Raw genomic sequence first — 72,089 nt, 5'->3', positions numbered from 1 at the left:
ACAGTCAACCCTAAAAAGTCAATCGAGCCACCCTGGCGGTCAACTACATTAAAACTTTAGAATTTCACAAAACGGACGTCAAAAAAGGACTTTGAAAACAATTTCGAGAAAGTCAAGAGAAAGAATATTTTGAGTCTATTTCAGAAATGGGCTGGGCAAGGTTAATAAGCCAAAGGCTTAGGCCAGCCCATAGATTAGGTTTTTGGGCCTTTCTCTTTTTTTTTTTTTTTTTTTTTTTTTTATTGCATCAGGTCGAGTTGACCCATTGGGCTCGCGGGTTGTACCCACAGGACCCAGACGAAGAAGAAGGCCGAATTCACAGGATTTGGCAAGGAGACTTCCTAAGCTCCGATTTGGGTTTGAAACTTACCCAAAACTAGCATATAATATATGGAACTAGAGCTTGCAACATGAGGGATAAAAATATACCATCAAGAGGTTGAGCCATGATTGGAGAAGATCGGAAAAGTTTGTAAAGCCCCAATTTCTCACCAGAAAAACTAGGGAGAGGCATCCCCGCGTGGTTTCTACGTGTTCAAACATTGTCATTCATCTCAAAACTACTCCAAAGGTACACCAAAACATAATCTACTAGATTTTAAAGGGTTTTTGGATGTTACCATCACTAAAATCGACGAGATCTTCATTGGGAAACCACAGCTCCTTGCCAGAGCTCATTGGCTTGATGGTAACAGTTGGGTTATCGGGGTAGCTGCCCAGACAAGGTGTTTCCAGTGGTTTTGCACTCTTAGTGGGTTGAAGACGAGGAGGGATGGTGGTCGGGTAGTTCACTGGAGGAATGGTGCGGTGGTGGCAGTTGTTGCTGCTGTTGTTGTCGGGGTGAGAATATAGGAGAGGTAAGGGAAACAAAGCTAAGAGAGAGAGAGAGAGGGAGGGAATGAGAGGTATCGAGGAAGAACAAATGGCAAGAGAGAAAATGAGAACTTAGGTGAGTGTGTGCCCCATACTCCAGAAATATTAATAAAGTAATAAAAATACCCCTTAAAAATTATTAAATAATGATATATTAATATAAAATTTTGAATAAATATATAAAATATAAAATAGAAATTTTTTACAAAAGTATTTTTGGATTTGAAGTTCCATAAAATCTTCATTGTAACTCCGATTTCGATTTCGCTTACGCCTACACGTTCGTACAGTCAAGTACTTCGAGAATTTGGTGAAATAATATTTTGTACGACTCACTATACATTGGTCTGAAGAAAATTTTGTGAAAACTAGTTCATTTGAGCAACATCTATGCATGCAATTAACAATTAAAGGCAGAATCATACTTGTATGCACTCAAAAATGAAACATTACCCATGAAATTCAAGGCCTAGTAGCTGTGGTAAACCAAGACTCAACTCAAATCTTAAAGAAAAGAGTTGAGAAACTTTTATACCTTTAAAGCACCTCTTTGCTTAGCAAAGGATATTCACCCATGTGAGGGCCTTCTTTCCTTAGTCTCCTTGCTCCATGGCTCCATGGTTGTAGATGAAGAAACTTTGCTTCCTGGCTCCATGACTTCTTGGATATGGATGAAGGAATGGATTATCCAAGTTCCCAAGAAAGGGAAACTTTAAGTTTGCACACCAAGGATAGCATTAAGGAATGAGTGACCTAGGAAGAAATGGATGCTAGTCCATTCTTCCTAGGGTGGCTAGCCTCCTAAGTGAAGAAAGAACCTTTTTGTGTTTTTCTCTTTTCTCTCTAGCAAAACCCCTATGAGGAAATGGGTTATAATTTCCTTTCTATAGCCACTTACATTGAGTGGCATAATTGAAATTAAAACCAATTTTCCTTCACTCTCTCTATGGCCGGCCATGTAGGTTCATTGGGCTTTCATGCCCTTGTGTTTTCAAGTGGTTATACAACTTGAGTTATTGGACTTAACATTCGAAGCCCAGTGAGCCTTGAGGCCCAAAACTAACCTGAGGTCTAAAACGAACTTATTCGTTTGATTAATTAACATATTAATTAATCCTAGCCATAAATAATTAAACCATTTGATTATCCTTACTCATCTCCGCTATTTCTTCAATCTCTACCTTGCACGGTGTATGATCCATTAGGTTCTTTTTAGCGAGGCAGTGGGCAATTAGAATTCTTCAAATCGATTATGAATTGAAACTTACTTTTCAATTGTCCCTTTAGTGATTGTACACCTTTAGGGCTTCCAAAAACCATGAGTGACACCTAGCAGTATGTCATGGCTACCCAAGCTAATCAGAAGAGGTGAACCTATTCAGTTTAGGATTACAATGTAATACTGTCTTTCTCTAATACAATACTCTAGACCACATTGTTTGATTCAATAGTTTATTCATGTATACTATCCAATGTGATTCTCTTACTTATATGATTACTTTGAATGTGATTTGGAACGAATTCCTAAATCTCATTCATACTCTGGCTAGAGATTCTTAATCATATCATAGAGTATTCTCCCTTAAATGGTTTGAAGGTTAGAGATCCCTTGTTGTGCATTCACTTGCCTCCATGGCTAAGTGGCTTAACCCCAACTATGCAATGGACACCCTTTGATGGAATGGCTTTGACATAATCAAAGATCAAAGACCTAACCATAAGACAACTATGATGCCTCAAGTCAAAGGACTACTTTGCATTATTCCAATCATGAGTTTTCATGTGACATGAATATGAGAACTCCTTGTTGATTGCGTTCAGTGGACTCATTCTCTATTGAGCACCTACATGCTTGTGTTGGTGTCAGTCACACCAATGACTCGAGACCAGTCACTCTCTCTAAGAGAAGACATAGCAAGAACTGATCTTAATGGACTGTCAATGCCCAATTGGCAATCCTATAATCAGGAATGTTTAGGATATGTATACGAAAGAGAATGGTTTCATGAATCTAACTTCTTTAGATCACATCCTTCCAATTACATATTCCTTAGACTTATCGTTTAAGCATATAACATTTATATGAGATGGCTTTAAACAATAATCTTTGCCCTTTACATTAAACTAGATTAGTTTGACATATGAAATGTCCGTATAGTATCATCATATGATTGGCTTTAGGGCATATTTCCAACAATCTCCCGCTTGCACTAAAGCCAATCAGCTTGGTCATCAGTGATGATACCTCTTATGAATTCATTTCAAAAATGGCTGAGTAATAGAGACACTTTCTGGTTGGAACCGAATAGAGAGTTCACAAATGAACTTTCCCATCCAAACAACATTGTTGTAAGTTTCTATATGGCAATATATTTTGCATGCATGATAGAACACACTAAAGTCATTACTTATAATGTTTCCACCCAAATATATCTTTAGTCATAATAAGGAGATATCCAATTATATCTTCATTCGTAATGAAGAGACATCCAATGATGGATACAATATTAGATTCATAATCTAATACATTTATGCTTCCATTGCATTACTCTAATTCTTCCTTATTCTTGAGGAATCTATCATTTAGTATTTCTTAAATACTTAAGGACTCACTTGACAGTTGCCATGGTTCTGATCCTGGGCTTGCACTGATATTGTCTTGTATCCATCTTGGTACAACTCATATCAACGTTGTTCATACAATATGAAATACGCAAATCACCTTTCTGCGTATGCATAAAGGATTCTATTTACGCCTTATGCTTTTTTGGGAGTCAAAATGGTACATTCCCTTTTATAAGAGCAATTTCCCAGTCTAATTGGAATTGTCCTTTCATTTGAAGTTTATTATCATCTATCAATAGGGATTGAGATAATCCAATTATATCTTGAAATTTATCATTATAGGTTTCCTTCCCATGTATATAGACTATGTCTCCCATATACATTCTATCATTATAGAATGTTTAAATTCATAACTTTAATGAAGAAGAACTCCCACTAATCTTTTGTAAACCTAGTAAACAAAAGATTCATTTACATCTTTATGAGAAATCAAACGATTTGATCTTTCTCTCATAAGACGCTTATAGCTCCCACTAGCTTGGTAAGATTCATGATGGATGGATCTCTACAACTTACACATATTTTGATTCCTAGTCTTAGACATATATTGACACACCCCGACCCGGAATGTCCACTAGGACCCTGAATCGAGCTGTGCTGGCCGACACCTGGAAGGTGACGAAGCCATAAAGTGTGATAGTGTATAAAATGTGAATAAATTAAAATCTAAAAGTGCTTAAGTACACAAGTGCACGGTGAGTGGGTCTGGACCCATTTCACGTGTGATACAAAGCATAGGTATAGTACAGTAAGGTAAGATCATAATTATACCATCATAAGAAAACATCTGTACTGAAAAGTGCCATGAATCCTTGTCGATATGGAACTTGTTGTTAGAACCTGGAGGGGTGCAAAAATAGAAAATATGAGTGAGTGAAACAAAACTTTTCAAACCAATTTCAATTACCAAAGGTAGTAACCCCTTGCCGTAACATATGTATAATTTCCCAAAAAATAATAGGCGTGACTATAACTTAAAACCATAACCAAAATAACAGTCTCACAGCTATGCCGTGTCAAATATCTCAACAAGAATAAGTAACCCAAGTGAAATAAATCAATATGAAATGGTATGTCAGCCGGATCCACCAATAGCTCATCAACATGCTAGCCAGAGTCACTTCACATGACCTGTACGGCTGAATCAATAACTCATTAACCTACTAGCTAATAGCTCATCAACTTGCTAGCCAATAGCTCATTAACATGCTAGCCGGAGTCACCTCACGTGACTTGTATGGCTGAATCAATAGCTCAACAACATGCTACCCAATAGCTCATCAACATGTTAGCTGAAGTCACCTCACGTGACCTGTATGGCTGAATCAACAACTCATCAACATGCTAGCTATAACTTAGTAACATCTAGCCAATAGCTCATCAACATGCTAGCCAATAGCTCATCAATATGCTAGCCAATAGCTCAATAACATGCTAGTCAATAGCTCATCAACATGCTAGCAAATAGCTCAATAACATGCTAGCCAATAGCTTGTTAACATACTAGCTAATAGCTCAATAACATGCTAGCCAATAGCTCAATAACATTCTAGCCTATAGCTCATCCACATGCTAGCCGGAGTCACCTCACGTGACCTGTACGGTTGAATCAATAGCTCAACAACATGCTAGCCAATAGCTCATCAACATGCTAACTAATAGCTCACTAACAAGCTAGCTAATAGCTCATCAACATGCTAGCTAATAGCTCAATAAGATGCTAGCCAATAGCTCAATAACATGCTAGCCAATAGCTCAATAAGTATACCTGCACACGAGTCAGAACCACCTAAAGTGGTCTGTACGACAGGACTGCGTGTAAATAAATACACTCAAGTGCTACGATCATGTGAAAACTGTGTGAATAATCGCGAGTCACCTACAAGTCGGAACCACCTATTGTGGTCTGTACGAGAAGATTGTGCACCTACCTTGGATCCAAGGTGAGCGTAAGGTGCGGGAGGTGAACATCACGTGAAGGATTGTGCCCTGGCCACGGTTGGGAGCACTAACACCGAGGTGCAGGTTTATGAGCTCTAACTGCATTTAATATAACATGTACGACTCATGGGCAACCTGTATGACAAGGTCGGAGTTGCCTATTATTGCAACTTGTACGACAATATCGGAGTTGCCTAAAACATAAATGTAGTCAAGCCATAACTCCATCATTTTAACCAATACCATAAACTCACCTGAACTTACCTGTGTGTCCTACGTTCACCATTGCACTTCAAAGCATTCACAATAATTATGTGCAGATAATATACATGTGATATGCCATTATGCAATCTAATACTCAACCATAACATAGTGTTTCCAAATATATATATATATATATATATAACATGGCGTGAAATGCATAATCTATAACTGCCCCACTTCCAAACTATTTATTTTCGGGAATAATTATCGGTGATAATCCCAACTAGACACTAGTTTAATTAATTATCATTACTTACGTTTCCTTACTTTAATTTCTAGATTCTTCACGCATTGATTTATGACCAACATTTAACCACCAAATCATAAGGTTAAATATCACATTTTCCACCCATGTCCCTCACATTGTTCAATTCCCCAAACAAGGCTATTGTCTCAATTATTTAGTCTCATTTATTATATGGCTACATCTAACATCTCGTTAGACTGCCTACGTACCCTAAACAGAGATCAAGTCATTCGTAGTTCGTACTAGTCCTCCAAAGCATTCACAGAAATTATATGAAATATTCAATTTATACACATTTGTGGAGATGTCAGTCTTATATATATATATATATAGATATACGATAGAAGGGAAAAGGACCACTCACCTTAGGTCCGCGCTACAACTCCCAAGCACGAATATTGAGACATCACGAACGATCTTCACCTAGAACAATTATTCAGTCACGTCGCAAAGCTCTTATCCATAGAACCATAGTTACACAAAACACATCCCAAGGACGTTCTAGAATGATTTGAGATCCATTGACATAAAGTCAACCTTTGGTCAAAGATTAATGGTAGGGTCCACAACCCTACTAACTCAATCCGGAAGATCCGTATCTTGGATTTACAATCCCAAGCTTCTAAAGATCCACATTAAAGTTCTATAACATAATACTGAAGTTTCATTATGATTCAATGGTTGGATCTCCGCCAATTGCTAATTCAAGTGGCGGTCAATGTTTTATTTTATGAACTTACAAATCCAATTTGGGAAGATCCGTACGTCAGATTTATAATCTGTAAGTTTCTAATATCCTCAAATAGCCAAGTAGGTGGTCAACTATGAAACTATATTAAACATCATAATTTCACTAAACGAATGTCAAATGTGGAATCAGGGCTTCAAAATTAGTCTAGGAAGGTCAAGTGGAGTCTCGGCCCACGCGCCGCTATACCGCCACCGCGCGCGGTGGCCGGCCACCACGGGTCACCGAAAAATTCCACTATTTCTAAAAATTCTCAAATTTCACAGAAATGAAGATCTCAAAGAGAGGAACAACTTTCGTACTGCCACGAAGTCCAAAAGTCGACGGAAGATGGTCAATTTTGCCCACAAATTCGACGGGTGCCTAAAGCTTCTCGGTGTCGATTCGTTGTCTACGGTGGTCCAACGGGGTCAAGGTCAATCGGGATTTGCTCCTAGAATTATGGCCTACAAAGCCCAAGTAGTGGCATTGGCCATTGCTTTGCCGATTAGGCCGGAAAATTGAAAAAAGTGGCCGGACATGGTTTTGACACGTTGGATTTCGTGGCTTCGCCTGCCACATGTGGTGGTTTATAAAGGTGGTTCTTGGTTGGGTTTCGTAGAAGGGAATGAGAGCTTCAAGATGGTGGTGGTGACGTTGAAAAACTCCATCGGAGTTGGCCAGAATCGGCCTTAGAAAATGGAAGGTCGCGAAGGTGGTTTTGGGTTGTGCATGGGAAGAGAAGTTGGGAGCTTCTCTCCCTTTCTCTGATTGGTTGCTGCCCTCTTTTTTCCTCCCATTCTGATTGGTCGCTCACTCCTTTATCTAATTGGTCCTTTTTACTAACACAAATCTAATTGGGCAACTTTCCCACAAGGTGGGAATTCAAATAATTTATAACTAACTTTAAATAACCATTTTCAAACGTCTATAACTATACCATTATAATCCGGACTCGCAAACGGCTTTTGCCTATGTGTTCATACCAACAAGTACTATAAGGATACACTTAAAGAATAAGTCCCACATCTCTCAAACCGCTGGTCAACGGAAGTCAAAGTCCTTGCCTCTAGGGCATTTTTGTAAACTCATGCTTTTAAAATTAATAAAAACATAAAATTAGGGACGGGTTGTCACATATATTATCAAGACTATCTTGATAATGGTTTCGAAAACCCATATTATGTCCAAACATTGAATTTAGTTGTAGCTGGCAATCTTCGAATTAACAGAAACCAAGACTACGTCAAAGATGGTTTCTTCCAAGTCAACCAATCTCTTTGATTGTAGTCACCTTAAGCTACCAATTACTATGAAGGTTTCGCTATTTTGGGTCAATGTACTATACCATTTCCTTGAGTATATGTCGTATATACACTCAATGTAGTCATAAGGATTTTCATTGTTATTTCTTTCAAATTAAGAGGTGTAACTCTATGGCATAGTCATAAAGTTCAGACCATTCAACTGAGACGATTTATAGATCCTTCTCGACTACCTTGGAGCTAGTGGTGTAGGAACTGAGTTGTTATATTTGTTGATTATCATCTTGTCTCTCAAAGAACCTATTCTTTGAGTTCTATCCCTCGTTCATTTGCTCTATCTTAGGCAAATCCTATTGTAGGATTACATTGAACTACCCAACAAATAACATTTGTTAGTTGGTTTATAGAAGTGATATCCAAAGGTTAAATTAAGGATATCCCACAAGATTGTTCTCAAACAAATATTGCTTATTAGCACACAACCCCAAATCTTAACACAATTAAGACTTGTCTTTCTTTCCAACTACGCCCTATGGAGCCATGAAAGTTTTGGAAGATCTTCTAATTGACAATCATATCGTCTTAGAAGTATATATCCTATATATGGGTAATTGATATCATCCAACGAACTACATCTTATTTGAGTTCATTCTTCTCCCAATGGACAAATCCATTATCTTATGATGCTACTTCCCTTAATATCGTTCAAGGAAACTATTCTAAAGTGTTATTTTTCCTTGGATCAAATCTAAGGAGGTAAATACTTTAGACGTCTTACTCATCAACTTACATTCTTGCAATCTTTGAAACCTTTTGCAAAGTATTCGGACTCGTGTTTATTCAAAATAAACGATAGCCAACCGAGAGCGATTTTCAGCGAATGTCATACAACATGAGTAATATTTTGTTGTGGACAAGTGTCACTAACATCTAAGTGAATTAACCTCAACAACTTTGTGATTCTTTCTTCTTTTCAAAAGAATAAAGATTTGAGCATTTCGTCTCCATACAATTTTAACAAGAAAGTATTGGATCCAGATCTAATGATCCAAGGCATCCATCTATGACCAACCTGTAATTTATGTTTTAGAGGTGTCACAACTTAGTGGGAATGGTCACTACCTTGCAACCTTTTGGGTTTTAAGCATCGTTATATTCTAAACAATTAGCACTACCTCATCATCTATACTATAGAGTCAATCAATCAGATTACAATAATCTAATCATTCATTAATAAAGAACAATGTTTTGTCAAACAAAACATTCATCCATCTCTTAAAATTATAGTGACGGAATTAAATTCCTTATTCAAATTGGAATGTAAAGACAATCTTTCTTTTTCCAATTTCTTTGGTAGTTTATATGAGGAAGTACGTACTGATATGCTTTCGCAGAGATCTATATTTTATTCGTGTTTTGAATGTGAAGTGCTTTCTCTTCTCTCATTAATATTCTACTTCTTATTAGCCACACTTTTACAACAATTGTAAAGCATAGTTACTAATACGGAATCAAGCATTCAAGTAGAAGAACCAACTGTTTTGAACTATTCAAGAATAATTTACAACACCTTCGAAAGGTGTGTTCTTGATACTTGCAAGATATTTCTTGCAAATACCCCTACCAATGTCCATCCTTTCATAAAGAAAGTTTGTTCCCTTGGAGTTATTTCACCTTTTTCATTTGACTCTCCATTGACTACAATAGTAATGGTCCCTTAAACTCCCGTTATCTCTCTTGAAACTTATTTCAATTGTGTTATACACATCAAACGATTTGGAGAGAGTGCGATTATTGTTCACTATATAGTTTACTATAAATTTAGTGAACCATTTGGATAGGGACTCAAAGGTGGATTCCTTGCCTAGTTTCCGTCTCCTGAAATGGTTTAACACTTCAACACTGATTGATTCAAAATCATCATAAGTCCATGTTGATGGACTATTTTTGTCAATCAACCATTATGTTCTAAACATGATTACAAACTTTCAAGAGTTGTTCAAGGCAACTCTCATTTCTTCATACAACAATTTGTAAGTGAAGAATCATGGCACATAAAAGTGTTCATGTCTTTGTGGTAATCTTCTCAAGTTCCTTTGTTCATACAACAAAAGAATATGCATTTGTTGTTTGTATTGTCCTCTTTATGATAGACATATCTAACATGTTCTTCCAATGATACATTATCAATAGGAAGATTGTAAGGATGAGACTACTTAGGTACATATACAATCCATTCAAGACAATCTATGGGATTGTTACCAAGTCCGGAAACTAAAGCCTTCAGCTTTTCTTTGTCAAGTTTTGGATAGCATTTACAAATATATCGGTAAATAAATATATAACAAATATAAATTGATAGATTTTAAGCTATTTGATCTGGGTCTTTATTCTTTAAATCAAATAGCACCGCCCACTATTTTTGGAAAATTTCATATCCCTCATTGGAATTCGAGAGTTTTGGAGGAAACTTTTAGTAAGGTATGGGAGGCTCACTATTACCAAGCCCACCTCACAATGATATGATGTTAGGTAGCATCAATAATAATGAAGAGTACGCTTACTCATTTGCATCTCATGTAAGTACCCATCTTATTTGGCCTCTAGAGAATGATGCCTCACAACGATACGATGTTGGCTCCATTGCACTTAGTTAAGTCATTCCCACCATGCAAGCTCTGGTAAGGGTTCAAGAAAAACCTCACAATGATATGATGTTGAGCATTCCTGTTGCCTACCTTCACAACATCATGTATGCATATAGAACTCCTCCTGAGTGTAAGCACATTCTTTGTACTCCCCCATAATACGGTGAAGTTGGTGTATGAGTCACAAACGATCGGAGTCTATAACGGTGGAAGGCCACGAAAGAGTGTTCAAAGCACTCTCACGCTTGTTAACTTAATAACGGTTTGGTTGAGGGTTTGTAGGTCTCATCACATATAAGCATGCATTTTAATCTCATTAAAACAATTTTGGTTCTATTACAACTATTGGTCCATGTGATTGTTTTACTAGCATATGATACTCCCACTATGCTTGTAAAACGATTTTTAAAGCAAGCGTATATGGTACTACTAACATAAGCTTTGCATTCATAGATGGACTACATAGTTGCCTTAGGGCCTTAGGATGACTATGAACCTTTGATTCAATCCAACACGAGCCTAGTGTTGGATCTTGGTCTAGGGATGGTGATTGATTTTACATACGCGTTTAATCACATTAATGCTTGTTTTCTTATTGGGTGTTGGACCGTACTACTCCAATTTCAAGCATATCAAATAAAACAAGAACGAGGAACTTCAAAGTAAACAAGGGCTTATGCTATTTTACAACATTTGATCAAATCAAATTACTTTAAAGTAAAGAAGAGCTTATGCTCTATTACAACATTTGTATGCTCTATTACAACATTTGATCAAATCAAATTACTTTAAAGTAAAGAAGAGCTTATGCTCTTTTACAACATTTGATCATATCAAATTACAACCAAAATCTAATCTACGCATTCCCATGGTTCAAACAAATTTGAGAGACGACCTTTCACATAGCTCAATTATCGTAGGCTTAGGTTCATAATCACCCTTTCTTTAATTAATTGACGCTTTAACTAATTAAACTTGAATGCAACCCTATCATTTGGTTTTTGTATCCATAGAATTGATTTAGACGGAGCTAAATGAAATGAAAATCCAATTCTCATTTAAAGATACAAAACTATTTTGTTCTGAACTAATTTGGGCTAAAATGCAATAACCTCAACTTTTGGGCAATATTGCAAAATACACACTTTTGAGGTGACTTTGTAAAAACACAAAAGTCCACTACTTCATGTAATTACAACTAGAACTCAAAAAATACAAAAACTTCATTAAAGGAGCAAAACAATTTGTCCTTTAGTGATTTTGGTTTAGTGATTTGGGCCTTTACGTAAAAACGTAAACTTTCGGATCAAAATGCAAATACACAAAAGTATCAAAACTTTATGTAATTGCATAAAAGCCCCAATAGTGCCCCCATTATAAGGGTGGCCAGTCATGTTGAGTAGTGATTGTGTGTGTGAGTTGATTTGTGTGTTTGAAAAGTGATTGAAAGTTGTAAATCATTGGTATAGTGTGAATAGTAAAAAGTACGGTTGTTGTTTGAAAATCATACCATCCATCACTAGCAAAAAAAAAATGAACAAATAAACAACCTAACTGATGTGGTAGAAACTAACACACAAATTAAACTCTATAAATTATGCAATCGTAGTACAAGTAAGTAGGGATCGTTCTATTCCGGGGATTAGAAGGGATACTAATCAACACAAACTAAACTTATAAACTAAAAACTAAGTTAAACTAATATTAAAACAATAAGGGGGGAGATTTTGGACGAATTTAATTAAAACAAAAGTAAAGGGTAGCAGGTAAATAAAGTTGTGAATGAAATATGGGCGAAATGATAGCAAGAGGATTCTTCTTCACACATGAATCATATGCATACAAATCGATTTCCAGTTATTCTTCCTATAAACCATGAATAACAATGCCCCAAATTAATTCTGAACACTAATTAACTCTCAGATTTTCCTAAGTTCATTGAATTGGACTCAGCGACGCAACCAAATTTTCTTCTCAAGTTCCCTAATTATGAAAAGCATGATAGAGATACATTTCGAAGATCATTAAGTTCTGTGAAAAATCATAAGCATTGACAAAGCATTCGTAACTATGAAAAGCATGATACTCCTGCCAAGAATTTACTTAACTCAATCATGACTAGTGACTTTTACTACTTACAAATATAAGTTCATAACGATTAGGTGAAATTCCCTTATATTCTAGCATCAAATCCCTGCATGCAAACTAAGTGTGCACCCTTAATAATCATACAAGAATAAGTTATCTATAAAGCAGATAAGTAAATTATATTCATGTTTTATGAAACAATAATTGGATGTAAAACATATGATCATGGCTTCGAATTCACCTCTAGCTAAAAAGAAATTTAGTTACACATGTTCATCGTAATTGAAAAGTAAACTAAAATAAACATTAAAACTAAATAAGGACAGAAAGAACTCTTAAAATGCAAACAACTTCAATGGATGAATGGTAGGCATGGCACACTCTAAATCTCTGCAGGGATTTCATATATATATAGGGGAATGGCTGAATCTAAGGAGGAAAGGGTTTTTGCGTTTTTGAGTTATTTTAGGACTCTAAAAATCAGGTAGAAAGTGTTGGATTGGAAGGTGATTAGGATTCCACCTTGCAGCTGGACATAAGACAAGATAATGTTGGATAAGATGATAAGATAAAATAAGATACGATAAGATAGGATAAGATAATGTTCCTTTCCTATTAAGATTCCTCTTTCTTGTGTAATTCCTTGCCTTCCAAGCCCCAACGTTAATTTCTCCAGATTTTAGCACATGTCTAGCACCATTTAAACACCAAAAACGACCAGCCCATATGCTATCCACGCATGGTATCTAATCCAAGTCCAAAACTGCTCCAAATTGCTCCATTTGACTATTTATTATCATCTTTACCAACTGGACCTACAATAATACGAAAATAACATAGATTACCAAAATAAATGGAAATTAACAAAGTAAATGCAAAGAAATAAGATAACAAAGTCACATAAATATGCTCCTATCAAATTCCCCCACACTTAGCTTTTGCTAGTCCCCGAGCAAAACAAAGAAAATAAAACAAAACCTAAACCTTCCAACAATTGCCTCAAGGATTTCCAATGAAACATGACATGTTAAAAATCACTACTTATATAGATTTTAGTAATCCTTACTCTTGAACTTATACTTAACCGCGGGAATCAATTACTAGCTCGCGTTTAATCAATTAAAACAACATTTGAAAGTAGTAACATGCCTTAGAGAATTCATTCAATTCCTCACCAGATGTATTCTCTATTTTCACATAGATTTTCTGACTACACTCCCTAAACTAAGTATATGTGAGAAGATTGATGTAAACATGTAGACTAGCACTCACATATGTTATAACGAAGAAAGCACTTTCTGGAATTATTAATACAAACATGTATATGATCGCATGCACGAAATGCCACTACTTAGAAGCAAGAACCAGGGATTCCAAATGCTCGTACCAATTTCAAACTCCGCATATTGAAATACATAACGATCAACATAAAAGTCTAAGGGTTGTAATGGGGCTAAGGTATTTGCTAACAAAGAAAGGTTAAGGATAAACAAAGGTTCTTAAAGTGATAGTAAGCAAAGTAACGAAATCAACACTTAGAATTCAACTTTTAATTGTAGCACTCAATATTAAACACAAAGGCGAGATTAGGGTCAGATTCACATTTTTGGAACCTTCTTCAGCAACCAACACTAATGAACTCATTCTTCCTTTTTTTCAACCTATTTTTTTTATTTTTTTTTTCTTTTCTCAACATTTTTTTTCAACGTTTTTTCTTCTTCTTTTTTTTTCTTTTTTTTTTCTGTTACTTTTTCTTTTCTTCGAAACATACGCACTACTTCATTGGATTCAAAAGATCAAATTCTTCCCCCACAGTTGTTTTTTCTGCAAATCATAGATCAAAAAGAATTCCCAACAAGTCATGCTTTACTATTGTTTAAGAACAAGGGTATGGATATTCCTATACTAGGCTAGGTAGGGATAATGCAAGCTAACAAAGAAAATAGGCTAAATAAGGTTCAAAGGGGTTAAGCCTACAATACATATGCAAGGGATAAGGCTTCTTGGCTTAGGTGGTAACTAAACAACATCATCTTGTTATTTGTTATGCAATCAATTTTATGCTTTGACTGAAATAGGCATGAGTTCTAGTATTTGGAACTAAAATGATGAAAAAGCATTCTAAGTAGCAACCAAGCAAAGAATTAATGAGATCATGCAACAACTTTAGAAAAAAAGAATATCACAGATTAATGACTCTCCAAACAAAGAATAGGTTCAAGTCTCGCAGGGTTGTAGCGTTAGTTTGAGTTACTTCCTTCAAGCATGTTACAAAAACTGATTTTTTTTTTTTTTCTTTGTGATTACATGTGAATTCGTAAATGACAACTACAACTAAGTATTAACCAAAGAGTATATCAAACTTCCACACATGTTTGTAACTTTCTTTAACAGTCATGCAATTAAAAACCAAATCTTCATCATTGTGTTGGAAGGTACCCTAAGACACAAACAAACAATAAAAACGACTCTTTTTTGGTATTTCTCAAGCTTTTTCGATTTTTTTTTTTCAAATTTTTTTTATATGACACAAAATGAAACACTTTAAAATAGTGAATAACAACATTAGCAGTGATAGGTCGTGAAATTCGAAAATAAGTCATAAAAAGCAATCTGTTTACCCCCCAACACTTAAACCTCACATTGTCCTCAATGTTTCACAAATAAACTTAAACAAGAAAGCAACAAAAGATAACTAGCAAACAAGATGATCATGGCAAAGTAAAAACAATAAAGAGAAGGGTAAAAGATAGCAAATCTGGTTGTAGGAGCCGGAGGTTCCATCGTCTCTTGATTCGAACACATGGGTTGCCTCCCATGAAGCGCTCGCTTTAACGTCTTCCAGCCAGACGATACCTCTATTTAAGTTTCACTAGGACCAATGGCATGGAGGGGTACATCCTCCACGACATGCTCCTTAAAATTTCCATGCATTGGATCTATGAACGGAAGGGGATAATGATCCTTCTTGATTGTGGCGTTGAGCTTCCTAAAGTGAATGTAAACTCTCCCACCAGCTTGGATTCGATTGGGCACCTAAACCAAAGAAGGTAACAACCCATTAGTTGAAATGGGAATTGAAATTGGAATAGGTGGTTCATCCACTGTCAACAATTTCAGAGGTGGTACCCTCGGCCTTGGGTACTTTAAGGACAGTGACTTGTCCCCGTGTGATCCACTCCAATTCCCTTTTCAATGGTGGTTCTACATACATCCTTCTTGATAACTGCTGAACGTTCCTGCCTTATATTTTCAATCACATTAGTGGCAAAGCAAGAATGAACATCATTAGGATACTTAACAAATTCAGAAACATTAAAATTAATCATATCGCCATCAAACTTCATAGTCAATGCTCCCTTGGACACATCAATCTTGGTTTGGGCTATTTTCATGCATGGTCTTCCAAGTAAGATTAGCAATGGTATAGAGTGGGCTGAATCCTCCATCTCAAGCACATAAAAATCTGCTAAAAAAATCAAATGGTCTACCTGCACCAAAACATCTTCCAAAACTCCTTTCGGATATGCATTAGATCGATCAGCCAATTGAATAATGACACGACCATTTTTAAGCTCTCCTAGATTCATAGATTTATAAACAGAATATGGCATGACATTAATGGAAGCACCTAAATTTTGCATAGCATGTTCAAACCTTGTCTTACCAATAACACAAGGGATAGTAAAACTACCTCGATCTTTACATTTGGGAGGCAGCTTTCTTTGCAAAATTGCAGAGACATTTTCACTTACATGTACCACCTCCTTCTCTAGAATCCCTTTTTTTGTTGTACAAAGATTCTTTGAAAACTTACCATACTTCGGAACTTGCTTTATTGCATCAAGAAGCGGGATATTGACTTGTACCTTCCTAAAGGTTTCTAAGATGTCTTTTTCATTCTCTTCTTTCTTAGATTGCATAAACCTACAAGGGAAAGGCACATGTGGTGGAATAGGGTTAGAAGGAATTGAATTGGAACCAACCTTACCTAATTTAGGAGGTATAAGAGCCTTAGAAGGCTATGGCAAGGATTGATCTTCCCTCGCCATGGCCTTGTCCAAATCTTCTTCTTCATGTAGTAGTTGTTTTTCTTCTTTTTGGCTTTGTTTGGACGTTTTTGGATTGGTTCCAATCTCTTTGCCACTTCTCATGGTAATAGCCTTAGCAGTTTCGAAACCTCCTTTGGATTTACAATGGTTGAACTAGGAAGCTTGCCTTGTTCTCTAAATTGTCCCATGAATTTTGCCATTTGTCCCATTTGATTCTTCACTTCGCCCATCTCTTTGGCTTGATTTTGTAAACCCTGAGTCAAAAAAGTTAGTGCTTAAAGAATTTTATCATTATCCATTGACGAACCTGAATTTGGTTCGGATTGTTGTGGGGAAGGCTGTTGGCTGCATAGGTCTTAAATAGAACTCCTCATATGGCTACCAATATCCTTCTTGTTGAACTTGTTGAGGTTCCCTCTAGATAATATTTGAATGATCTCCCCCACCTGGATTGTAAGTGTTGAAAAACAAGTCGTTCCTTGATTGATTATGGCCCTGATAACCCCAAGAAATGACACTCTCCCCACATCCATTCTCAATTAATTGAGGATGTTGATTAGTTTGATATCCTTGCCTATAGGACACACCAAATGAAAGGACACTTTGCATTCTGGGCCTTTCGATATACTGCGACATAAGAGAAGTAAGATTTGCCGTTTGAACTTGAGATTAGCAATTGCCATGTCTTGCTTCTCTAATACTTGAAATCAAAGAAATAAAACTAAATCAAATATCAAAAGTAAAATAAACAAAAAAGAAAAAAAATAGAGTGATTAGCAATTTTACAATTCCCCAGCAACGGCACCAAAATTTGATGTGGTAGAAACTAACACACAAATTAAACCCTATAAAATATGTAATCATAGTACGAGTAAGTAGGGATCGTTCTATTCCAGGGATTAGAAGGGATGCTAATCAACACAAACTAAACTTATAAACTGAAAACTAAATTAAACTAACATTACAACAATGAGGGGGGGGGGAGATTTTGGATGAATTTAATTAAAACAAAAGTAAAGGGCATCAAGTAAATTAAGTTGTGAATGAAATATAGGTGAAAAGATAGCTAGGGGATTCTTCCTCACACATGAATCATACGCATACAAATCGATTTCTAGTTATTCTTCCTATAAACCATGAACAACAATGCCCCAAATTAATTGTCAACAGCACTAATTAACTCTCAGATTTTCCTAAGTTCATTGCATTGGACTCAGCAATGCAACCAAAATTTTCTTCTCAAGTTCCCTAACTATGAAAAGCATGATAGAGATACATCTCGAAGATCATTAAATTCTGTGAAAATCATAAACATTGACAAAACATTCGTAACTATGAAAAGCATGATACTCCTGCCAAGAATTTACTTAACTCAATCATGACTAGTGACTTTTACTACTTACAAATATAAGTTCATAACGATTAGGTGAAATTCCCTTATATTCTAGCATCAAATCCCTGCATGCAAACTAAGTGTGCACCCTTAATAAACATACAAGAATAAGTTATCTATAAAGCAGATAAGTAAATCGCATTCATGTTTTATGAAACAATAACTTGATGTAATCAACTTATATAAAACATATGATCATGGCTTCGAATTCACCTCTAGCTAAAAAGAAATTTAGTTACACACGTTCATCATAATTGAAAGCAAACTAAAATAAACATTAAAACTAAACAAGGACAGAAAGAACTCTGAAAATCCCAGCAACTTCAATGGATGAATGGTAGGCATGGCACACTCTAAATCTCTGCAGGAATTTCATATATATAGGGGGAATGGTTAAATCCAAGGAGGACAGGGTTTTGCCATTTTTGAGTTATTTTAGGACTCTAAAAATCAGGTAGAAAGTGTTGGAATGTGATTAGGATTCCACCTTGTAGCTGGACATAAGATAAGATAATGTTGGATACGATAGGATAAGAGAAGATAAGATAAGATAGGATAGGATAGGATAAGATAATGTTCCTGTCCTATTAGCATTCCTCTTTCTTATGTAATTCCTTGCCTTCCAAGCCTCAACTTTAATATCTCTAGATTTTAGCACATGTCTAGCACCATTTAAACACTTAAAATGTTCAACCCATATGCTATCCACGCATGCTATCCAATCCAAGTCCAAAACTGCTCCAATTGCCCCATTTGACTATTTATTGTCATCTTTACCAACTGGACCTACAATAATACGAAAATAACATAAACTACCAAAATAAATGGAAATTAATGAAGTAAATGCAAAGAAATAAGATAACAAGGTCGCATAAATATGCTCTTATCACTAACACCTTTTTTGAATCAAAACAACAAACCTTATGGTTCTTGGTATGAACAACAAGAACATTGAAGAACATCCATGAAAACCCATAAGAGCTCCATGAATGTTTTCACTCAATAAAACTCAAATTTTCACAACACAATAGAGGGTTAACATCCTAGGATACTTAGGGGTTCCAAAAGTCACTTTAAAACACTTTAACAATACAAACATGAACCTAAAAATCCACCCTTTGGATTTGGCCGAATTTCCCCATAAACACGGCACCAAAAGGATTCACCAATTACTAGACCTAGGCTCGAATACCACTTGAAAGAAAAATTTGTGAAAACTAGTTCATTTGAGCAACATCTATGCATGCAATTAACAATTAAAGGCGGAAGCATGCTTGCATGCACTCAAAAATAGAACTTTACCCATGAAATTCAAGGCCTAGTAGTTGTGGTGAACCAAGACTCAACTCAAATCTTAAAGAAAAGAGTTGAGTAACTTTTATACCTTTGCAGCACCTCTTTGCTTAGAAAAGGATATTCACCCATGTGAAGGCCTTCTTTCCTTAGTCTCCTTGCTCCTTGGCTCCATGGATGTGGATGGAGGAACTTTGCTTCTTGGCTCCATGACTTCTTGGATATGGATGAAGGAACGGATTCTCCAAGTTCCCAAGAAAGAGAACCTCTAAGTTTCCACACCAAGGAAAACATTGAGGAAGAGATGAGTGACCTAGGAAGAAATGGATGCCAGTTCATTCTTCTTAGGGTGGCTGGCCTCCTAAGAGAAGAGAGAGCCTTTTTGTGTTTTTCTCTTTTCTCTCTAGAAAACCCTTATGAGGGAATGGGCTATAATTTCCTTTCTATAGCTACTTACATTGAGTGGATAATTGAAATTAAAACCAATTCTTCTTCACACTCTCTATGGTTGGCCATGTAGGTTCATTGGCCTTTCATGCCCTTTTTGTTTTCAAGTTGTCATACAACTTGAGTTATTGGCCTTGACATTTGAAGCTCATTGCGCCTTGAGGCCTAAAATTAACCCGAGGTCTAAAATGAACTTATTCATTTGATTAACTAACATATTAATTAATCTTAACCATAAATAATTAAACTATTTAATTATCCTTACTCATCTCCGTTGTTTCTTCAATCTCTACCTTACACGGTGTACGATCCATTAGGTTCCTTTTAGCAAGGCAGTGGGCGATTAGAACTCTTCAAACCGATTGTGAATTGAAACTTACTTTTCAATTCTCCCTTTAGTGATTATACACCTTTAGGGCTTCCACAAACCATAAGTTGTAGCAGTCTGTCATGGTTACCCAAGCTAATCAGAAGAGGTGAAGAACCTGTTCAGTTTGGGATTACAATGCAATGCGATCTTTCTCTAATACAATACTCTTGACCACATTGTTTGATTCGATAGTTTATTCATGTCTACTATCCAATGTGGTTCTCTTATATGATTACCTTGAATGTGATTTGGAACAAATTCCTAAATCTCATTCATACTCTGGCCAGAGATTCTTACTCATATCATAGAGTATTCCTCCTCAAACGGTTTGAAGGTTAGAGATCCCTTGTTGTGCATTCACTTGCCTCCACAGCTAAGTGGCTTAACCCTAACTATGTTGTGGACACCCTTTGACGGAGTGACTTTGACATAGTCAAAGATCAAGGACCTAACCATAAGACAACTATGATGCCTCAGGTCAAATGACTACTTTGCATTATCCCAACCATCAGCTTTCTTGTGATATGAGTATGAGAACTCCTTGTTAATCGCGTTCAGTGGACTCATTCTCGATTGAGCACTTACATGCTTGTCTTGGTGTCAGTCACACCAGTGACTCGAGACCAGTCACTTTCTCTAAGAGAAGACATAGCACATACTAATCTTAACGGACTGTCAATACCCAATTGGCAATTCTATGATCAAGAACGTTTAGGATATGTATACAAAAGAGAATGGCCTCATGAATCTAACTTCTTTAGATCACATTCTCCCAACTATATATTCCTTGCACTTAAGCATATAACATTTATATGAGACGGCTTTAAAAAATAATCTTTGCCCTTTATATTAAACAAGATTAGTTTAACATGTGAAATTTCCGTAAAGTATCATCATATGATTGGCTTTAGGGCACATTTCCAACATGGTCAACGAAGGTCAACAATCTCACCACTAAGGGAATTTTCGTCAATTTGCTCTTTTAAAATTAATAGAATCGTAAAATTAGGGATGGGTTGTTACAATCTACCCACCTTAAAAAAACTTTGTCCCCAAAATTTGAAATAAGCTGCTATTTAAAAATAGTGAAAAGATAGCAAAAAAATATAATATGTAAAGAAGATATCAAGTTAGAGCGGTTGCATAAAAGAGAATGTCATTCCGTGTCGATCAAAGTGTAATGATTCCTCTTTCATGCCTCCAAACTCATACTTTCCTTCTCCTTCAATACAAAACTATAATATAAAACCTTTGTAAAAACATAAATTCAAAAATAGATATATAATAACATAATGTTAAAAATACCTATATAAAAATGTAAATTTAAAATAATTGTACTGAAATTAAAACTGAAAATAGAAAGTTTTTCACCTACGCATTCGTAGCGTCATGTACTCTGAAAATAAGCATGTAGTATCTTTGGGTCCAGCCCAAATAATAAAATAATAAATAATACACTAACGTAGACAGGCCTAATTGTCCACTTGGTTAACGAATCTAACGAATAAGTTATCGACATTACAGTCTACAACCCGCAATACCGACAACTCACTATTTGTCACAATAAGCAAGCAAATAATTCCCGAGGATGCAATATTACCATCTTGCCCTCATTGGGAAATACGCATAAATCAACTAAATAACGCAATGATCGTGCTCACGTACTACCTTCTCGGGTGACAATGTCAATAGTATGCAATTTTTTAAATTGTAATCTTGATCCTTTGAACACCTGTTCGCCATTCTCTTCTACCAATCATGTATTATGCATAGAATCTCTATACAACGCCTCAAATGGTGCCATACCCAAAACCAAAATTGTAACCGTAGTTACATGCAACTCAAATAAAGATAAATGTCTATCATAACCATACTAAGTCTGCATAACGAACAAAACGCAACATGTACACTAAGATTTGGATAGTTCAATTAGATTGGTCGTTAGTCTGAGGATGAAATGTGGTACTGAACAAAAACTTAGTACTCATGGCCATCAAGTAGGCTTCCCAAGACTTGGAAGTGAAACATGCATTACAGTGAGATACAGTAGTGACACCCACACCCTATAACCAAACAATGTAGTTCACAATGCCTAAGCGAGCAGATTCATACGAATTTCTCTCGAATTTAGCGAAAAACTATGTCGAGAAGTCTAAAAGAGCACTTAAAAATTTGGGGGTCAAAACAAGTCCATCAAATCTAACATACAAGGTAATTGAAATTAATGCATCATATCTCGCTACAACGGTAGCTTCCGAGAGATTCAATCACCAACAATAAAGATTTATTCAGCAAAGTATTTGTTGGGTGATTGAGGAATTAGTGGTTACAACTAAAATTTCAAGGTCCAAGCGATTCTCCTAAACGGTATATCTGCTTCAAAAAAAATAATACGAATTGCAATAGGGGAGGCATGTACCCAAGGTTGACTGAAATACTTTCTAGCACTAGGAGGTGAATAGGGAATCATAGTTAGAGTAGATGTTAATTGAAACGTCACGAAATCTAATAAGTTCAAAGATGAGAAATTTTTATAAGTGGTCTAAAATTTAGTCCCTCTGGACCAACGAAAAGTGAGCTGACTTGTCAAGTCAGTTGATAATCACCAAAACATCATCACAATCTCTACATCTACAAGATACCTCATATCGGGAGCTTATGGTGATATTTCCCATCTCTATTTAGATACAAGGAGTGATTATAACGACTCAAATGATTTCTTGATGATTCATCAGTAACATCAAATCAATGCTCATGAATTCTAACTAAAATATGATAGGACATGCAGAAACTATTCAAGGGTAGATATGTCTTTTGATGCGGTAAACAATAATTACATTTGCACAACCGAGGTAATACACGATAGTGCAATCGTAGACATTGATTTGGTTCCTTTATCGTCATTGTCAGAAATTTGTTTCCTTTCAAATGAAGATGTATTTGAGATATCTAAGGTTAGTAAAGATTTTGGACACGTTTCTCCAGAGAAGTGTCACCCAGTTTTCAAGTGAAAATGGTAGAAGTTGAATCTAAGTCAGGAGTAAGGTAATTCACTTCATACGGTCCCAATTGCCAGTAGACATATTCAAGACTCCATCATGCTACATCGGTACGCAGCCAAATCATTCAAATGAAACATCATCGTGGATTTCGTAATTATTGATGTCATCAAAAAGTGTAAGAATAATGCTTAGGAAGAGACTACACTTCGATTGTCAGAAATTTTATTCATTTACAACATCACAAACAAAACTAACTTTCCTCGATCGAAAAATGAGGAAAAAAAACACTATTGCAGAAAAAAATCGCTAACAAACTATCGATTCAATCGACAAGGTGAAGGATATCTCGAATTTCACAACACTTTGTGAGGATTCCAACTTTCTTCTGTAATACCTTTTAGGGAAAAGAAAAGAATATCGTCTACTGAGATCATGTCTCCTAAGAAAAGTACCAATCTAAACAAAATTTACATTTGAAGACTTTGGTATAAAGCTGACTGTCGGTATTTAGAGAAATTGATTTCATTGCTGGAGTAGGTAAGGAAGTCGTTGGCAAGACTACTATGAATTTGTTCGGCTACAAAAGAAAACTTAGGCTCCAAAAATTGGTCAGAGAAACCATCAACAAGTAGGGGTTAACGGTATCATCACCCGATTAGGTTGCTAAAATCTAAGTACAATCCTAAGGTTCAGTTTTTCGCCTTCACGGATAGGTTTGGGGTTCCCAAGATAAAGTGTTTGGTTGGGTAAATTCCTAATTGGAAAGTTTTTGTAACTAAGTTTTCTCAATGACATTGGAGTTGTTCAAGAAGATGCAAGGAAAATTGGTGTAATACTAGAAAGTGGATCGATGGTGTACTTCACTTCACAATTTAGTGATATCCCAGGTAAAATTTTAGGAAATGATGCCAAATATATTCGTCCTTGAAATGTACCATAGTACTTCCGTTCCATATGACACATACTAATAGGTCTTCATGGCTTTCTCAATACTCAAATTGCTCTTACAGTGGGAAATTAACTCATGCTTTGGATTCTAATGTTTACCTATGAAAGTGGTCAGAAACGTGGCTAGTCAAAGAGGTTTTAATTACCTAGATGGGCGATAAAGTTAAAACAACTACAAGTTTATTGTTCTCCTACAAGGCTTGCTCCTAAGTTTCCACGATTATAATTTCTTCGGCTAAGGTAGTCATTGTTAATCATTCTATCAGTCTCCCCGCTAATTAATGCATTTAAGATATATTGATATTGCTTGTTATCCTAAAATTGTGAACCGGCGTTCTAGCACAAAGGTATCATTTTCAGATACTAGCATGCGTTCAGTATCAGAAATCATACTGCCTGAATCCCAATTGACAGTTCCTAGATATCATATACTATCGTCAATTAGTAGCGCCACCATAGGCTGATTACAGGTTAAAGCCCACTCGGGTGGATGGTTCCAAATGATTGGTAAGGAATTGATCCTATGAGTTGGTTTCGTTGATTCTAGGGAAAAATATTTGCTACTCTGGGGATTTCTACTAACCGTAGGTATAAAAACTTATACTCCCAAGCCTATATTTGTCAAAATGACGAATACAGCACCGAAAGAAATTCTGGGAATTAGTGTTGGTTGAAATGTCCAAAGGCCTGAAAAAGGAATTTGCTAATAACCTACCTTAGAATGAACTTAAAAGGATTTGATCTTCCTCCTAAAGATTCGGAAGTATAATTAGTATGCATGAGAAGATTAGTGCTATCGGGGACCAAAAGTGATTGTCCCCCATGTTGGGTTTTACAACTGAAAATTAGGATGATGCAAAGAATTAGGTTTGTGTTACCTATTTGGTTTTGGTGTCCTATTTGGGTTTGGATTTTGACTTCTTAGTTGGTTTCTTGGTGGAGAGATTTTGTTAATTACCTATTTGATTAGGATATGTATTTACTTCCTATTAGGATTCTTATTGTAACCTAAGTCCTATGCACTATAAATAGGACCTTAGGGTTAGTGTATTTTGTGTGCCTCACCAAGGCTTAGAGAGTTTTGTCTAATTGGGTTTTGGGGTGGAGGTCACCATTTGGAATCATGAGTGCGTGGAAAATGTGTGGCTCATTCGTATGGCAATTTAGTGAGAGTCAATTTGTGAGTTTGTGAGTTAGAGAGCAATTTGGGAGAATCTTCTCCGTTTGTTTGGGTTCTCTACTCGTTTGGTTTAAGGTTTGTAATTTGTGGGATTTGGGTTGTGAGAGTTTAAACACTCTCTTTGTTTAGTGAAATTCCTCGTCGTGCTTCACTCGTGGATGTAAGCTTTACGTCGATCCACGTAAATCTCTTGTGTTAGTTTGAGATTGTTTGTTTTAGTTTTCACCTACGACGTTGATATCGGTACTTTGTTAAAATTCATTTCCATTTGCGCATAAAAGTACAACACCCCAGATGTTCTTCCACCGAGTACTACCACTTTAGCACCACATTGTCACTCGAGACATTTGTGGAAATTTCGACGAAAAGAAAAACTTCATAGGAATCCCAAGAGGTGGTATGCTAACAAGTGTTGCCAAGAAATCAAAACTATTTCTGATTTCCTATCACGGAAGGGAAGGTAGAAATGACCAGTGGTAGTGGAATTGATTAATAAAACTCTGGTGGCACATAATTACAGATACATTAGCCCTGCTTCAGGGCCATTAAGCTATTCCAAGTCATGATTTTCCTTGGCATGGAGGTTCTTCATTTAAGTCTAGAGGCGATCGCCAAAATGTTCTTCTAGAAGGTCGATAAGTCACCTAAGTAACCCAAAACTTAGGAAAACCTCATATGTTTTTCATATTCAACGAGGTGGCAAGATTCAACAATTAGGTTCAAGAACCGAGAATGCTTACATCACGTGTGTGATGACCGCAATGCTGCCTAAACTTATGCTCTAATACCAAGCAGATAATATAAATATAGTCATGCCATAGTAATTCGATAATCCTAGTCAACATAATATTATTCATAACCGTAAATCTAATTAAGGCATCCCATAGGATTTATAATGATTTCCTAATTCTCATCATTATGACATTTCGTATAAATGTTAATTTAATTACAGCATCACCTAGAAAATTCGTTATTAGATGTATATATGGAAACTAAACCAATATAAAATATATAAATATATATATATATATATATAAGAAAAGACCCAATCACAAATACTTGCGAAATCGTAACCATTCGAACAAGAGAAGTCGAAGTCTCCGATAGTAATCGCAGCTAAGCATAATAATGGGCCCCATTAGTAAAACTCAACTAAAATGATTAAATTTGGGAAAACGGAATGAGGATTTGAAATTAGGGCGTCGAAATACACTAAGAGGGGTCCCAGACAAATTTTGTAAAAAGTTAGCGAAAAAGTCAATCGAGTCGCCTCGACGGTCAACTAGGTTAAAACTTTACAATTTTGCTAAACGGACTTGGGGAGTCAAAATTAACCTAAGAGAGTTTCCGAAAAAATTTTGAAAAAGTCGATAGAAGGAATATTCTCAGCCCATTTCAAAAATGGGCGGGGCAGGGTTAACAGGCCAAAGGCTTGGGCTGGCCTATGGATCAGGTTTTTGAGCCTTTCTCTTATTTCTTTATGTATCAGGTTAGGTTTACCCATTGGGCTTGCGGGTTGTACCCACTGGACCTAAGAGGAAGAAGAAGGCCGGATTCGTAGGATTTGGCCCAGAGACCTCCTAAGCTACAATTTGGGTTTGTTGAAACTTACCCAAAACTAGCATATAATATATGGAATTGAATCTTTCAACATGAGGGAGATGAATATACCATCAAGAGGTCAAGCCGTGATCTGAGAAGACCGGAAAAAAGTCTGCAAAGCTCGAGTTTCTCTTCGAAAAAATTAGGGAGAGGCATTCCCTCGCCGTTTCTGCATTCAAACATTGTCATTCATCTCAAAACTACTCCAAAGGTACACCAAAACACAATTTACTAGATTTTAAAGGGTTTTTGGACGTTACCAACACTAAAATCGACAAAATCTTCATTGGGAAACCATAGCTCTATGTCGAAGTTCCTTGGCTCGACGGTAGCAGATGGGTTCCCAGGGTGGCTACTCAAACAAGGTGTTTGCAGTGGTTTTGCACTCATGGTGGGTTGAAGACGATGAGGGATGGTGTTCTGGGTAGTTCACTGAAGGAAGGATGCGATGGTGGCGGCCATTGTTGTTGTTGTTGTTGTCGGGGAGAGATTACAAGAGAGATAAGGGAGACAGAGCTGAGAGAGAAAAATGAATGAAAGGTAGAGGGAAGAACAAGTGGCAAGAGAGGAGTGCAGAGCTTGGGTGAGTGTGGGCCCCATGGGTTAGAAATATTAATAAAATATTAAAAATATCTCTTAAAAAATTATTAAAATAATGATATTTTTTATTTTTGGTCAAACGATAGATTTTGTTGAAAGACATATTTGTGAAAACAAGTTTATTTGAGCAACACCTATGCATGCTATTAACAATTAAAAGGCGGAATCGTGCGTGTATGCACTCAAAAACAAAACTTTACCCATGAAATTCAAAGCCTAGTAGTTGGGTGAACCAAGACTCAACTTAAGAACAAAGTGAGTTGAGAAATCTTATACCTTTATTGATTCCTCTTTGCATAAGCAAAGGCTAATCACCCAATGAGAGGGCCTTCATTCCTTGCTTCTTAGCTCCATGGATTTCTTGGAGGAGGATGGTTGAAAGGATTCTCCAAGTTCCCAAAATAGAGAACCTCTAATTTTTCCACACCAAGGAAAGCATTGATGAAGAGATGAGTGACCTAGGAAGAGATAGATGCTAGTAATCTCTTCCAAGGTGGTCGGCCTCCTAGAGAGTCAAGAGCGCTTTTGTTCTCATCTTTTCTCCAAAGAAAACCCCTAAGGATGAAATGGCTATAAAGTTGCCTTTATACCACCTCACAATGAAGTGGCAAACTTGCAATTAAAGCAAGTTTACTACCCTTTCTCTATACGGCCGGCCTTAAGGGTTTATAGGGCTTTCAAGCCCTTTGTGTTTTCAAGTTGTCATACAACTTGAGTTATTAGACTTGACATTCAAGTCTAATTGGGCCTTGCAGCCCAAACCTAACCCGAGGTCTAAAACGAACTAATTCGTTTGATTAATCATCATATTAATTAAACCTTGCCATAAATAATTAAACCCTTTAATTATCCTTCCTCATCTTCATTATTTCTTCAATCTCTAGCTTACACAATGTACAATCTATTAGGTTCCTTTTAGCGAGGCAGTGAGCGATTATAACTCTTCATATCGATTGTGAATTGAAACTTACTTTCAATTCTCCCTTTAGTGATTATACATGTTTAGGGCTTCCACAAACCATTAGTGACACCTAGCAGTATGTCATGGTTACCCAAGCTAATCAGAAGAGGTGGAGAACCTATTCAGTTTAGGATTACAATGCAATACAGTCTTTCTTTAATACAATACTCTTGACCACATTGTTTGCTTTGATAGTTTATTCATGTCTACTATCCAATGTGATTCTTTTACTTATATGATTACCTTGAATGTGATTTGGAACAACTTCCTAAATCTCATTCGTACTCTAGCCAGAGATTCTTAATCATATCATAGAGTATTCTCCCTCAAACAGTTTAAAGGTTAGAGATCCCTTGTTGCACATTCACTTGCCTCCATGGCTAAGTGGCTTAACCCCAACTATGTCGTGGACACCCTCTAATGGAGGGACTTTGACATAGTTAAAGATCAAGGACCTAGCCACAAGACAACTATGATGCCTCAGGTCAAATGACTACTTTGCATTATCCCAACCATGAGTTTTCATGTGACATGAGTATGAGAACTCCTTGTTGATCGTGTTCAATGGACTCATTCTCTATTGAGCACCTACATGCTTGTGTTGGTGTCAGTCGCACCAATGACTCAAGACCAATCATTCTCCCTAAGAGAAGACATAGCACGCACTGATCTTAACGGACTGTCATGCCCAATTGGCAATCCTATGATCAGGAACGTTTAGGATATGTATACGAAAGAGAATGGTCTCATGTATCTAACTTCTTTAGATCACATTCTCCCAATTGCAAATTCCTTGGACTTATTGTTTAAGCATATAACATTTATATGAGAAGGCTTAAAACAATAATCTTTTCCCTTTATATTAAAGTAGATTACTTTAACATGTGAAATATCTGTAAAGTGTCATCATATGATTGGTTTTAGGGCACATTTCCAACATTTGTTAGATTAGATGTTAGATTAGTCATCGACAAGGTTTGAACTCACACCATTATGTAAAGGCTCAACACCCTTCCACCACTGTGGTAAAGGGCCACTTACAAAATAATGATATATTAATATAAGAATTTTGAATAAATATACAAAATATAAAATAGTAGTTTTCACAAAAGTATTTTCAGATTCGTAGTTCCATAAAATCTTCATCGTAACTCCCATTTTGATTTCGTTGACGACTACGCATTCGTAGAGTTGAGTACTTTGAGAATTTGGTGAAATAATGTTTCTTACCTCTCACCATACACTGGTTAACGAAGGTCAACAATCTCACCACTAAGGGCATTTTCGTCAATTCACTCTTTTAAAATTAATAAAATCGTAAAATTAGGTACGGATAGTTACAGTTCTTGTGTAAGAGAAATTTAATAAAATCATTATGTAAAAATAATTACCCCCCCCCCCCCCACACACACACACATATATAATATATAATCTTTTTTTTAATACAGAGTATTACAATTTTCCTTTTCTTCTGGCTATCATATTATTCGTTGAACACATACAGATTGTGCTTGGACTAAAGTTATTTGGCAACATTTTATTCCACCTCAACTATCTATTTTGGCTTGGTGGCTTTTTCATGATAAACTTCCTACTAAAGGTGCACTACAACGACATGGAATTTCTTTGGCGTCCATTTGTTGTTTATGTCATAACTCTAAAGAATCTATTATTCATCTTTTCTTCGGTTGTCGGATATCTAAGCAACTTTGGAGGTGGTTAGCATGTCCATTTTTTAGATTCTTTGGTTGTTTTTTGAGATGCTTACGTACTTAAGCCCTTCTCCAAACAATTGCATAAGCTCTGGATTTTTGCAGTCTTTCTACTATTTCAAATATTTGGAAAGCTCAAAATAAGTTTATTTTTTAGGGTCGCCCAATATATTTTCATCGTTTTTGCTTGTCTATCTACTCTAGGATCGTGCATGGTGGGAAGTTTATTCCTGATTACTCTCAGGGTTTTGACACATGTATTATTTCTTCTTTGGGAATCCAACCTATTCCTCGTAACGCACCGACTGTTCTTCCTATGCTTTGGTCTTCTCCTTGGTTTTCATGGATTAAACTTAATACAGATGGTTTGTGTAAAGGAAATCCTAGTCCTGCTACTAGTGGAAGAGTTTTCAAGGATCGTCATGGTCAATTTCTTGGTAGTTTTTGCTAATAGATCGATCATCACAACTCTTTCTTTGCGGAATTATCAGCAATTATTGTTGGTATAGAGTTTCCATATCAGTTGGGTTGGCATTGTATTTAGTTGGAAAGTGACTCTTCTAGTGTTATTTTTGCTCTCCAATCAACTAATTTTGTTCCTCCTTAGGCCCTTGTACACAATGGTCTATTAGTTTGGACCGCATTCAGAAGGATGCTTTCTACACCTCTGACATATATCGTATCACATCCTGGCTTGGGCCCCCACCATATCCTGGGCCCGACTCCATCGTAGCACGATATGGTTCACTTTGGGCCCGAACCACACCCTCACGGTTTTGTTTTTGGGAACTCACACGGGAACTTCCCAGTGGGTCACCCATCATGGGATTGCTCTCACACGCTACTCGCTTAACTTCGGAGTTCTAATGGAACCCGAAACCAGTGAGCTCCCAAAATGCCTCGTGCTAGGTAGAGATGGGAATATACATATAAGGCATACATTCCTCTGGGCGATGTGGGATGTTACAATCCACCCCCTTAGGGGCCCTGACATCCTCGTCGGCACACTTCCGGCCAGGGATTGGCTCTGATACCAAATTGTCACATCCTAGCCCGAGCCCCCACCACATCCCGGGCCCAACTCCACCGTAGCACGATATTATCCGCTTTGGGCCCCAACCACACCCTCATAGTTTTGTTTTTGGAACTCACACAAGAACTTCCCAATGGGTCACCCATCATGGGATTGCTCTCGCTCGCTACTTGCTTAACTTCGAAGTTCCAATGGAGCATGAAGCTAGTAAGCTCCCAAAAAGCCTCGTGCTAGGTAGAGATGGGAACATACATATAAGGCTTACACTCTCCTGGGCGATGTGGGATGTTAGATATCGTGAGGGAAACGTTGTTGTGGACAATTTTGCTAACATGGGCTTGTCTTCTCCAACTTTGGTATGGCATAATTCCTTTTCGGTGCCGGCTCGTGCTACTTTGTTTTTAGACTATACTGGCTCTCCTGGCTTCCACTTCTCAAATTAATGTGCACCATGGCATACAAGTTTGTGTGACTTTCTTATTTTCTTTTCTTAACCTGTGATGTTGCTTGATCTGTTTTGCAGGTTTAGACCTTTTAGGTTTGGCTTTAGAAGGGTTAGGCTTCATGTCTCCCCTCTTTTCCCTGTATCATTATTGTTTTCGTTTCTAGAAAGGTAAGGTTTATGTCCCCCCCTTCTTTTTCATGTATTTTTTCCCTTTTTTTCTTTTACTATAAGGAATTAGGTTTATGTCCCCCGAATTAGGTGTAACTTTTTTTTCATTATCAATAAAATTCCCTCGTACCATCGAGGTTTACCAAAAAAAAATAAAATATGCAGGGCTATAATTCTAAACGGTTTATGTTTAACCGTTTCGGTTGGAGATGACTTAATAGACCTTTTTCAAGCATATATTTTTCCTTTCTCTACTGTACTCTACTTGGAGAATCTCCTCCATTCCTGTCACCCCCTTAAAAAATCATGATTGAGATAGAACAGATCAAAATGGAAAAAATTCTAATATCCACTTATAGAGTTTTTTATCGTTAGATTTTCTATTAAACATTCAATGATTAAAATTTAAACGGCTAAAAATACCTGTGTATGCATAGAATACAACTGGGCATATTAGAAAATCTCTCAAAACTATACCACAAGTAGCATTGTCGAGCTTGGGATTCTCGAGTCCGAAAGCTTAAATTGATATTCTTACATTACATGGTTTCACATGAACATGCTAAAAACAGTACCAGCAGTCGATGTCATAAACAAATTTTTTTTGCTAGACTTGAATCGATTTCATAAAACCAACTATTTTGTGGTCTAAAGCTGAAAAACTAGAATAAGCACAAAATAATTGAATTTTGAAAGTTCTATCAGAAATTTGAAGATCATTATATCAAAACATATCACAATGAGAATAAAAGTAACTCCAAATTATTATAGTTTTCCCAAACAAAATCCAAAACTAAAGCATCCACAACTCCACAAATAAAATATAAAAACATTGATCAAAACAAACCCGAAAGTATGGAATTGGATCCATTCTTAAACATACCATCTAGAGCCTTGGGATAAAAAAAATCTAGACCACACAAATTAAATTTGACAATTCTGATTAACTCATTTCACTGACCTACCTTATACAAACCAACAATTTTAATTTCTTTTCCACACAAATTAAAAGCCCAAATTTTTTTTATCCGTAAACTCAAAACACTAGGTCCGAAATGGATCCAAATTCCAAAGTATGATTCCAAAACTAAAATGAGCCCACATCCAATTAAACTCTCCACAAATAAATAAATAAATAAATAATTTGATCAAAATATCTGAACCAAACAAATCAAAGTAACCAATGCTCATCACACGATTCACAAGCCACATACAGTACGTGGGCCCATTCTATGCTCTGTCCAAGAGCCCATACGACGATTCTCTTTCAATTCCTTTTGTCAGGATATAAGGAAATTTCACATTTTAATAGTTCATCGTATATTATGTAAATAATTTTTGTTAGTTAATATTTATATTTAATTTTAAATAGTAAAATTTAAATAATTTTTAACCGCATAATGTACGATAAATGATTAAGATGTGAGAATCCTAACAATTTAGATCGGGATCCAAATCCCCTAAATACGACATGTCGTTACATAAAAGAGAGACCGAGCCCAGTGCGTGAGTGGAGCACCAACGAGACTAAACCACACAGTCCGGGATGCGATGCGATCAAGCATTGGGAGTACGCTGTTAAGTCTAACAGCCACGTTTCTCCGGCGTCACCGTTTCTCAAATCCGCTGTCGTGTACTCTCTTTCCATCTTCGCCCTTCTCGTCGTCTTCTTCAGCTCCGAGAAGCTCCGCCGACAACTCGGCCAAGGACTCGGCGGGCAGTGAGTTGACTCGGTTGGCGACGGTGGTGGAGGGCTGCGACTACGAGCACTGGCTCGTTGTCACGGAGCCTCCTAAGGGTTACCCACTTCGCGACGAGATCATCAATGGCTACATCCAAACCCTAGCCACTGCCCTCGGAAGGTAAAACCTGAATACACTTTCCGGGTTAACGGATTTTGGTTGTAAGGTTCAAACTTGGAAGTACATTTTAAACACTTCATACTTTCAGAAATTGGCCGAAATATTTATTTTCCAAATTTTAATTGATTAGTTTTCAGTAGATATTATATCGTCAATATTTGATCGCTATGTGGTTGATATTTGATCGCTGTATTGTCGAAATTTGATTTTAATCAGCTCAACAGCAGTTTTGATGTTTCTGGGACCGATCGTTATTACTATTATATATACACATATATACAGGCATATCTCATGGATTTGTTTGATAAACTTAGTGTTGGTGATAATTGTAGTGAAGAGGAGGCAAAGAAGTCAATTTACTCTGTTTCGACAAAGTACTACTTTGCATTTGGCTGCAAAGTCCCAGAGGATTTGACTTTAAAGATAAAATGTAACTTCCTGCACAACTATTTCAATTTTCTTTTGTTTAAGTTTTGAATTTGTTATAAACATGATTGAATTGTTTGCAGCTCTGCCTAATGTGAGATGGGTTCTCCCAGATTCTTACTTATGTAATGGTGAAAATGACTATGGAGGTATTCTTTCTTGCTTTTTTTCTTCACTTCTTCAACTTCTGAGCCTAGGACGTGCTTAGTGTGTGAATACGAAGATTCACTTTAATGCCGTGTTTAGTTACAACTTACAAGCCGACCCTTAAATGAATAGAGAGGATGTTCGAGAACGGTGATTTGAAATATTATGATATTTATACGAGTCATTCCAAATAAATGCAAGATTACTCATCAAGAAGAATTAGAATGTAAGCTGCCAACTTATAGCATACTGTGTAGACTCATCTAAGTGATGTGAAGCCACAATGCATGATTTATTTCTGTAGGAAAACATCGAAACCCGATTTATCTTTGATTCTTGTTCCCCAAGGAAATTTTTATTCCATGTTTCCATAGGTAATCAATCTGCATTTCTGAACATGTTCTTGGTTCTGGACAGGAGAACCTTTAGTTGAAGGGGTTGCTGTTCCATATGATGAAAAGTATCACGCAGACTGGGTGCGTGACGAAAAATACAAGGCTTAATCACACCTATGGCCCCTGGATTAGCACTCTCGGCTACTTAATCCCGATCAGGCTGCTAAAGTTTCACCTCCTGGTGGTGGAAGCGGAATCTTTTTATGAGAATCAACTTGCATCAACCCGAATGTGTGACTTTCGTTTGAAATGGACCGTCTGAGGTCATCTCTGGGGTCATAAGTCTTCAAGCTAAACCTAGTTCTAGCTTAAGCATTCCCACTCAAATCTAGCTAGAAGTTGCAGTGCATTTTTGTAACCCCAACCCAATTCTAACCCTACTTGGTTCAAATTGGGGATGGGATGGATGTACACAATTATTAATATATATAGAACTTTTCTCATTTTTTTAATCATTAGTATGAGTTATCGTATTATTATATTATTAACTTTGTATCGCTTTGCTTGTTCATCAACCTGGTCGCACGACATTAATACAAATGAGTAGACCCGAACACGAGCCGGGACCCTTGCGGGTTGCTTACTGTGGTCATAAGCAATAGCAAATTCAAGTCTTTCCAAGGACCTTCATGGTTGCATCAGTAAAACTCAGCCTCTAAATTAGGCCAACTTGGGATTTCTTGGCCTTAAATCCTCTTTCCAAATAGTTTTGGTGGATTATTCAAACCCTTTACTTGTTGCACTACATTTGAGCTAATTTTGAACACAAAGGATGAATAAATGGTAAATTGACTCGGAATATCGAATGCAATATTTTCCACTCCAGAAGCAAATGGAAGGTTACAAAAGTGAGTCCATAAATAATTTAATCAACGTCATCCTTTCAATGACCTCATGCACAAGTCATAATTTCATATTATTATATGAATTCTGAAATAGTTTTTTTTTTTTTTAAAAATATGTGAAAGCATAGAAATTTAAAGCTGAAAACTGAGTATATGGATTATCTGTATTCCACAAATAAAACAACTATAATGTATTCCAGTATATATATTATTTGTTTAGCGTATTTCTGGTTCTATTTTCGATTAAACGTTTGTAATCAGTTCCGTTTGTGTATTATATCACCCTTTTTTCTCTTTTTCTAAGCATGTGCATCCTTCTCCCAACCAGTTTCAAGAACTCTATATAGTGCAGTATCAGAATAAACGGTACTAGACCTAAATGGCTTAATCCAGTTTCTATACCGATGACCTTTTCGGCTCCTGTGGCGGCCCTTCGCTTTATTTTCCACCAATTTTTATTCACCTGTGCTCTCATTTTTCACCACATCACAGTCAGCTCGCCCCTCTCGTTCATCCCTGTGCACACAGACTTTGTTTTCTCCCACAGTCGGAACAATGTACACAAAGGGTCCGATTGGGATGTCATTAGTCAAGTCCATAAGCGGTTCCAAGGACTAGACAACGCTGCTCATTGTTGGTCTACACTTGGGGTTGTGGCTCAGGCATTGGTGAGCCAATGCAGCCACTTTTCTTGCCCCTATGGTCGAGTACTGACCCTCGAGCCTAGGGTCCATCACGCGGTCAAGTTTATGTGAGTCCTTCAGAAAAGGTTTGAACCGCCCCACTAGGTTCTGTTCTCTACCATGCCGGCTATCATCCACGGACCTTCTACCAGTTAGTAGCTCCAAAAGAACTAAGCCGAAGCCATATACATCACTCATCGTTGTTAAATGGCCTGAAAACAAAGAGTGTATATTTAGGGGTGTGATATACACACACCTCATTTTACTTCTCACACAACTTTTTTATTTTCAGCCATCGGATCGGATGAATTGAAGAAGATCAACAGACATAAATTATCAGGGGGTGTGTGAGAAGTAAAATAGAGTGTGTGAATGGTAGAGCCGGCTATGAGGGTATGCAAGAGGTGCCACCGCACAGGACCCCGGATTCGGAAGGGCCCCCAAATTTTCTTTACATGTAAATAGATACCTATTATATACTTAAATGTGCAAGATAATAATAATTACTGTTCCAGCACTAGTGGTGTAGGCTTTCAATCTTCTTGTACATTGCCTGGGTTTGAGTCTTTGTCGAACTATTTTGCTATTTTTAAGTTTTGCAAATTTATTAACTTAAAAAGTTGATTAGTTTTACACAAAAAACCATGCAACATATTTCAAACTAAAGACCTTTCAAGACAGGAAACACTTTTGTCCACCCAAATACTACTTATAATTTGGTGCTCTAATTTGTAGTATTTAAATTTTATAGATACAAATTGAAAAAAAAAATAACAAAGAAAATACAGTATTAAAAAGATGAAGGACCTCCATCTAAATCTTGCACAGGGCCCCTAAATTCTCAAGGCCAACCTTGATGGATAGCACACCCCTATATTTAGTGAAATTCTTAAATTTCATGCTATTATTTGTACCATCTTAACTGAACGCGTATTTTAGGGTTTGTGTGGGTAAATTTGTTCAAAAGATGGTCGGTTGAGATAGTACTAAGAGCACACTACTCAAAATATCAAGTTGCATTACCTGTCATGACATATTCTGGAGCTGCATAGCCATGAGTTCCCATGACACGAGTTGCAATGTGTGTTTTCTAAAAATGGCAAAGTGTATGTATATAGAAAGAATCGATTTCCAACTGATTTGAACTATCATACATTTTACAATACTTATACATAATAAGATCAAAACTTTACACCTATACTACATGAGGAGAAAGCTTTACACCGATGCCACATGCAGCAACAGCACACATGTTCTCCCTGCTGTCCAGGTGCAACAGCATAGCAACAGCACAGCAACCACATGCAACCTTCCTTTCCAGAAGTTAATGTCCTCCCTTTATGGAAACGATGACTATAGTTGTAATGATGGCAGGTACATATACCCATGCTTGCCCACTAAGAATCTGCATGTGGAGCATCAAATCATGGAGTGGATGAACAATTAATACAAGGATTTCAACACTCCCCCTCAAGTTGGAGCATGAATGTTTTGAATGCCCAACTTGCTGAGAAGAGAATGAAACGATGCCTTTCCTAGTGCTTTTGTAAATATGTCGGCCAACTGATGTTTTGAAGGTGTGAACCTTGTTGCAATCATTCCTGAATGTAACTTTTCTCGGACCAAGTGACAATCTAATTCGATATGTTTAGTTCGCTCGTGGAAAACTGGATTAGCTGCAATGTGTAGCGCTGCCTTATTGTCACAATAAACATGAGCTGGAGCTGCATGAGAGACCTGTAAATCTTGTAACAGATAACGAAGCCACGTAAGTTCACAAGTGATTGCAGCCATTGATCTATATTCTGCCTCTGCAGACGATCGTGAAACCGTATGTTGCTTTTTAGTCTTCCAGGAGATAAGTGATTTCCCCAAAAACACACAATAACCTGTCACAGACCTTCTAGTCGTTAGACATGATGCCCATGAAGCGTCACAGTAACCACTCAATTGTAAAGCATCTGTAGATGGAAAAAATAGACCTTGTCCTGGAGTCCCTTTGAGGTATTTCAAGACTCGCATAGCAGCTTCAAGATGAGGCTTGCGTGGTTGGTTCATGAACTGGCTAAGATTTTGGACAGAAAATGTGATATCTGGCCTCGTTATGGTGAGGTAAATGAGTCGTCCCACGATCCTTCTATATCTGGTTGGATCCTTTAATAATTCACCATCTGTTGGCCTTAACTTCAAGTCTTGTTCCATGGGAAAATCCACTAGACATGCCCCTAATAGTCCAACATCGTCCAGTATGTCCAAAACATATTTCCTTTGTGAGATAGAAATGCCTTGCTGTGAACGAGCCACTTCAATCCCAAGAAAATATTTGAGAGGTCCGAGCTCCTTAATACGAAACTGATGATGAAGAAATTGTTTTAAACGTTGAATGGCATCATGGTTGTTCCCTGTAATGATCATGTCATCAACATAGATAAGAACCACTGTAATGGAATGCGCAGTAGTGCAGGTGAACAATGAATAGTCTGCAGTTGATTGTTTGAATCCCACGAGTTGAATAGCTTGAGAAAACTTTGAAAACCATTGACGGGAAGCCTGCTTCAAGCCATAGAGGGATTTATGGAGTCGACAAACCAAGTTCTCCCCCAGTCGACGAAGTCCAGGAGGTGGAGACATGAAAACTTCTTCGTCCAAATCACCATGGAGAAAAGCATTCTGGACATCGAGCTGATGGAGAAGCCAGTGGCGTTGAGCAGCCACGGCCAATAAACAACGAACAGTGGTAAGTTTGGCCACGGGTGCAAATGTTTCAGAATAGTCCAGGCCTTCAATTTGCGTGTAACCTTTAGCAACCAAACGCGCTTTATAGCGCTCGATGGAGCCATCAGAGCGATGTTTGATCTTGTAAACCCACTTGCTGCCGATAGCACGTTTTCCAGGAGGCAGGGAAGTGAGTGTCCAGGTATGGTTCTGTTCAAGTGCAGCAAGTTCAGACTGCATGGCAACTTGCCAATTAGGATCAAGGTTGGCCTGAGCAAAAGAAGTAGGTTCGATGCTACGAGTGATATTATTGATAAACACTTGATGAGATGATGATAAATGCGAAGGAGAGAGATAATGAGAGAGGGGATAGCGAGTACCTGACCGCGAAGAAGAAGTGGACGTGGAAGGCGCCGTGGTGACCTGTGAACAGTCATAATCCTTTAATAAGACAGAAGGTTGCTTGGGGCGGAGGCCACGACCAAGGGCAGGTGGTGGGGTAGAGCTGACAGGACGGGGAGAAGGAAGAGAAGATGGAGGCGACACAGGTGATAGTGAGAAAGGGACGACAGTTACGTAAGGTGAAGGAGGAGAAGTGTGCGGACTAGAGATGATGGGAGATGAGGGTTCTTATGGAAAGGTGGAAGAATCTGATATGGTATCGGTGAGGGGAAGAGGAATGACAGGCACAACTTCATCAGGTTGGGTGTCGGGAGGATGATGGGCAAAAGGGAAGATGTGTTCATGAAAAAACACATCACGACTAGTAAAAAATTGATGAGTGTGAAGATTGTAGAGACGATACCCCTTTTGTCCAGAAGGGTAACCAACAAAGAGACACTTGTGAGCCCTAGCATCAAACTTGTGTTTAGGGGAGGTGTGTGTAGCATAACAAAGACACCCAAAAACCCGTAAGTGCATATAAGTGGGGGGGCGTGTGTAGAGCATTTCATAAGGTGTTTTTTTTATAAAACAATGGTGGGTGTGCGATTGATAAGATAAGTGGCAGTGAGAAGACTTTCTCCCCAAAATTTGAGGGGAAGGTTTGCTTGAAAACGAAGTGCGCGACCTACATTAAGGAGGTGTCGATGTTTACGCTCCACCATCCCATTTTGTTGAGGTGTGTGTGGGCAAGTATGTTGAAAAACAGTGCCTGAGTTGGCATAAAATGAACGCATGGATATGAATTCTGCGCCATTATCAGTGCGTACTTGTTTAACTTGACGCTGAAATTGAGTGTTGACATAAGCAAAAAACAGTTTGATTTTCTCTTGTGTTTCAGATTTTAAATTCATGAGAAAGAGCCAAGTAAATCGGGAGTAATCGTCAACTATGGTTAAGAAGTATTTAGCACCTGATGAAGATGGCAAACGATGCGGACCCCAAATATCACAATGTATTAACTCGAAAGGTTGTAGACTAGAAGTAGAACTTAAGGGAAAAGGTAACCTTGTTTGTTTGGCTACTGGACAGACATCACAATGAGAATCAAAATCAAAAGAAATATCAGGAATGGAACTAGATAAGACACGGGCTGGACCAGTGGAAAGGTGTCCAAGGCGTTGGTGCCAGACATTGGATGATGCGGATGCAGAAGCAGCAACGACCCCAGGCTTATTCTGTCGAAAGACGAAGTCTTCTATGACTGGGACTAGGTAATACAGGCCATCACGCTCCTTCCCCAATCCAATCATCTTCTTCGTTGCCAAATCCTGTAAGAGACAAAAAGTAGGGAAGAAAATGATCAAACAATTTAATCCCCGAGTAACTTTGCTAACTGACATCAGGTTAACTCGAAAACCAGGGAACACAAAGGACATCTTTTAGGTTTAAATTTGGAGTGAGTTTGATTGAACCAAGACAAGAAATTGGTGCTTGTGACCCATTTGGCAGATTGACAGAGGAAGAATGTGGTCTCCTTTTGTCGTGTAAATTAAAAGAAGAAGAAATGTGATCTGTAGCCCCACTGTCAATAATCCAAGAATCTGGACTGTTTGTGGAAAAAGAATAGCATCGTGTATTAGGTATACCTGCTGCATTTGCAAAAATCTGATTTTTACCATCACCACGAAGAATAGCCTTGATTTGGTTGATCTCATCCACTGTGAATTTCAAACCAACAGGTTCTTTGGTAGTGCTCGACTTGGCCTCTTCTTTGTGGGCATTATTGGCTGCTGCGCACCTGGTTTTGTTGGGAGGCTTTACGTCCTTCCCGTGAAACTTGTGGCCAGGAGGGAATCCGTGAAGGTAGAAACAGTAATCAACTGTATGAGTAGTTCCATCGCAGTAAGTACAATGAAAATCCTTACCAGTGTTTGCCTTGCCACCATTGATCGGCTTGCGAGGCTGCTTATTCCAGGTGGTCTTGGATACGTGCATGGCATGTGTAGTGTTACTTTCACCACCTTCTGCCACCTCTCTTTGTTTTTCTTCTTGTAAAGTCAAAGAATATACCTTACGAATGTTTGGTAGTGGCTACATTAAGAGGATTTGTCCACGAACAGCCGAATAAGAGCTATTCAATCCCATGAGAAATTGAATAACCTGTTCCTGTTGTTCTCTTTCATTGATCGCTTTCATCGTTCCACATGTGCAGGCTGGAATGGTATTGTAGGACGCTAGTTCATCCCAAAGTCCTTTGAGTTTGGTATAGTATGCCGATATGGATTGTTGACGCTGTCGATGTTCAATGATCTCTCTTTTAATTTGAAAAATGCGAGAAACGTTTCCTTGCGAGAAACGTTCCTTCAAATCCTCCCATATCTCAGAGGGTGAATCCGTGTATAGGACGCTGCTCATCAAATCATTACCAACAAAACTAACGACCCATGAGAGGACCATATCATTGCACCGTTTCCAAAGAGAATATTTGGCGTCGGTTTTTTCCTGGGCTTCTATCGAACCATCCACAAAACCGAGCTTGTTCTTGGCGCTGAGGCTGATTGTCATCGCACGGCTCCATGTGGAATAATTGTCACCATCCAATGGTTTGGAAATAAGGTGTAGACTCGGGTGATCCGAGTGATGAATGTAGAATGGATCAGTGATGTCCATTGTTGTTGTGAGTTGTGGTTTGTGTTTAGGAGTTTCTTCGTCACTCATGATGAACAACGAGATCGAGCGGAAGTGTTTCAGGCACCAGGAAGGTGCTCTGATACCATCTAAAAATGGCAAAGTGTATGTATATAGAAAGAATCGATTTCCAACTGATTTGAACTATCATACATTTTACAATACTTATACATAATAAGATCAAAACTTTACACCTATACTACATGAGGAGAAAGCTTTACACCGATGCCACATGCAACAACAGCACACATGCAGCAATATTAAAATGTTCTCCCTGCTGTCCAGGTGCAACAGCACAGCAACCACATGCAACCTTCCTTTCCAGAAGTTAATGTCCTCCCTTTATGGAAACGATGACTATAGTTGTAATGATGGCAGGTACATATACCCATGTTTGCCCACTAAGAATCTGCATGTGGAGCATCAAATCATGGAGTGGATGAACAATTAATACAAGGATTTCAACATGTTTCATCTCCTTCTGGGCCATCTATGGCTAGACCAAAATCAGACAGCTTAGCCGTGTAATCCTGCAAGAAAAAGGAATACATCATTCTGTCAGACGATCAATATTTACACTTGTACGAAGAACAAAGGAGAGCTAAGGATAAAAAATTAATTACCAAGTCCAGTAAGATGTTCGAAGTCTTAAAATCGCGGTATATGACTGGCTTTTCTTCCTCATGGAGGCAACTGAGGCCTTTCGCAGCTCCAACTGCTATCTTGATTCTTGTTAGCCAGGGTTCCACCATAACCTGCATTAATGAACGACCAAACAAATTCATAAATTTTCTGATATCCAAAAGTTTTGTGCTCGTTTCAAAAACAGACAAAGCAAAAAAATAAAACTCATGCATGCATGTAGACATCGAAATTTCGGTGAAACAAATGTTCACCAACGTATTAAAGTTTTGACGTGTCAGGGCATACATGGCATACGCCACGTGTCGTACAAATTGCACACATGGCATGTGACTCAACAAAATAGGAAGAAATACCCTTGGATGATTAAACAAGTTTTTCTTCTCAACTTGGGCAATGACAAGGTAAGCACATTTCAATCCATTACGGATCAAAGCAAGTTTTTCTCATTTGGGCAATGACAAAGCAAGCACATTTCAAGTTTAAAATTGTATTAAGTGGGAAATTAGGCCATAAATAAGACCACTTCAATTTCAATATTGCATTAAGTGAAAAATTAGGCCATTTGTTAGACCACTTCAATTTCAATATTGTATTAAGTGGGAAATTAGGCCATAAATAAGACCACTTCAATTTCAATATTGCATTAAGTGGAAAATTAGGCCATTTGTTAGACCACTTCAATTTCAATATTGCATTAAGTGGGAAAATTAGGTAATAGTGCTTGGGTGGGAAAATTTTGTGGTGGTGATTCACTCTCAAAGCCTATAAATAGGCTTCTCCATCAAGAGGAATGGACACACCAAAACCTTGAAGCCTTAAAGTTCTAAAGCTCTCAAGAAAATCCCGAAGGACCAAGAAAACACTCTTCGTTCTTCGTCAAATCCTCCTTCAAGATCAAGCCCCAACGGCCTTTGAAGAACTCCCACCAACTCAAGATCAAGCTCCGACGGCCCTTGAAGAAAGTGTTCATCATTCATCATCCGTTCATCCTAAGATCAAGCCCCGACGGCCCTTGAAGAACTTCCACCAACTCAAGATCAAGCCCCGATGGCCCTTGAAGAAAGTGTTCATTGTTCATCATCCGTTCATCCTAAGATCAAGCCCCAACGGCCCTTTGGATCAACAACCTCAACAAACCCAGACACCAAAACCTTGAAGCCTTAAAGTTCTAAAGCTCTCAAGAAAATCCCGAAGGATCAAGAAAGCACTTTTCGTTCTTCGTCAAATCCTCCTTCAAGATCAAGCCCCAACGGCCCTTAAAGAACTTCCACCAACTCAAGATCAAGAGCCGACGGCCCTTGAAGAAAGTGTTCATTGTTCATCCAAGATCAAGCCTCGACGGCCCTTGGATCAACAAATCTACATCTTACGGAGATAGAATCAGAGGATCAAATTACAAAGAGATCGTAACCCTAAAATCATCAAACCACAAAAAATATTATTTTGTACACGTTATTCTTGTCTCTTGTTTTCAGGAATATTTTCGTGTTCATAAATTTGGCACGCCCGGTGGGATAATCTCTATCTCTCATCTCTGTCTCCATTCAAGATATTCAAGCACACTCCATGGCTTCAAACAAAGAACAAGTCATGACCATCGGCACTACCTCCATTGAAAAACAGCTGGTTCAGATGAAGGAAACAATTGCAAGGCTGATAAAGACTGCAGATAAGAAAAACTTGCAAACTACCAGACTCATCAACCGTCTGGAGACGCAACATGGTGTCATAGTGAAACCAAGCTCTCTTCCAACTAAGAGGACCGAAGAAGGCTTCAACCCAAATGTCTACGAACACATGTCAAAGGCTAGGCATGACTTTGCTTCCTCTTCAAATCTTGGAAAGAAGGTTTCAAACACCGTCAACGACAAAGATCGTGACTTCACCAAAACTCAAAAGAAGTTGAAGGAGCATGGTTACGGAGTTGACAACAACAAAGCTGGACTTGGCTTCACACCAAATGCACCTGTGATGATTTCAAACAAAGCGAAAAACACTAGCGCTCAATACGTCAGCGTGAGCATTGAACAAGACCAAGAAGAGCCTAAACCCGCCCCTCGGACGTCGATCTTCGATAAGATGAGCCATTCAAGCTCCAGAATTTTAGTGCTTAATCGCATTGGTAGTCAAGACCGAACCTCTGTCTTCAAGAGGCTTAACGCGCCAACATCCCAAAGCTCTATTTTTGAAAGGTTGTTAAAGCCTAAGAAACAAAGCAACACAGCTATCTCTCCTCTGCGACGATCAGCTTCAGAAAGATTTGAAGATAATGAGAAGCCTTTTGGAAAGAGGAAGACAACACCAAAGGAAGAAAAGTTCGATGGGTTAGCAGAAAAAGGCGACGTTCGAAGCTTGATTCCTTCAAGGATGAAGCGCCAAGCAATCCTAGAGGTCGACACAAAAGGACCACTGAAGGTAAGGAGGCGCATCATCGTCCACAGTGGCAAATCTTCATGCCAACAAACCCAAGAGGACGGCACTGAAGATGAAATCCCTAAGAAAGATGTCACTTCTGGCTCTTTCGACTCAAAGTCTTCACCTCGACTATTGGGGGCATGCTCCAAGTCAAGTGAAATTGTAGGATGGACTCATGTCACTCCGAAGAAACTGCACGAGAAACATATGTCTTCTCCACAAGTGCACCAATCAGAAAGGAGGGAAAGCAGCTTTCGCCAACCTCCAAAGCAATGTGAAAATGTTGAAGATAAGAAAATTTCAACACAAAGATCGTTCATGCGGGATCTTTTCTTCCTCGAAGACTTATTCAATTTCTCGATCAAGGCTCCTTGCTATGAAGATTGTGAGGAATGCCTTTCGAAGATCGCTTCGAAGAAATTGGACAAGCAGCAACCATCTTGTCCACAAGTTTATCAGTCGAAAAGGGGGCAAAACAGCTCTTGTCAACCTCCAGAACAATGTGAAAGTGTTGGAGATAATGAAATTTCGACACAAAGATCGTCCATCCCCATCACAATGTGCGACCTCTTCCCAGAAGACTTCTTCAATTACTCGGTCAAGGCTCCTTCCTATGAAGATTGCGAGGAACACCTCTCCCAGATCGCTTGACAAATCCACAACAATAACCAAAGCTCCTCGTTCGCACGAGCCTAAAAGGTGACAACCACGCTCCTTGCCTGCACGAGCTGAAACTGCAAACGACACCAAAAGCTCCTTGCCTGCACGAGCTGAAACTGCAAACGGCACCAAACGCTCCTTGCCGGCACGAGCTGAAACTGTAAATGGCACCAAACGCTCCTTGCCTGCACGAGCTGAAACTGCAAACGGCACCAAACGCTTCTTGCCTGCACGAGCTGAAATTGCAAACGGCACCAAACGCTCCTTGCCTGCACGAGCTGAAACTGCAAACGGCACCAAACGCTCCTTGCCCGCAAGAGCATAAATTGTGTACGGCAAAATCATCATCAAAATTACCAAAAAAAAAAAAAAAAAAAAAAAAAAAAAAAAAAAAAAAGCCAAAGAGAAAGAGAGCAATCAGCCGGCACTTGGAGTCAGTCTTCCGATCTGGAACCGACTACCTGGAATCTATTCCCTGGTTGCTTACCCGGCTGATTGCTCTCGAGTAGTCATCTTCAACGGTTGATACACTTTCAGAGAAGGGACCACATCTGCTTGGAGAACAGCTAAGACGAGTGACAATGAAACATCAATTTTGTGGATCGTCAGCAAACGCAACAACTGCATATGCTGAGTCATCCTCTAACCCTCTTCAATATGAATTGGAAAGATTGAACAAAGAAACAGGTCATCACCTCCACCTCGTGCTTGCCTGCCATGTGTCTGAATCCTGAAATCGCTCATGGTCCTATTTTCACTCAAGATCAAGTCTCGATGGCCCTTGAAGAAATCACAAGCCCGATTCAAAATCAAGTGTTCTCCACCCTCGAATCAAATTCAACTCCAGATAAAAGGAGTAAGTTTAGGCCTTCGGGGGAAACCAAAAGAATCCTCCAGCCCAGTTCAAGACTAAGCCTGTGGAAAATCAACGATTGGAGGAAACCAGAAAATCTTCCAGTTGAACTCAAGATCAAGCCTCGATGGCCCTTGAAGAAATTTCCAACCCAATTCAAGATCAAGCCTCGATGGCCCTTGGGTTGACATCTACATTAAGGGACTTCAAAACGCATCTTCTACACGTGACAAGCACATGTCTACGACGCGCCTTGAAGTGAGGGCATTTGTAGACATCGAAATTTCGGTGAAACAAATGTTCACCAACGTATTAAAGTTTTGACGTGTCAGGGCATACATGGCATACGCCACGTGTCGTACAAATTGCACACATGGCATGTGACTCAACAAAATAAGAAGAAATACCCTTGGATGATTAAACAAGTTTCTCTTTTCAACTTGGGCAATGACAAGGTAAGCACATTTCAATCCATTACGGATCAAAGCAAGTTTTTCTCATTTGGGCAATGACAAAGCAAACACATTTCAAGTTTAAAATTGTATTAAGTGGGAAATTAGGCCATAAATAAGACCACTTCAAATTCAATATTGCATTAAGTGGAAAATTAGGCCATTTGTTAGACCACTTCAATTTCAATATTGTATTAAGTGGGAAATTAGGCCATAAATAAGACCACTTCAATTTCAATATTGCATTAAGTGGAAAATTAGGCCATTTGTTAGACCACTTCAATTTCAATATTGCATTAAGTGGGAAAATTAGGTAATTGTGCTTGGGTGGGAAAATTTTGTGGTGGTGATTCACTCTCAAAGCCTATAAATAGGCTTCTCCATCAAGAGGAATGGACACACCAAAACCTTGAAGCCTTAAAGTTCTAAAGCTCTCAAGAAAATCCTGAAGGACCAAAAAAGCACTCTTCGTTCTTCGTCAAATCCTCATTCAAGATCAAGCCCCAACGGCCCTTGAAGAACTCCCACCAACTCAAGATCAAGCCCCGACGGCCCTTGAAGAAAGTGTTCATCATTCATCATCCGTTCATCCTAAGATCAAGCCCCGACGGCCCTTGAAGAACTTCCACCAACTCAAGATCAAGCCCCGACGGCCCTTGAAGAAAGTGTTCATTGTTCATCATCCGTTCATCCTAAGATCAAGCCCCAACGGCCCTTTGGATCAACAACCTCAACAAACCCACACACACAAAACACACCAAAACCTTGAAGCCTTAAAGTTCTAAAGCTCTCAAGAAAATCCCGAAGGATCAAGAAAGCCCTCTTCATTCTTCGTCAAATCCTCCTTCAAGATCAAGCCCCAATGGCCCTTGAAGAACTTCCACCAACTCAAGATCAAGCCCCGACGGCCCTTGAAGAAAGTGTTCATTGTTCATCATCTGTTCATCCTAAGATCAAGCCCCAACGGCCCTTTGGATCAACAACCTCAACAAACCCAGACACCAAAACCTTGAAGCCTTAAAGTTCTAAAGCTCTCAAGAAAATCCCGAAGGATCAAGAAAGCACTCTTCGTTCTTCGTCAAATCCTCCTTCAAGATCAAGCCCCAACGGCCCTTGAAGAACTTCCACCAACTCAAGATTAAGCCCCGACGGCCCTTGAAGAAAGTGTTCATCGTTCATCCAAGATCAAGCCTCGACGGCCCTTGGATCAACAAATCTACATCTTACAGAGATAGAATCAGAGGATCAAATTACAAAGAGATCGTAACCCCAAAATCATTAGACACAAAAATATTATTTTGTACACGTATTCTTGTTTCTTGTTTTTTCAGGAATTTTTCGTGTTTACAATGCATGGTCAGAATTGTACGTTTGAATAGCTGGTGATCTAAGTTACCTCTCTCCATGTACTCATACGCCAGAAGCCTGTATTCGTCTTCGCAGCAGTGCCCGATCAAGTTAACAAGATTCGGGTGCTTCAGTTGCCCAAGAAAAATCACTTCAGCCTACAAAATACAGAAGTGTTTGACAATTAGCATTTTTTTACAACTTGGGAAGCATATGAAATGATTAGGAGCAAAGCTCTAAAATGGGGACAAAGAAATATTACCAACCACTCCCCTAAGTCCTTGTCTTTTTTTTTTTTTTTTTTTTTCCTTCGAAACAGGGATTCATTACCAAGGCACAAAGGCCAGTCAAGAACAAAGAAAGCCAGATAAGGCTAACAAACAAGGAAAATAAATAGCATACATTATGAGACCAAGGAGTACAAACGGACGCTGCCACAGTTGACTATCAAGTCATCCTTAATAGCAAAAAAGAAGAACTAAGTACTCGGGGGGCAAGGCAGGCCTCTTTGTCAATATTCTAACAAGAGAAGATAGGGGCCTGTCAACCCAACCAAAGTTGCACATCTCCAAAGTATGATTCAACGCAACAAAGTCCGCCGCAGCATTTGCTGATCTTGGAACCCAAGACCAAGAGCAAGCTTGGAAAGTCTTCCCCACCACGTGAATGCGACTGAGGATAGGGAAGATTTCCCAAGCGGAGCTCAAAGAAACATTGTTCAAACATGATATTACTTGTTTCGAGTCCAATTCAACCACACTCGAGGCAGATTCAGCCTCTGAGCCAGGTAACACCCCTCCAAAATCGCCAATGACTCGGCCAAGACCGCGCAAGAGGCAGGAACCTCGACCCTTTTTACTGCAATGCACCTAAATCCAGAGTCACGAGCCACCATACCTATTCACGCTGAGCAGGCACCATGCGTCCAACTTCCGTCTACAATCTTCACTGAGAAGCTAGATGGAGGAGACCACGGGAGCACCCTGCCAGCTATGGGTAGAAGCAGAGGAGTAGTCCCAATACCCGTAGAATTAGCATCGTCAAAGGCTTTCCACACACTGATCAGAGTATGGATGGTTTGAGATGGGGAAGGGTCCCGATTATTAAATATCACGTTGCATATGGCTTTCCATATAAACTAGCAAGAGAAAGCCACTAATGAGAGAAACCGAGATTTTGATTCCTTGGAGCCCATATCCAACGCAAAAAACATGGAGAGCCATTCATCAACTGAGGTGATTAATGTCCGCTGATTCGAATGTAAAGTGGACCGCTGAACGACATTGGTTGAACCCATGGGCACAAAAAGAGGAAGCGTTCAACTGATTCGGTCTGATCATGACAAACAAGGCAGCAAGGATTGATAGCGCATCGCCTCCTAAAAAGATTTTCCTTAGTAGTGATGGCCCCCTAGTACAACGCCAAAAAAAAATTTAAGTTTTGGAAGGACCTTAAGACTCCAGAATCTTCACCAGAGAGCACTATCAGTGGAGTGGGAGGATAAAGGCGGTCAGGCTGCCATCTATGATTAGAATTATGCACCCACCTATAACCTGATTTAACCGAATATGCACCCACCTATAACCTGATTTAACCGAATATGCACCATTCTTAATGGCAAGCCAAATGAGACTATCCTAGCGAGTCTCCCACATAGATCCAAGATATCGCATTCTCGTCGGCCTCAAAAAGAGGGCATCAACCGCCTCCGATCTCCACGTCCTTAACTCAAGGTCAATAATCATAGCCACCATCTGCAACCGGTCAATAGCAACCCCCACACTAAGGGTTAGGTGCCCATTTGTGATGTCTAGGACCCAATTGTCAAACCACATATTGATCTAATTCCTGCTCAAAGCCTGCCAGCGAGCCCCATAGGTGATAAGATCCCTCACATCCAATAGGCTGGACCAAACCCATGACGACTTCTCCCCACGATTGGCACTCAAAAATGATTCGTGAGGAAAATACCGATCTTTCAACACCCTGACCTAAAGGGACTCAGGTTCATAGATAATACGCCAACATTGTTTGGCGAGGAGTGCAGAGTTAAAGTCTTTTAGGTTACGAAAACCCATACCACTATCTCCCTTTGCACAGCCCATCTCCTCCTAATTCAGCCAATGTATGCTCTTCTCTTTATTCTTATTCCCTCACCAGAACTTAGCAATTTCCGCATCTATCTCCCTACACAATATGTTTGGAAGTTAGAATACATTCATGGGATACTTTGGCACAGCCAGAGCAACAGCCTTAATAAAAACTTCACAACCAGCTTGGGATAGGAAGTGCTGCTTCCATCCCATCAATTTAGCCAGCACCCGATCCTTAATGAACGCAAGTGCGTCCCCCTTCGTCCGACCCCACATCGTAGGAAAGCTCAGGTACACCCCCGAGTCCTCCATAGTTAGCATCTCAAGGATAGAACTGAACTTATGGGCTAAAGTCATTGGGGTATTGGCACCAAAATACACAGTGGACTTTTGCAAGCTCACTTGTTGCCCAAACGCCCAACAGTAAGCACTTACTAAGTGCGAAAAATTCTGGCAGTTATCTGCAGAGGCCTTGAGGAACACAAGCGAGTCATCAGCAAACAAGAGATGGGTTAGTTTTGGACCGTTCGCACTAAGCTGAATATCATCTAAGAACCCAAGGTCAATAGCTTGCTTGATAAGCCAGGAGAGCACTTCGCTAACAATCAAAAACAAGTAGGGGGACAGGGGGGTCACCTTGCCGCAACCCCCTAGTCGGCTTAAACTTCTTACCGGGCTAACCATTAAGAAGAATGGAGAACTGAATAGATTACACACATCGCATTATTATGTTCACCCACTCATTACAGAACCCCATCTTCCTCATGATTGCCTCCAAAAAATCCCATTCTACCCGATCATATGCTTTATTCATAGCAAGCTTGATGCCCAACTCGAACATGTGCTTAGCCTTCCGAAGTTTCAAGAAATGGAAGACCTCATGGGTCAAAATAATGTTGTCGTCGATTTGCCGGCCTTAGATGAAGGCGTTTTGATTAGGGGGAATTAACTTTGGCAAAAACGTTTTCAATCGGTAGGCAAGAATTTTAGATAGGACCTTAAAAGAGTAGTTATATAGGCTTATTGGTCTGAATTGATTCATTGACTCTGGGTGTGAGACCTTTGGGATAAGGATAATATTCATTGAATTAATCAGGTTCGGGCTAACTTCACCTTTCAAACATTCAGCAGCCATCCCAAAGACCTTCGGAGATATAATCTCCCAAAGTTTTGGTAGAACACCCCTTAGAACCCTTTAAGACCTGGCGCTTTCAAATTGCCCAATTGGGAAACTGCCACCTTGATCTCAGATTCCTCAACAGCCCTCCGAAGAACATCATTCATCTCTAGAGTGACAATCGCATCCACACAATCCAGTAAATCACCCCACTGCTGACTGCATCGAGAACAACTGTATAAAGTGCTCATCCACTATCCGCCTAATACTAGAGAGGTCGTTCGTCCCGTTCCCACCAAAATTTTGAAGTTTTCCAATTTGATTCGAACATTAGCGTTGTACAGTAGACTAGTGGAAGAAGGCGGTATTAGCGTCCCCCGTTTGAAGCCAATGAACGTAAGACCTTTGCTGCCATACTTGCTCATCCTGTTCTTCGAGCCTATTAATCTTGTTCAAGGTTTCCTTAATTTCCTCAACGTAGGCCCCCCAATTCGTCTGCAACTTTCCCAAGTGGTCATTAAAGGCAGCAATCTTGTTCCTTCAACTTCTGAACGTCTCCCTACTCCATCGACATAAGTTTCTCTTGGTTTCATGGATTTTCCTCTACCATTTGTTCAGCCACATTCCTTCAATTTCCAAGTTCCAGTTTCTCTCAATAATCTCATTGACGATAAGGAGTGAGTGATCAGAGGCACAAACCGTTCCATGCGTGACAGATATGAAGGGCCACCAATCTTACCAGGCACCATTAACTAACCCTCTATCCAACCGCTCCTAAACCAGAGAGTTGTTACAAGTTCACCGCCAAGTGAACTTTGGTCCCCGTGAACCCCGAGTCAATAAGCTCCGTTACATCCATGAAATCTCGCAAGAACCGAGGCCATGAGTATGAACCCTAAGACCTCCCTCTTTTTCCAAGTCCTACAAGATTTCATTGAGATCCCCGCCGCATAACCACGGGCATACCTTAGGCTCCAGAACACTCATGATCCACATCCAAAACTCCCCCTTCTCAAAACTGTATGGATTATCGTACACCTATGATGATGTGAACCAATCCGTCTCCCCCCTCAGCTTCATCTCAAAGTGGATTAAGTTCTTAGAAAAGTAAAGAACATTAACTTATATCTTGTCATTCCACCAAAGGCTCAGGCCACCCGTCACTCCCAAAGGGGAAACATCAAAACCCTCTAGATAACCCATCTGTCTTCGTCTTCAATTCTGTAATTCTTCATTTTAGTCTCCGATAGAAAAACCACAAAGGGTCTATACTTCCTAATCAACCTATAAAGGGCTTGAAACACCGTGTCCGACCCAAGACCACGACAGTTCCACATCAAGAAGATCATAGTGATTTTGTGGCAGTTATAGGCCAGCCACCACCGCTACTACCAAAAGCACCTTCATCATTCATCTGAGACATCCCCCTCTTTCCCTAGTAATATCCTTAATGCAGTTCCAATCACCCTCCTCCTGGATTAGAACATTTAGGAGGTCATCATCCCCGAATAAATTACTCTGCATCTGGGGACCTCCCTCCTTGATAGTAAGGCCAACAGTCTGGCTTCTTCTACCACGCTTCCTTCCAATACCCGGGATGCCTCTCTCTTTTTTAGCCCTTTTTTAGAGTCCATGGAGTTACCCCTCGATCCCACTATTGCACACTTCATCCCCAGACTTTCGAAGAATTCCCCTAACTGTGGTTTATCTGTGTTCCCTATGGTACTCGTGGAGAAAATTGCTAGGAAGAGGGTAAACCTGACACCTCTGGGCCAGCAACCGGGCTCCAAGTAGCTAAAACCAGGCTTGAATGGGCTGCCCACTAATAATCAAGTTTGGCCCATCGATTCATACCCATGCGTGACCCATATTACCTACCTCCTCTATTCTCACACCCCTATTTTGGGTGCTATTGTTGAGCCCAAGAAGTTGCCAAGTCTATCTCTGAGCAGCACCCTCAATGAACAAACGATGAGGCCCAGCTGGTTGGGGTCCCATGATGGTAACTTGGCACGGCCACATATTAGTTCTCTCGTTTCCCGAGAGGGGGGTTGTATCTTCGAATTGCTCTTCGCGGCCCAAGTTTGTTCTCCGTGATACATTACCATCTTCGCCTCTCTCTCAGCCCCGCATTGAAGAGTTGTCTTCTATAGGAGTGGTTTTCCTTCTCTCCCTACTTTCTCCGATGCACATTCTCTAACCTTAGGCGACCACCTCTAATCTGGTATTTTCATGCATATCACAGACAATCTTTGTTCTTGTCCATTCTCCATACTCGGCGCAACTACTGTTGTTTGATTGAATAGAGCACTCAGAGCTTTCATCGCCAATTCTCTCACACTTATAACAGAAGTTTTGCGGTCTCTCATAGCAAAACTCAACCCATGAGTCCCAATCTCCTTGTCTAGCCAGCCAACAACCAGCTAGGAGGGGGTTGGAAGTATTAATCATCACCCTTACCCTTAAAAACCCCCGTGCATAGGCCAAGTCTTCCACCTCCAAAACTCCTTATATTTCCCCCGCAAGATGACGCACATTCTCATCGGAACTGAGGTACAATGGGACCATCTGCATCTCAACTTCTTCTAAGGCAAGGTCATTCTGCCATCTCTTAACAGAGAAATTCTGCTTCATTACTGCCCAGGGGACTTGGTCAAGAATCTTGGAAGCTATATCCTCATCCCTAGCAAATATAATAAAAGTATTATCTTTCACCCGGTTGATTTGGACCTCTCCAAACTCCTTACATGCGCTTCATAAAATGTTTCTTACCCCCCCCCCCCAACTTGTTCAGTTGGTGGTTAACCAATGCGCTTCCCTATGTCCTTGTTTGCCATCTAAATCCAATACCATAACATCAACAGGCTAAGCTTCCAATCTGAGCCTAAGCTTGTCATCAATGAACCCTTTGTAGACCTGCCCGAACCCGCCCTCACCTAGATAGTTGCTCTTGGAGAAACTTTGTGTAATCTTTTTAAGGTAATTAGGTGAAAAAATATGAAGGTTTGATCCAATAAGTGATTGGACAAATCACTGAGGACTGTACACACCGATGAGTTACTCAAATCCGAGACTGACAATCTCCGAGATGAGATTTCTTTCGACGTTTGGGATTTTTTATCAGTGATTGGTTTGTTGGTGTTGAAACAACTAGGAGTGAAGAACTTGAATGCTAGTTTTTTGAGACTAATATTTTACTGAGGCTACAAGTTAATTTAAAAAATAAACATATGGTTGGATTGGATCAAAACTGAGAAACATATGGGGGTAGATAAAGGGTTATAGGGTAATATATTTTACCCAACTATAAAAAGAAGTCAAGGACCTAATTATAATATTTTCCCTTTTTGTTGATATTTATGTTTGGTTCAAGAAAATTCTAAATATAATTTTAATTTCAGTCATGAGTCTAAAGTGGTATTTAAATTTTGGTCCTTCCAATACTTGAAAGGTTTACTGAAAAAAAATAATAAAAAATAAAAAATAATAAAAAAAACTTTTGGATGTTTCATATGAAGGACCAAGTCCCGAGGTTAATTTGTCCTGATCATGTGCTAAAACTAATTAATGGAATTTTTTAGTAGGTTCAAGTGTTTGTCTTTGTGAGACCTCAGAGAACTGGAATCTGCTTTTTACGGCAAAGACTTGTTCAAACGGGAAAACCCATGTTCTCACTTCTCATTTCCTAGTATTCTAAAATTCATGCATGTATCTAATATAAGAAGCAGGATTCAAACGCAGAACCTTGAGTAAACGGGTTTCGAACACAGGATCTCGAGTGTAGAAGTTTTGAGCATTATAAGATCTCAAGTATAGGGGTGAATAGACGTAGCCCTTTGAAGAACTCCTTGCAGGCATGGTTAATTTTGAGAGATATTTAATTATGGACATATGCAGTCCGACTTTAGTGTTAACATTTGTGCTTTGGAAATCCAAATCTCTTCATACCATGGTTGGTTCTGTTGGTTCTAAATGTTTGCTTTATGGCTGTAAACACAACAATTAGATGACGAAAAAGATTGGCAGGTTTTTGTAAAACTTTGGAAGACAAACACTAAAAAAAATCCCTGTAGTCGTTAAGTGAAAATGTTTCATTTGTTCATAAATTAGACCACTAAAATTGCTTGTGGCGTGACACGTTAATTTGGTGATTAACATTTAAAATTTCGGATACATAGTACGAAGTACATACGTTTTAACTCACACAGCTATATCCGTGTCTGTATGAAACCATGAGCTACTTTTTTAGCCTATCATGTAACATGAGATGATAGACTAGTGTTGGTTACAGTAAACATGATGAGCAAATGTAAACTTCAAATCTGTCACTCGGCACGACCAAAAAGAACGAGATTGAAAAGGGGAGAAAAGGAAGAAAAGATTCATCATTTCATTGCTTTATTGCTTTCCTTAAAGTTGTGTGGGACTGCACTGCAGGCAGGACCTGCTGTAACAACTCAGATAGACTAACAAAGTTACAGTTATCCGGGGAAGAGGTCAACACATTTTGTTTGTTTAGACTAACAAAGTTACAGGACTTGCTTCAAGCTTATAACTAACAAAGTGAAGTAACCATTTACTTCGACCTTCCATGTAATTTCCATTCAAGCATGTGTTTTTTAAGAAAAAGTAAGGATAATATATGTCGATCGATAATTATTTCAGTTTTAAGCTTTACTTTTTGCTTTTTCAGTTATTTATGAAGGAGAAAAAACTAAATAATGTATGAAATGGTATACAAAATAAAGGATGGAGGAGGTAGAGAAAGTATGGTAGGAGGGATGTAAAATAACTAAATAATTTATGAAATGGTATACAAAATTAAAATTAAAAATAAAAATTTGGAAACAGCCTATTTTATAACCATTTTGTTTGTAATTTTTAGTTTTTATTTTGTGTTAGAGATAGAGGGAAAAGACATTGAGAGAAATTAGGATATATAGAGTGGATGAAAGATGGTGAGAGAGTTGTACGAGAAATGAATAAGGAACAAAATAAAAGCAAAACCAAAAACTATTTTAAGTTGCTTTCAGTTTCAATATTTTATTTTCATTCATCACAGCTTTCCGTCACTCATCTCCTTTATGTATTTTCACTGCATTTCAAGCTCAAAAAATGTAAACAAAAGTTTAAAATAGAACAGCACGTTTGACTTTTGACTTTTACTTTAGCAATGGAAGGGAAATATATTGGGAAGTGAGGAATAGATGAAGGATGGTGGCGATTTTATGCTGACGAGTTTTGATTAGCTCAATCCCACAAGTGACGCGCAGATAAGCATTGATCATGCGTGTAATATATTCAATCATTTCGATCAGAGAGCTTGGAATAAGTAGAACAAGAAACTGCTTGGAAGTTCGGACAATACTTTTGCAAATCTGAAAGGACAACAACATCAAGTGATAAGAACAAAACACAATCGGTTGTGATATGTGTTGAAATCTTCTTTTAAATCATTCTATCCAACCATAAAGAAATGAAACCATTCTATCCATCGGATGATGGCTCCTAGTTTTTATTTAATTAAAAAAGACGTGCTTCAGATAGTCATCCACACTTCTGTTATTCATATAGTGAATCCTACAATTGCTTCCACATGCGTGATTTTATCGGTGGTGCAGTGTAGTTCACAATTGTGTCAATAGCTAAGAGTTTGTTGTCATATTTTATCGGTGGTGCTATCCACACATCATTTCTCACTTCTCACATACCTTAATTTTACGGCGATTAGATCGAATGAATTAAAAAAGATTAAATGACAAAAATTAGCAAATGGTGTATAGAAAGTAAAGATGGACGTATGAATAGCACCACCTATTTCATCTAATTCGATATCATAGTATAATAGCAAGCCAATTATCTAATTCTGAACAATCTGTCAAGAAAAAAATCAATTGTGACAAAAAGTATGAAAACAAAACATAATGCCACGAATTAAGGTTGCTACTTTAAACAAAGTTAAGAAAACATCGTTGCAATCGCCAAAAAGTCAACATTCAACAGCAAAGAATGTTAAACATTAATGCCTTCCATTAAGGTTGACAGAAAAATTGGTATAATCCTCCCACAAACCAACAACAATGTCAATAAACCCTCGATTTAGTCGACAGACAACAAATTATAGTACTAACTAAACAGATCACTTTATGTGTTTAGTGTCTTTCGAGTTCTATTTTCGATTAAAAGTTTGTAATCAATTCTATTTGTGCATTACATCGCCTTTTTTCTTTTCTTTTCTAAGCATGTGCATCCTTCTCCCAATTGCATCAATTGCTTATTTAGGAGAGTAAAAACCAGTTCCAAGAACTCCATATGCAGCAGTATCACAATAAACGGTACTAGAACTCAATGACTTATTCCGGTTTCTAAACCGATGACCTTCTCGGCTCCTGTGGTGGCCCTTCGCTTTCTTTTCCACCAATTTTTCTTCACCTGTGCTCTCATTTTTCACCACATCACAGTCAGCTCGCCCCTCTCGTTCAACCCTGTGCTCACCGACTTTGTTTTTTCCCTCATTCGGAACAATGTACACAAAGGGTCCGATTGGGATGTCATTAGTCAAGTCCATAAGAGGTTCCAAGGTCTTGACAACGCTGGTCATTGTTGGTCTACATTTGGGGTTGTGGCTCAGGCATTGGTGAGCCAATGCAGCAGCTTTTCTTGCCCCTATGGTCGAGTACTGACCCTCGAGCCTAGGGTCCATCACGCGGTCAAGTTTATGTGAGTCCTTCAGAAAAGGTTTGAACCGCTCCACTAGGTTCTGTTCTCTACCATGACGGCAATCATCCACGGACCTTCTACCAGTTAGTAGCTCCAAAAGAACTACGCCAAAGCTATATACATCACTCATCGTTGTTAAATGACCTGAAAACAAAGACTGTATGATTAGTGAAAATTTTAAAGTTCGTGCTATTATTTGTACCATCTTAACTGAGGCGTATTTTAGGGTTTGTGGTGGGTAAAAACGGTACAAAAGATGGTCGGTTGAGATAGTGCAAAGAGCACACTACTCAAATTATTGAGTTGCATTACCTGTCTTGACATATTCTGGAGCTGCGTAGCCATGAGTTCCCATGACACGCGTTGTAATGTGTGTTTCATCTCCTTCTGGGCCATCTATGGCTAGACCGAAATCAGACAGCTTAGCCGTGTAATCCTGCAGAAAAAAGGAAGACAAATTTTATCATACGAGCAATATTTACGCTTGTATGAAGAGCAAACGAGAGCTAAGGACAGAAAATTAATTACCGAGTCCAGTAAGATGTTTGAAGTCTTAAAATCGCGGTATATGACTGACTTTTCTTCCTCATGGAGGCAACTGAGGCCTTTTGCAGCTCCAATTGCTATCTTGATTCTTGTTAGCCAAGGTAGGGTTCCACCATAACCTGCATTCATGAACAAACAAACAAATTCATAAACTTTCTGATCCAAAAATTTTTGTGCTCGTTTCAAAAACAAAAAAAAGCAAAAAATAAAATTCATGCATGCATGATCAGAATTGTACGTTTGAATAGCTGGTGATCTAAGTTGCCTCTCTCCATGTACTCATACACCAGAAGCCTGTATTCGTCTTCGCAGCAGTACCCGATCAATTTAACAAGATTCGGGTGCTTCAGTTGCCCAAGAAAAATCACTTCAGCCTACAAAATACATAAGTGTTTGATAATTAGCATTTTTTTTTACAGCTTGGGAAGCATATGAAATGATTAGGAGCAAAGCTTTGAAATAGGGAAAAAGAAATATTACCAGCCACTCCCTATGTCCTTGTTTGCCATCTAAATCCAAGACCTTAACAGCAACAGGCTGAGCTTCCAGTCCAGGCCTAAGCTTGTCATCAATGAACCCCTTGTAGACCTGCCCGAACCCACCCTCACCGAGATAGTTGCTCTTGGAGAAACTTTGTGTAATCTTTTTAAGCTCATTGTGTGAAAAAATATGAAGGTTTGATCCAATAAGTGAATTTGACAGATCACTGAGGACTGTACACACCGATGAGTTACTCAAATCCGACAGTGACAATCTCCGCGATGAGATTTCTTTCGACGTTTGGGATTTTTTGTCTATGATTGGTTTGTTGGCGTTGAAACAACTAGGGGTGAAGAACTTGAATGCTAGTTTTTTGAGACTCATATTTTACTGAGGCTACAAGTTAATTTAAAAAGTAAATATAAGGTTGGATTGGATCAAAACTGAGAAACATTTGGGGGGGTAGATATAGGGTTATAGGGTAATATTTTACACAACTGCAAGAAGAAGTCAAGGACCCAATGATAATAAACTTTTCCTTTTATTTTTAATATTCACGTTCGGTACAAGAAAAATATATAATTCTTAATATTCTAAACATTATTTTAAATTCAGTCATGAGTCTAAAGTAGTATGTGTGTGTGCGCGCGCGTGTGTGTTTATTTTGGTGCCTCTAAGACTTGGAAGGTTTACGGCAAAAAAATAAAAATAAAAATAAAAAACACTTTTGGATGTTTCATATTATGAGGGACCAAGTCCAAGTCTAGTCTCTAGAGGTTAATTTGTCCTAATCACGTGCTAAAACTAATTAGTGGAGTTTCTCGGTAGGTTCAAGTGTTTGTCTTTGTGAGACCTCAGAGAAGTGGTGTCACATCCCGGCTCAGGACGGATCAGTTCCCGGGCCCGCTCCATCACCGTAGCATGATATTGTTCGCTTTGGGCTTACCATTCCCTCACGGTTTTGTTTTTGGGAACTCACGAGCAACTTCCCAGTGGGTCACCCATCATGGGATTGCTCTAGCCCCCTTCTCGCTTAACTTCGGAGTTCCTACGGAACCCGAAGCCAGTGAGCTCCCAAAAGGCCTCGTGCTAGGTAGGGATGGGAATATACATATAAGGATCACTCCCTGGGTGATGTGGGATGTTACAATTGGAATCTTCTTTTTGCGGCAAAAAACTGGTTCAAATGTTCTCACTTCTCATTTCCTAGTACTCTGAAATTCATGTGTGCATCGGTTATAGGAAGCAGGATCTCGAGTGAAGGGATTTCGAGCACAGGATCTCTTGAGTGTAGAGGTTTTGAGCATAATAAGATCTCGAGTGTAGGGGTGAATAGACGTAACCACTGAGCTATAAGAATCCCTTGCAAGCATGTTCAATTTTAATAGTTATATTTAATTATGGAAGTAGGGAGTCTGACTTTAGTGTTAACATTTGTGCTTTGGAAATCCGAATCTCTTCATATCATGGTTGGTTCTGTTGGTTCTAAATGTTTGCTCTTTGGCTTTAAACACTACAATTAGATGATAGATTGGAAGGTTGTTGTAAAACTTTGGAAGACAAACACTAAAACAAATCCATGTAGTCGTTAAGTGACAATGTTTCATTTGTTCATAAATTCGACTGCCACAATATTGCTTGTGTTTTGTTGTGACACATTATGATGACTAAAATTTAAAACTCGGATACATAGTGGGAAATCCATTAATTCTAACTCACGCGGCTACACCGGCGTCTATATGAAACCATGACCTACTTTTTTTAGTTATGAAACCACAAGCTTTAAGAAACTCCAACCCCTTTCATGTAACATGAGATGATAGAACTTGTGTGGATACAGCAAACATGATGCTTGATTCACCAGTCTTTCCTCCGGACTCATCGGTAGGGTGATGCAAAATAAATGTATTTTTTTATTTTATACTAAGTTAGGTTAGCTACTTCCCTCCCGCCCAAGGAATAGAAATAGATTTGTTTTCGTCAGCTCGTTAGCAAGATCGTGCCGAGAAAGTTGAAAATCCACAGCCACGGGCTCTCGTCCATCATCCTCTCTTTCTATAGAGGAGAGATAAAGAAAAAGAAAAGGTTGGTTAGAGCAAACATGATGAGCAAATGTAAACTTGAAATCCGTCACTCGGCACGACCAAAAAGGAGATAGAAAAGGGGAGAAAAGGAAGAAAAGATTCATCATTTCATTGCTTTATTGCTTTCCTTAAAGTTGTGTGGGACTGCACTGCAGGCAGGACCTAGCAACCGAGATAGACTAACAAAGTTACAGTCATTTGGAAGGAGGTCAACACATTTTGTTTAGACAGTCAATGTTCTTGCTTCAAGCTTATAGTTAACAAAGTCAAGTAACTATTTATTTACTCTTACCTTCCATGTAATTTCCTTTCAAACATGTGTCTTGTCTTTTTAGGAAAAAGAAGGGATTTGTCCTGTTTTATAACAATTTCGTTTTTAATTTTCAGTTTTTATTTTGTGTTATTGACGTAGAGAAAACACATGAAAGATATGGAGAAATATAGACCAGAGGAAGGATGGTAGAAGAGTTGTAAAAGAAATGTACACGAAAAGACACAAAATAAAAATAGAAAACCAAAAACTACTTTAAGTTTTTTCACTTTCAATATTCTGTTTTAAATCCTCACATTTCTCCATCGCTCACCTCCTCCATATACCTTCCTCACATCTCAATCACAAAAAACTAAAAACGAAAAACAAAAAACAAAAAACAAAAAACAAAACCAAAAACAAAAAAGAAAAAAACTGAACGGCACGTTTAATAACTGTTTCGGTTGTCAACGACAATGTCAAAAAACCCTCGATTTAGTCGACAGACAACGGATTATACAACTAAATCAACACAAGAGATGTCACTTTGACACCATTCAATACAATCATGCATTTAACTTTGTGCGATTTAACTTTTTCACATTGTCGATGCCTGATTGACTTAAAATATCACCATAATAACATGCTCAAACGATGGACCAAAAAGTAAAAATACTTCGTACTCTTTATTGTTTTATTAAAAAATACAGTATATTTTCGGAATGGAAGGTAAGCGATAGTTAAGTGACTAAACATAAGAGCAGATTTTCGGAATTAAAAGTACAAGAAACGAATTTCAACATGGACTTGACAATGAAACCATCAGAGGGATTCATCCTTTCTTTTTCCTTCTCTTCTTTTTTTGTGTCAACTGACTTTAAAAGGGTATACAAACAAATCTAAACTTCTTGAGCTTCAAATAGTAAAGTATGACTAAAGAAGCATAAAAACTTGGATGAATCAAAGATTGGAAAAACCATAAAAAGAATATCGAAACACAAGGCACTTGATCTCAGACTAAGCAGCTCCATGAAGTAACTCAACTTCTTATACAATGAGCAGAACTCCCTCCGTAAATATACAACTGCAGCACAACAATCGGACGGGAAAAAAAAAAAAAGAGAGAGAGAGAGAACAAATGAGCAGCTTCACAAGTCATTCAGATACATTTAGTTATCATATTCCGTTTAAACTAATACGAAGAATCTATACCTTCTCATAACATAGCCGCACAAAAGCTATATACAGAAAGAACCTGAAATGTTTACCAGAGTAAGTGCGTTATAGAAGACATACATGAAGATACAATATTTCAAACCAAAATATATACAACTAGTCAGCTATACTACCTTGGGTGAACAAAAATGCATTGCCAGAATTGTGACACAACAAAAACAGGGAACATTCTGACACGAGATAATGTCATTCGGTGACTGACGATGCTATCTGACAACAAGGCTCCCATTCTGCTGATGTCTCAAACTTTCAATAAGTGACTGGTAGAATGACTTCAATGCCTTTATATCACTACCCTGAAGAACAAAATGTGCAATGAATTATCAGTACTGCTCTACTAAATATTCAGTTCTGCTTTCTTCTTCAAGCAAATCTAGTTTAACGAACATTCCGTAAACTATTCCTAAATCCACCAGAATTAACTCCAGCCATTTGGTGATCAAGAGACAAGTCAATTCACCAATTCTTTAGAAGCCTAGACTAATCCTAAGCTAGGAGATTACAACAGTATATAAAGTAGCTCAACCATTGGCAATTCCATACTTATTCGAGGATTGGTATATGCCTTAATTAACTAATTTTGGTTTTCAAGTACATGTAATTTCCATCCATTCATCACCAACGTTGGCTATAGCCCAGTTTTCCTGATCAGAAGAGAGGGAGGGGGGTCTCTTTTCGTTCTCAGATATCTTTTGCACGTCTAGACATCTTAGCCGGTGTTAAAAGTGGAATACGCAGCCATGCAAAAACAAAATAATAAAAAGAGAACCAAAACTCATGATTCAAAATAACGTACGATGACTTTTTTGATACCTGCAGCTGCTGGCAATATTTCTCAGCCAAATCTTGGGGGCAATGTGCTGCTGGAAAACCCTTTGAGACAAAATGAGCTAGAAAATCATTGCCAAACTTTTCAAACATAACCTTCTGAGCCAGTACAATTTCTCCAAACAAAACGAGCTGCCAAAGATAAAAATAGGAACTTTCAAGGTAAAGTATGAAGACCCGTTACAAACATCAATAGAAAATCCCAACACAATTTCTCAAAACAATATAATGCTGCTAGATAGGTAAAATAAGTAAAACAAAACAAAACAAATTCAACATCTGCAACAAACGATAATAGGAAATACAAATTATACGGACCCAAAACACAACACTCCTCCATACAGGAAATTCATTGCGCACTTCAATTGTACTTTATTGAGCAATGTTTATGAGCAATTTCCCTTAACATAGAATGGAAACAAACAAAAAATTATTTTTTTTCTTGCATGCAAAACTTCCAACTTCTTAGGATACCTAATTGCTTAAATGGCACTTGTTTTAAGAGTTGTAAATAAGGAAGTCATAGACTGATATATATCGGCCAAATACAGAAGTCAGCTTCTTCTTATTTCTAAGAATACCTAATACAGTTGCTAAATGGCACTTGTTTTAAAAGATATTAAACCTATATAAATGGCACTTGTTTTAAAAGATATTAAACCTATGTAAATAAGAAAAGTTAGAGACGGACATTAGAGATCAGCCAAATACAGATTTAACGCAACAGTTATGTAACAGATTTCAGCTTCTTCCTATTTATAAGAACACACACCACAAACCAAGTGCCAACGTACTATCCAGACCTTGGCCCTTGCAGAAGAAAGTGTAAAATAATCCTTTCAATTGTAGCTTAACTCTAGTTAATGGCTCTTATTACCTATTCTACCACACTTTTAACTCAACCTCTCAACAACCACGTAAATGGATTCCAGAACTTTTCCAAAATCAAATCTCCTTTTACCATACATGATGTATGCAAAAATCAATCGAATGATAATTTCATTAAGCTATAATTTTTCATTTCAAATAAAGAACTTCTCAGACAAGTAAACACTATTTAAGCAGAAAATCCCTGTCTTCAGATCTGTTTTCTAGTCAGCAACCAAGTCTACTATTTGTTTTATGGTGTATATACTCTATGGTATGAGAAGGTAAACTATCAATAAAAATATCAAAAAGATTAGAAATTCAAATCTTACAGTATTTGCATCACGAAATTCGAAAGAGGTGTCGAGCAGGCTGTACAAACAACAGTTCGTAGCAAAGGTCTCTATTATAAAACTCTGGAAACCAGGTACCTGAAAGCAAGGACACCATTTTAAGATGAGAAGAAATATGTTTCAACATTATCGAATAGGAGGCAAGAATAAAGGTTAGCTCATACCTTTTCTTCACCATTAGGCATCGCGCACCAATCCTTAATCAGCCTAATAAATATCTGTACGCATGCCTGAGTTAAAAAAATATTATACTAGACATTAATCCTTATGCAGAGTAATTAGAATGAATAAAAACCATACTTACAAAGGTAAACCAAGTACACATACCTTTCTTACAAGAATATCCTTGTGCTTACAAGATGTGAACAACAGCAACTGCATAATTGGTTGTAAGTAGCTCTTACTCTTGGGGGATAGGAATACAGAAGATAGATCATGTGTAGTTATCACGTGAAGAAACGTATATAATGTTCGCTGAAGTTCTTGCAATTCCCGATTTTCCTGCAAGGACAATGAAGAGTATTAAAGTTCCAGACTTGAGATTCGAACTCAAATAAACTTTCAATATTGTTCAAGTAATATTCAAAATGACGCACTAAAGTAGAATTAGATCCACAGAAGCTTTCACAGCAATAAAAATGAAGCACACATAATCAAACCCATTGCTACCAAGATAGGAAAAGAATTAAGAGGAATTGGAGAATATTATAAATATGATCATTTTAAATCAACACTGACATTTAATTCAATGCTAGAGAATTTAAATTGCCTACGTTGGTGTCTTCTTTTCCCTATTTTTCTCTTCTATCCCCCGTCAAAAAATGAAAACCAAATATTAAGGAAACGAAAACACATAAACACCCACGTGGCTTATAAAAGAGGGAAAGGGGAGGGAAAGACACTAAAATACTCATTTGAGTAATAAATTTTTTGTATAATTCATTCATGAAATAAACGGATAAGACTTGCAAAAACATGCATATTCACTGTTATCATAAAACTCAATTTATGAGAGATATACTTGGTACAAGAACAGCTAATTTAATGCTGAAAAAGAATTAAGAGTTAGTCATGAATTACAAACACTAATAAACAGTGAATCATACCTCAGTATTGGATCCAGGTCCTGAAGGGAGTGTGTCTACCGGAATAATATTTAATATCCTACTAGTTATAGCAGGAAATACTTCATCCAGTATGTCACGGAATAATATGTTGAACTTGCATATCAGTTGATTGAGCAATAGAAGCAAACCAACCAATTCCTTTGGCTGCATGAAATTGAATCCATAACCAAATCAGGTTAGCGACAAAAAAAGGGGAAAGACAGCTGGTGCAAAATAAATTTTTGTTGAGCAGAACTACTATTTTCTAATTTTATATCTTGGTGACTAGTAGCTGGCGAATATTCTCTCTATTTATTACCAGAAAAATCATTTTGTCAAAGTTAGATCTGACAAAAAAACTCAAAAGTAAAGAATTCAGTTATACTGCTTTCTACCTCACTATCCACAAGCAAGTGCTCCAGTGCCTTTGGGAGGTAAGGAAAAACAGATGCTCCTAGAGTGTCCACCATGCGGTGTACAAATGATGTTACCTGGACAAAACATATATTAGCATCAGGTTAAAAGTGCAGATGATAAAATACCAAATCAAAGCACATCTGGTATCCCGCACAGTATGCTTCTTACCTTACTGCGCAAAGTCTCTACATTAGGAAACACCACGAGTACTTGAAGAAGAACATCTAATGTCTGGATAACAAGGGGAAAAAACACACATTGTTAAAACATGAAATAATATAATCACTAATTAGAAGGCTTTACTAAAAGGAATGTAATATCAAATGTCATCATTTATAAGCTGAATCTGAGTATCAGAAAGCCTAGGATTGCTGATTATTAAGTTCATCAAATAAGGGAAAACCCAAGGTCTGGAAACTCTTATTCACAACAAACTCAAAAAGCCCCCAATCCACGATTCTAATCCAGAGGAAAAAAAGCATTCAGAAAAACTAAACTAACCATGTAAGGAAGGTGAACACAAAAAATGATATAGATGCTAACCTGCATGAACATGAGACCAAGTGCAGGGCGACTAGCAGTCACAAGACGCTCGCTGAAGCCCTGGGTGGCACATGAATTTCAGTAGTTAATTTTCTGAAACATAAAGTGCTTACTAAATTTAAAGATGAAAGACAGGGCGGAAAGGCTGATGAATTTTGTACTTTTATTATAAGCTACAACATATTCAACCAAACAAAAAACTTCGACCAAAAAGAAAACCTTTACAACATTAGAACTCCTCTCTTTTAATTTTACCAAACATTGTAAGCGAATTGGTCAAGAGTTTTATAACTTTTTTAGACACATACGCTATTTAATACAAAAAAAAATTGGACAAGAAACACATTAGCTAGAGAGTTAGAGGATGTTGAAGAACCTTGCTGAGAGAATTAATCGCCACGATTATCTGCTTAATATTAGCAAATTTTTGAGGTGCCTCTTCTGGAGTCAGTACTTTGGCATTCATGAGCAATGCTTCAACCTAGATGGTAGGAAGACCATGACAATTGCTTAGTTCACATTTTAACTCCGTTCTTCCTTTTGAGTTATTACAAAATATTTTGAAGGTGTTAAGGAGGGGGAGTGACTTCCATGCAATTATGTAATTTATATTATACGTGCAAATTCAACAACCTGTTGACGAAGAGGATGTGAGAAGTGAAGAGAGATAATCAGACTGCTTTGCTGGTGGTACATCTTCCATGCCAATCAATAAACCAATTGCCTGCGAAGAGACCAAATACACATTAGAACAGGAACAGAACACCCACAGTTTTTAATTTTTACTGAGTGAGAATACTTCCTTCCATTTCATAAATACTGATGCACACACATAAAGATTTGACAGATGTCAAAAAAATATAAGTCAATACCTCAAAAATGTGACTACCATCTTCAGATCCTGAAAGCTCTTTTGATGTATAATCCATTCTTGTAAACCCAGCAACTGAATCTTGTAAATTCTGATAAGATCCATTTGGATTAATTTATGGTAAATTTAGGGAAGCTATTCAACGGAGATAAAAAGACAAAGTGAACGCAAATTAATCAAGTGTGGAAGAACTGAAATATATGTAAGTGGATATATAGGAAAGCAGTTGGGGTACGATGGTTCGTATCATACCTGCAAAATATTTTCTATGAAAGGCACAAGCTTCACTCTCAGCAATTTCACAACCCTCATAAACAGATAACTTGCCCTTCTACTCACATTGACGTTTGGATGGTGTATACCCCTTTCATCAAGAAAGGCAGCCAAAACCAAGTGAATATATTGGGTATTCTCCTGAACAAACTTCATGTATCTCATTACTGTCTCTAGATACACAAGTGCAACTAGCCTATTTGAATGGCAAAGGAACCTTGTAGATAAAAGCATCGGTACCAATTCACCCAATAGACCACTCCCAGTTCTAATTGCCTCACCATTTATTGACTCACCAAATGCATAGAAAAGAGAAAGTGCATCTTCCACCTCTTCAACATTCCAGTCTAAGGATGATCCAACAGCAGTAGCCAATGAGTTTCTAATAAATATCTGAGTGATATCAGGTGCTACACGACCTACATTACGCAGCAGCATAAACAAATCTTTTCTAAACTCCACCATCCTATCTTCCTCCTCTTTTCCAATTTTATCCAATATATCTAGATTTTCACGGTACATAGGATCATAGCGGATCTGTGAACGGATCACTTCCAAAATATGACCTACATGACCCAGCTGTGTTTCCCTCAATGGGGAAAGAGTCTTCATTGTGCCAACATAACCTGAAAGAAATTGCACAATGCTAAATGCCGAGTCCAACTCACAGTTCTGCATAACATAAAATACAGAGGGCAAAACTTCATTCAAGAGCTCCATTGAAATACCCTTGGCATCCTCAGAATTCAACCGTTTAAAGCACTCAAGAACCTCAACCGCATACCCAGTAAGTAATGCAGCTACACTAGATACCAACTCTGAGTCACGATCCTGAGCTACTAGTCCAAAAACTCGATGCATTTGAAGACTTTGCAAAAGCAGGTAGTTTTGCCTGTGGATCCATCCTTTTCGATACTACTGCTGACAAACATCCAGCTGCAGCACTACGGAGTTGTTCGGAGAGCCCATCAACCAAAACCAACTCAAACAATAACGGGATAAAGGCATCATTCACAATTAATCCAATATCAATCCAAGAGATAAACCTCCTCATTGATTCTAATACACTAGTACAAAGCTCTTCATCAGACTTCCTATACATAGACACAATCTCGTACCAGGCTCTAACTATTTGTGCTACACACTGCTGCCTCATAGCATCCTTAATCCCCGCTGCCACTGATAGTTCCTCTGGTGTCCGAGGGTAGTCCAAATTAATCACTTCCTCATCCAAAGCATTCAAAACCCGGCAGAACATATCAATCAACACTGCCCCTTTATTCAGTTGTGACAAAAAATCAACAAACACCGACGACCAAATCAATGGGTACTCATGGTAAATCACAGTCACCAAAACCTGAGCAAGTTTATTCTTTATAAATGCAGGACCTTCTAAAACCCTAACAGTACTCTTATCATCAAACCCACCAAGACATGCAATCGAGAACACCGATTTCCTGATAAAAAGCTTCTCATCTACACTCATCGACGAGTACCGGACTCTAATAACCTCATGTAGAGCCTGTAAGCACCAAAACTGAACTTGAACTAAATTCGAAAAGCACAACCTCTCAATACAGACACTACATATCGCCTGTTGTTCCTTAATTTTATCACAGTAATCTTTTGCCTTCTGTTTCAGCTCAGAATCAACGGTGCCCGACTCATCAAACAATATAAGTACTGCTTTTTCGAGATCATCCATGGACCCAAAAACCCTCAGGTCCAAAATCCAATTAATTTTTTTCTCAAAATTTCAAACTTTATGCTCCGAATAGGTGTTTTCTAAGCAAAAATACGGATTTCCTATCCGGGTTTTTCACAAAGGCAGCTCTGGAATTCCAGAATCCGACGATTATTCAAAAGGGTAGAGATCGAATGAGAGAGAAAGACAGAGAAATTGACAGCTGTCGGAGAGCTTACCTTTGTAAATTTTTTCTTTATTGGATTGGATCAGATCAATTGGAAGATCAATGTGGTAGAGAGGGAGAGGGAGAGAGAGGGAGCTAGGGTTTTTGTCTGGCTTTTTTGTTTGTGTGTTGGGGAGGAAACCCTAGAGGACTGATTTGGATTGGGTCTAATTTATAGTTCTTTTGTTTAGTCTTTCTCAGTCTTCTGTAGGTAGTTAATAGAGTGGGGAGAGGAGAGAGGGAGAGAGCCGAGTGTGACATATGAAGGGAGGGAAAGAAGGGCTTTAGAATTGAAAGGTAAAGCACATCGTGGGATCCAAAGTATGAACGACGTGGGTTACTTGAAATTTTGGAGAAGGAAAATTTACATAAATATAGGTGTGTTGTGAACTATTTTCTGTGAGAGGTGCAGCAATGGAGAGTGAAACTTTAGGATGTGTATCTTTTTTTGTTTGTGCATTTATTTATAGTAAATTAAGAGGATAGAGAACTCACTTCTTCATCCCTTAGTATTGATAGTATCGTTTGTTTGAAGAAAAAAAATACTACTATAAAGACAGAGAAACTTGGTCTCCGAGTAATACAAATCATAATAGAAAGAATCATTAGTATAAAGAGTAAACTAAATTTACCAAGTACTATCACACTTGTACTAGAATTTATGTTATAACACTTCTCCTTGAGTGTAAAAATATTCAAGTAGTTGTCGCGTCAGTTCTTCATGGATGATGTAAAAACTGTTGATGAAGTGTTCTCGTCTAGTCAGCATAATGAGCCATAGGAGTCTCAAAACAAACTGGAAGGAAATATAAAAGGTAAAATCACAAAACCTCACTGTAGTAAAAATCTAGGGTAGAATAATATTAATTGTTTAAGGAGAAGCGTGAGAACTTGTATCAAGTCAAAACTAAACGTCTTTGGGACACAAGTATAACACACAAATGTATGACTAGTCCAGGATAGGTGTCTCATTAAAACTTAGTCAAGTAACAAAATTCCAAAGGGAAAAGTGCTTCTAATCGCAGGGAAAAAGAAAACATTAAGATTAAGTGAGTATACTTCTAGATACTCTTCCTGAGTTTGACAAACTTTCAAATGAGAACTATAAGCATTGCAAATCAGACAATTTGCACATGCCGATTCCTTGAACAAGCTTCTAGACGATAGACTTTAGTAGTGACTTTGTGAAGAGGTTGGCTAGGTTGTCCTAAGAATGGATTTGCTTGATTTCAATCTTTTAATGCTCTTGTTGATGATATGAGAAGAAGAATTTTTGTGCTTCGAATATGTTCCACAATCTCAGCCAGAAGCATTTACGCGTAGCTTCATATATGGTGAGAATTTCAGCATAGTTCAAAGAAGTCGCAATTAAGGTTTGCTTGGTTGACCTCCAAGATATTGTGGTGTCTCAAAAGGTAAAGACATAACCTATTTGAGAACGTGCCTTGTGTGGGTCAAATAAATAACCTACATCAGCAAAACCAACAAGGCAAGAATCAACCCCAGGACTAATGGGGGCGAAGGCTCCTTGATGCGAGAATTACTTGACACTCAAATTAAACCCTCGTTTGACAATTGTAGTAGAATGGATAAGTGAGGGATCGTTCTAGACCGGGGATTAGGAGGGCTTGCTAAAACCTTCTAAATTGACTTAAGAACGTAAAAACAATATAAAACACTAAACTAGACTCAAAGAATGCAAAACTAAAATTTAAAACATTAAGACAAACCAAAAGACTCAAAACTAATTTTGGACGAATTTAAGATTATGGCTTGATTCAAAATACTTTAAAACATAAACTAAACAGATTCTAAACACTAAAGAACAATAAAGTAAAGGGGGGTGGAAAAGTTTTGGTTTGACGAAAATTGAAATAACAAAACAAGTTAATAAACTAAGCGGAATGTAAATATGAATTTGTGATGGAATGAATGGAATGAAGGCTAGCTAAGGGGTTCTTCTCCACACATGTTATACTTGCATACAAGATTGA

General features: G+C 38.2%; 3 protein-coding genes and 1 pseudogene across 3 annotated transcripts; 1 reads left to right on the top strand and 3 right to left on the bottom strand.

Moving 5' to 3' along the window:
* The first annotated feature begins 33,380 nt into the window (after nt 1-33,380).
* Nucleotides 33,381-35,169, top strand: LOC125468322 (multiple organellar RNA editing factor 7, mitochondrial). The gene is made up of 4 exons (XM_048563935.1): nt 33,381-33,746; nt 34,079-34,176; nt 34,256-34,321; nt 34,737-35,169. The coding sequence occupies exons 1-4, from the start codon at nt 33,436-33,438 to the stop codon at nt 34,820-34,822; spliced, it is 561 nt and encodes a 186-aa protein (XP_048419892.1). The 5' UTR covers nt 33,381-33,435; the 3' UTR covers nt 34,823-35,169.
* Nucleotides 35,170-35,703: 534 nt separating this feature from the next.
* On the bottom strand, nt 35,704-56,215 carry LOC125480891 (annotated as a pseudogene).
* A 1,384-nt stretch (nt 56,216-57,599) lies between these two features.
* LOC103964278 (putative receptor-like protein kinase At1g72540) lies at nt 57,600-59,920 on the bottom strand. Its single transcript, XM_009377196.3, has 5 exons — nt 59,358-59,920; nt 59,116-59,251; nt 58,860-58,996; nt 58,644-58,767; nt 57,600-58,475 (listed from the first exon to the last, which is right to left on the bottom strand). The coding sequence occupies exons 1-5, from the start codon at nt 59,739-59,741 to the stop codon at nt 57,886-57,888; spliced, it is 1,371 nt and encodes a 456-aa protein (XP_009375471.2). The 5' UTR covers nt 59,742-59,920; the 3' UTR covers nt 57,600-57,885.
* A 2,428-nt stretch (nt 59,921-62,348) lies between these two features.
* LOC125468315 (exportin-T-like) lies at nt 62,349-70,349 on the bottom strand. Its single transcript, XM_048563918.1, is given in 17 exon segments — nt 62,349-62,775; nt 62,904-62,946; nt 63,041-63,223; nt 63,741-63,887; nt 64,955-65,053; nt 65,140-65,205; nt 65,303-65,476; nt 66,082-66,246; nt 66,477-66,572; nt 66,667-66,729; nt 67,042-67,101; nt 67,418-67,522; nt 67,675-67,689; nt 67,691-67,765; nt 67,914-68,003; nt 68,165-69,064; nt 69,066-70,349. Coding segments are annotated over 15 exon segments (2,970 nt in total). The 5' UTR covers nt 69,891-70,349; the 3' UTR covers nt 62,349-62,775; nt 62,904-62,946; nt 63,041-63,133.
* Between the last annotated feature and the right edge of the window lie 1,740 nt (nt 70,350-72,089).

The sequence above is a fragment of a genome, unplaced genomic scaffold (genome assembly GCF_019419815.1).
Source record: "Pyrus x bretschneideri cultivar Hongxiangsu unplaced genomic scaffold, Pyrus_bretschneideri_v1 Contig37, whole genome shotgun sequence".
NCBI lineage: Eukaryota > Viridiplantae > Streptophyta > Magnoliopsida > Rosales > Rosaceae > Pyrus > Pyrus x bretschneideri.
The sequence above is the reverse complement of the archived record's forward strand: the minus strand, read 5'-3'. Positions and strand labels throughout refer to the sequence as shown.

Coding starts and splice junctions, on each gene's coding strand:
- LOC103964278 (XM_009377196.3), bottom strand. CDS start 59,741: ATGAGTCTCAAAAAACTAGCATTCAAGTTCTTCACCCCTAGTTGTTTC. Junction 59,252..59,357: donor AAGGACATAGGGAGTGGCTG/GTAATATTTCTT, acceptor TGTATTTTGTAG/GCTGAAGTGATTTTTCTTGG. Junction 58,476..58,643: donor TCCAGAATATGTCAAGACAG/GTAATGCAACTC, acceptor CTTTGTTTTCAG/GTCATTTAACAACGATGAGT.
- LOC125468322 (XM_048563935.1), top strand. CDS start 33,436: ATGCGATCAAGCATTGGGAGTACGCTGTTAAGTCTAACAGCCACGTTT. Junction 34,177..34,255: donor TTTGACTTTAAAGATAAAAT/GTAACTTCCTGC, acceptor AATTGTTTGCAG/CTCTGCCTAATGTGAGATGG. Junction 34,322..34,736: donor TGGTGAAAATGACTATGGAG/GTATTCTTTCTT, acceptor GGTTCTGGACAG/GAGAACCTTTAGTTGAAGGG.